The sequence below is a fragment of the Odocoileus virginianus genome, chromosome 23, assembly GCF_023699985.2.
Source record: "Odocoileus virginianus isolate 20LAN1187 ecotype Illinois chromosome 23, Ovbor_1.2, whole genome shotgun sequence".
In the NCBI taxonomy this organism is placed as follows: Eukaryota; Metazoa; Chordata; class Mammalia; order Artiodactyla; family Cervidae; genus Odocoileus; species Odocoileus virginianus.
In genome coordinates this window covers 27,513,400-27,585,488 of record NC_069696.1, presented here as the reverse complement: position 1 = coordinate 27,585,488, position 72,089 = coordinate 27,513,400, and the positions used below count along the sequence as shown (strand labels likewise).

The 72,089-nt window shown below is 39.9% G+C and overlaps 1 pseudogene; it reads left to right on the top strand.

The window, feature by feature from the left end:
• The first annotated feature begins 43,428 nt into the window (after positions 1-43,428).
• Positions 43,429-66,201, top strand: LOC110147295 (poly(A) polymerase type 3-like; annotated as a pseudogene).
• Positions 66,202-72,089: the final 5,888 nt, after the last annotated feature.

Here is a 72,089-nt window from a genome sequence, read left to right as displayed (position 1 = left end):
TGCATAGCTGAACAAAATCAAGGTAGCATTCCCTAAAATGTTTGCTTTGACTTTTTCTTCTTTGGTCATCACAGAATTTCCTCTGAAAATATTCAGTAAGAATCAATCTTCTAATACCGAGGAGTAGATTCTCAGCAGTGATAAAGGTAACAAGTAAACTTGTTTGTTTATAAATTACTAACTAATTGGAAGGAAATTCTATTTTAAACTTTTGTGACTTCTTAGCTTTGTTATATTTGTATGACTTTTTGGTATTACTTGGGACTCTGAATGACAGATTCTTGTGTAGGGTCTTCACATGAAATGTACAAAAGTACACATGAAAATTACAGTACCATCTTCAAGGAGTTTTTGTGAGAACTAAAGGAGATGACAGCACAATAAATAAATAAATAAAACAAAAAAAGGAGATGACACAGAAAAAGTACCCAGCCAACTGCTTGGAGCACTGCAGAAACTCAACAAATGGGGGGACGTTATTGCCATTTTTTCAATTAAACAAGATGCAGCAGGCCTTTCCTAGAGGGCCAGCAGAAGACAGCACTTCCAATGCAGTGGGCACAGGTTTGCTCCCTGTTCAGAAAACTGAGATCCCACAAATGGTGCAGAAAAAATAAAATAAAATAAAAATAAACAAATAACATGCACCTATTGACTACGCCAAAGCCTTCAACTGTGTGGATCACAATAAACTGTGGAAAATTATGGAAGAGATGGGAATACCAGACCACCTGACCTACCTCTTGAGAAACCTGTATGCAGGTCAGGAAGCAACAGTTAGAACTGGACATGGAACAACAGACTGGTTCCAAATAGGAAAAGGAGCATGTCAAGGCTGTATATTGTCACCCTGCTTATTTAACTTTTATGCAGAGTACATCATGAGAAACGTTGGGCTGGAAGAAGCACAAGCTGGAATCAAGATTGCCGGGAGAAATATCAATAACCTCAGATATGCAGATGGCACCACTCTTATGGCAGAGTGAAGAGGAACTGAAAAGCCTTTTGATGAAAGTGAAAAGGAGAGTGAAAAAGTTGGCTTAAAGCTTAACATTCAGAAAACTAAGATCATGGCATCTGGTCCCATCACGTCATGGGAAATAGATGGGGAGACAGTGGAAACAGTGTCAGACTTTATTTTGGGGGGCTCCAAAATCACTGCAGATGGTGATTGCAGCCATGAAATTAAAAGATGTTTACTCCTTGGAAGGAAAGTTATGACCAACCTAGACAGCATATTAAAAAGCAGAGACATTACTTTGCCAACAAAGGTCCGTCTAGTCAAGGCTATGGTTTTTCCAGTGGTCATGTATGGGTGTGAGAGTTGGACTGTGAAGAAAGCTGAGTGCCGAAAAATTGATGCTTTTGAACTGTGGTGTTGGAGAAGACTCTTGAGAGTCCCTTGGACTGCAAGGAGATCCAACCAGTCCATCCTAAAGGAGATCAGTCCTGGTATTCATTGGAAAGACTGATGCTGAAGCTGAAACTCCAGTACTTTTGCCACCTGATGGGAGGAGTTGACTCATTGGAAAAGACCCTGATGCTGGGAGGGATTGGGGGCAGGAGGAGAAGGGGATGACAGAGGATGAGATGGCTGGATGGCATCACCGACTCAATGGGCATGAGTTTGAGTAAACTCCGGGAGTTGGTGATGGACAGGGAGGCCTGGTGTGCTGCGATTCATGGGGTTGCCAAGAGTCGGACACGACTGAGCAACTGAACTGAACTGAACTGAGTCACAAAACATAAAGTGAAGAGGCAAATCTTCTGAAATTTCTACTGTTTTAACCTCTTAAAAATATTTCTAAACTAAGCCTAAACCATTGGAGGACACCCTGATATTTTGGATTTCCCCCTCCTCTTTATTATTAGCACAGGTAATAAAGAGGCAACCACCAGTCTTCACAAAGACCGCCCTCCAGGGAATAAAGTTAGCAAATCGCCCTTCAGAGAATAAAGAAACGGAGGTTGGCCCCTTTGCTGGTCCTCACTCCAAATCCTTCCTTGATCTCTTCTCCCCTAGATGATGTGGCCATCTCGTCAGCCATGTCTTCTGGTCAGTCTCTTCTCTACCCAAAAAGTGTCAACTTGCCTCTCTCTCATTGTATATTGATCATAAGGGAAAACCCATCAATTTCCAGGTAGTTTTCAGAAAGCCTCAAACTCTTCATCACAACTTTACTTTCAATGAGCATATTTCAGGAGGCTTAACTAAAGGATGAGTTATCTATTTCTAAAACTATTCTGAAGTTTATCTTTAATGAAACCAAGCACTCAAAGACCTACCCACCCAGCTACCCACCAGGAGGACTCAACCCCTTACAGAGGTGATTGTCACGTCTCTCCAGTGTCCCACCAACAATGCATGACTATGAAACATCAGTGGTACCACCCACCATAAGCACGCTGAAGCCCACCACATCCTATGATGGCACTTGTCCAAGGACTCACAGAAAACAGTTTTCCCCCATTTAGCAATTGGGTGCTCAAGAAAGAGCTCCCTATGGGACTTTGCTGGTAGTACAGTGGTTGAAACTACTTGCTTCCAATGCAAGGGGTGTAGGTTTGGTCCCTGGTCAGAGAACTAAGATCCTTTACATGCCATATGGTGTGGCCAAAAAAATTTTTTTAATTAAAAAAAAATATTATTTAAAGAAAGAGCCCCCTAAAACCCTAGGCTTTACATCTCCAACCTGAAAACCCAAGTCCCACTTAAAACTTCTCTCTGAGTCTCTAACAACAAGCAATCCAAGGAAGACCTATTCACCTATGCACATCACCTATTCCAGCTCTTGTTCCATTCCCTGTGTTAATTAGAACGGGAAATTGCTTTTATGCCATTATTACAGTACAAACAGGAACATTTGCCTTTTGGAAAGACCATCTTGATCTACAAATGGAAGTGGATCACTAAAAAATTTCTTCAAGATTTTAAAATTGGGAAGGCGTATTTTATGAAGATTACCCAGTTAAACCAAAGATGTGACTTTTGATCATTATTCCATAAGCACTGTAACATTTTGGCTAAGACTCTCATTTGCACACATCAAAAGCAGGCATCAAAAACTAACCCTGGGACTTCCCTGGTGGCTAAGACTCCATATTCCCAGTGCAGGGGCTCTGGATTCAATTCCTGATCAGGGAACAAGATCCCACACACCACAGTGAAGAGTTCGCATGTCCCAGCTAAAAAGATCCCTTGTGCCTCAACTAAAGAACCCACAGGCTGTGACAAAATCTGAATATCCCATGTGTCACAACTAAGACCTGGTACACAGCCAAATAAATAAATATAGCCTTTAAAAAAAACTAACCCTAACTCACTTAAGCTAAAAGATTTTTTTAAAGAATATTGGACATTTATAGATAGGAAAACTAATCAATCAAGTCTGGGGGCCTGCGAATCAGAAACTGTTCCCAACATCATGAAATCATCACTACCATCTTCGGTGGGGCAGACTCTGCAGAAGGCACTTCTGTCGGACACCACCAACCACCGGGTGCTGGACCAGGACACTCTATTAATGCTCCCACTGCTTCTAGGAGCAGGGCAACTGCCACCCTGTCATCATTTTCATCAGAATAGAATCCGGTCAGTTTTTCTTCTCTATGCAAGCTTCCCACACATATTTAGGCAGAAGTGTGTGTCTGGAAGAACTTTGAGGTCATGGTGCCCATACCCTACCCACAAGAAACACCAAGAAGGTCATTATCTGACATGTCCAGCTTTACAGTGGGAAGCAGTGGCAGTTTAGTCACAAAGTCATGTCTGCCTCTTGGGAGATCCCATGGACTGCATGTAGCCCACACATACTACAACTAAGACCCAGTCCAGTCACATAAATAACTAAAAATTAAAAATATATTTTAAAATGTAGGCTATTGTGTCAACATATGAAATCTCTTTGCCTCCCTGATATGGGCCCTCTAAAACTGCAAGCAAAGAAATTAAGGCAAAACAGATATTCTAATTTTTCACAAAGGAGATGCCCTTTGTATCTCCCAACTTAGCTCATGATTCCTCCATTCATGCTCCATCCACTTTGCATCATTGATGTTTTCCCAGGGAATATGGTAAATGAATGCATCCAGATTCTTGACTATATTCTGAATATGCATGTGTGCATGCTCAGTAGCTTCAGTTGTGTCTGACTCTTTGCAACCCGATGGACTGTAGCCCACCAGGCTCCTCTTTCCATGGGATTCTCCAGGCAAGAATAATGGAGTGGATTGCCATGACCTCCTTCAGTAGATCTTCCTGACCCAGCGGTCAAGCTCATATCTCCTGCATCCCCTGCATGGAAGTCACAGTCTTTACCCACTGAGCCACTTGGGAAGCTCCATTCTGAATAAACCTCAGCTAAAAAAATTTCAAGATAAAGTAGCTCCATGAAAGAAGAATAAATCTAGAACTTTATATCTTGATGGATAATTATGTATTACATAGCAAAGAATATTTCAAACACTGGATGATAATAATTATGGATTCTAAAGAAAAATCCTAGGTGGTAACTTTCTCAGCAATACTTACACAGGTTTGCCTGGTCATTTGAGTGTAAGCCCTATGTCTACCTAAAATTTTCTGTTACCTTCAAATTCCCAAATATCTATCATGCTTTATATGGGCAATCAATAAATACTCATTGACTGAACGAGGTTGTGTCACTTGGGTTTTAAGAGGTCAACAGAAAGGATCCATGAGCAGTCACTTTGGGAAAACACGCCTCTATCTGTGCTTTCTGGATATTTGCCCACCTGCCTTTTTGAAATTTACCTAGCTGTGGCAGATCGTGTTAACTAATAATGAATCTATTAAACGTATGGTGGATGACTTACAAATAAATTCATTTATATCCAAAATCAAAAGGAGAATTGTATTTTAAGGTTATCACATTAATACCATATTAACAAAAGAGTGTCATGAATTCATTTTTGCTCAACACAAAATACAAGGGCATAAAATATTTAATACATGTGCTGAATGTCTGAACATTGGCCCCACCTCACACTTCTCATAACGGGTAGGGACAGGATTCTTTGAGGCCCAGGAGACATGGGCTGGAGGCAGGAAGAAAGATGTTGAGCTGTGAAGAGTACAGAGCAGGAACAGCAGAAAGCATACAGGAGTTGCAAAAGAGTCTGGATGAGGTCAGATCAAAAAGGGTCAGTAGAAATCGGAATCAATTTGAGACCAAAATAAAGAGCCTACGACTTGGAAACAAGACCATGAGATAGGAGACAAAATTGTGCAGAAACTGGGAATGTTCAAACAAAATGGCAGAAAGAAGGAAGAGAATCCCACATCTACCACTGCCTGGTTCTCAAATAGGGATGAATACGGAAATCACCCAGAAACCTAATAAGACACCAGGCCAGTTCCTAGGGGTACAAGAGGACTTGGCCCTTCATATTCTCAGCAAGTTCCCCAAGTGATTCTGATTCCAACCAAAGCTTGAGAACCACTGGTCTAGAACATCAGTTAATCGATGAAGAGAGTGAACTCTGAAACATTTCAATTAGTTACATAAGTGAGAAATTATATTTCCTTAAAATGATCTGGGACTTCCCTGGTGGTTCAGCACTTAAGAATTCGCCTGCCAATGCAGGAGACATAGGTTCGATCCCTGGTCCGGGAAGATCCCTCATGCCTCAGGGCAAATAAGCCCATGTATCACAACTACTGAAACCCACAGGCTCTAGTGCAGCAACTAGAGAAAGCCTGAATGAAGCAACCAAGACCCCATGCAACCAAAAATAAGTAAATTAAATTAATTAATAAAATATAATAAAAATGATCTGTGTTGGATTTCTTTCTTCACAAAATGCATTTTAGGATAGGCAATGATCTCCCCTGCCAGGAGTCTGAGCAGATATTAGAAGCAAAAACATTTCTCCCAAAAGAGGGATGGAAACAAGTCAAATGTCATATATGATACCTTCACCATATTGTCATTAGTCTCAGTCAATTTTTAGTGTCTTTAAAAAATGTCAGGAGAGCTCTGGTCTTTTGTCCTTCAATTCATTTGCTCCTCACTCTTTAATTCAGTATCTGGCCATGGAAGACTTTCTATACACACTTTGTTATTGAGTCCAAGATCACCACATGACAGGTCATATGACAATAAATCAAGAGATGAGTTGTGAGGGCCAGGAATAGAACCTTTATTCAGAAAGCCCACAGACCAAAAAATGGTGGACTCGCGTCCCAAAGAACCATCTTGCCACAGTTAGAATTCAGGCTTCTTTCATATGAAAGCAGGGCAGGAGTGGGGTGGGGGCTAAGGTCAACCATTTCCTGGTTCCTGTCAGCCTCCAGATGGGAAGTGTTCATTTCTTCCTTCCTGCAGTCATTCCTGGTCAGGATGTTTCCTGTGAGCTGAACAAAGGTATTTTAGCTTAATATTCATTACCTGGGAGGCAGGGTTCCTAGATATGGACCATGCTGTATACTGTAAGCTTACAGGCAGCATCCCTCTGGTGATGCTTGTACTAGACTAGACTACAGAGGTTCTTCCCTGTTACAACTCTGTTGTGGGCACCAGTCTACACCTGAGTGAGCCACTCCTTCCACCAGATCTCAGGTCTGCGCTAAGAATCTTGTGCTAAGGGCCAGCTTCTCAAGCATTTTCTTTGAGCAGCAGCAATTTTCTCTCCTCACCTGTGCCTCTAGCTGATATGGAGTCTTGTCCTGCCTAATATCTGACTAACTGAATGAATTAACTAGCTAATTAACTGATTAAGATAAAAAGCAAGCCAAACAAAGCATTCAAAAGCTTTGTCTCAAATTCACGACTTTGGGGTTTAGGAAACATGTTTTCTTCTCCTTGATGACAATAACTGAAGTGTGGCTAAGGTATCCTCCTTAGAGCTCTATGCCATTTTGCTGAGTAGAGGTACACTATAGAGAGAAGGGAACCATTCACTTTATGATGTTTTAACATCAGTTGAGGTGTGATCACATATGTGGAGGAGGGAGGGAGATGTGTCATATGAATGTCTGTGACTGAAGAGTTATGTTGGGTCTTAGACTCATAAATTATATATATATGTATGTGCATGCTTAGTCATATCTGTCTCTTTGTGACCCCATGAACTATATAGCCCACTAGGCTCCTATGTCCATGGGATTTTCCAGGCAAGAATACTGGAGTGGGTAGCCATTTCTTATTCAGGGTATTTTCCCTACCCAGGGATCGAACCTGCATCCCCTGCATTTCCTGCATTGGCAGGTAGATTCATTAACACTGTGCCACCTGGGAAATCAATATAAATTATATATGCTGAATCCAAAATCTTCCATCACTCTAGATAAACTGAAGGTCTTGCCCATAATTGACATGGAGACTAACTCTAACAGCCAAAATCTGTTTTGTTTCATATGAAGAGCAATCTTAGTTTTGTATCCCTCTACTCTTTTGAACTGTGGTGCTGGAGAAGACTCTTGACAGTCCCTTGGACTGCAAGGAGATCCAGCCAGTCAACCCTAAAGGAAATCAGTCCTGAATATTCACTGGAAGAATTGATGCTGAAGCTGAAATTCCAATACTTTGGCCACCTGATGGGAAGAACTGACTCATTGGAAAAGACCCTGATGCTGGGAAAGATTGAAGGCAGGAGGAGAAGAGGATGACAGAGGATGAGATGATTGGATGGCATCACCAACCAATGGACATGAGTTTGAGCAAGCTCCGGAAGTTGGTGATGGACAGGGAAGCCTGGCATGCTACAGTCCACGGGATTCAAAGAGTAGGACACAACTGAGCAACTGAACTGACTGAATGACTGACTCTTTAAGACAACTGACCTTTGAACCTGAGAAGCATGAGAAGCATCACATGAGAAGCATCAATTAAATGCTTGATGCATTCATTCAAAGCTGTCTGAGTCAGTCTACCAGGTCTCCAGTATTCAATGATGAAAAAAAGCATGTCTCTATCCTCCAAAACTCACAATTTAGCAGAAAAGAAATACTTGAAAAAAAAAAAAAAGAGACTGGCTTGCCCCTTCCAAACAACCTCCAAAGTTGTCTCAGGAATCCCTTGACATAGGGATGTTCTTTTGCAAGTTTCTTCTCTCAAATCTATTTTTACTACTTCCCTGTCTTTTTCTTTTCAAGTCAAAGTTAAGCTTTCTTGAGTTTTCTTCCTAAAGCATACCCAGAAGTATTTTAGTTCTAGGATCAAAATTCAGAAGAGCAATGGCATTTTTTTCTTAAAGTTCTGGAGAAATCAAGTTCTAGGTTCTTCAAAATCCCAAGAATTCAAAACTTCCCTGGGGATGTAAAAATGAGTGTACTGAAAAAAAAACACACCTATGTGTAATTAAGAGCTTAACGAGATCCAGAGCTACACAGCTGTTCATGTCACAAAGAGAGACACATTGATGATTGAATAGCCATTGGATTACATGTAGCTGCCATGCCAGTCCACACTTCCAAAACGAGTACCACTCAGCCACACCGAATCTCTCTTAGGACCTTTGACCTGTGCATGAGGCATCCGAGAGCACATTAATGCTTACATTACCAAACACACACTCTTAAAGAGAAAAGAACTTGAGCTCTGAAGCAAGAACTGAAGTTGAATTTAAACTCGAACATTTCTGCCTATGAAACATTTAGGCATGTTGCCGTAGCTTTTGAAATTTTGCTTTCTACTTTTTAGGAGCGCATAAAAACCAGCTTTAACTGTGATGATAGGTCTAAAAAAATGTTTGTGGTATGACTTATACCTTCTGGCTACTTTACAGCGGTGGTTTAGTCTCCAAGTTGTGTTAGACTCTTTGCGATCCCATGAATTGTAGCCCACCAGGCTCCTCTGTCCATGGGATTTCACAGGCAACAATACTTGAGAGGGTAGCCATTTCCTTCTCCAGGGGATCTTCCTGGCTGAGGGGTCGAACCTGGGTCTCCTGCATTGTAGGTGACATCCTACATTGCAGGTGGATTCTTTACTGACGTAGCCACTTTATATACAGTAGCTATTACTACATTGTTCCTAACTCAGTTTCTTCTGGAAATTATTAACAACAACTCGGTACAATTATATACCAACAAAATCACTACTTAAGAAATGTGACTTCCTAGAGAAAGTCTAGGAAAAAATAGTTTATTTTTCAGAAAAAACTAGTTTCTCTTGCCCTCTATACTTGAAAATGCACAATTATTGACTTAGCTTGATCACTTTTGGAAGACTCCCTGTCACCTTAAGCCTATCCTAGAAGAGAGAGGCACAGTGCCTCTCAGCACCTCTCTGGTGATGCCCCATTTCTTCTCCCCTTCCTCTTCCATGTTTTCTGTCTTTTTGCCTCTTTAGGATATCCATCCTGGATATGAGACCTGGAGAATGTAGATGAGGAAATACTAAGTAGTCAGGGGCTTCCCCTTTGGTCCAGTGGTTAAGGCTTTGCCTTCCGGTGCAGGGAGTGTGGGTTTGATCCCGGGTTGGGGAGCTAAGAGCCTACACGCCTCAAAGCAGAAAACCAAACCATAAAACAGAAGCAATATTGTAACAAATTCAATAAGACTTTTAAAATGATCCACATCAAAAAAAAAATTCTTAAAAAAAAATACTAAGTAGTCAGAGCTCCTTGGAAGGAGAGAGAAACTATTTACCACATGAAGGCACTCTTGTTATCTGTTTTAAGTTTTCCAAATTCTTACATTACCATATGTCGACTAAAAGTGCTGAAAAAATCATTAGTTATAGATATCTACTGCATCAGATGAGAACATGGGTACTCAACGACCAATAAAAATCAAACCTTCTCTACTTGGTGCCCTGAGTCCATGAACTAATTCTAATCATTTATAAATCTAAATATTTTTATGTTTAATTTTCTCATGTTAAGGTTGGAAGGCTAAATAAACATCAAATTTAATTTTTTCTGGTGAGAAATACATCAACTGAGTGAGCCATCATCAGTTATCTCATGCTGGTCAGAAATTTTGAGTGGCATTTAGTCAGTCAGTCAGTTCAGTCACTCAGTCGTGTCCAACTCTTTGCAACCCCATGAATCGCAGCATGCCAGGCCTCCCTGTCCATCAAAAACTCCCGGAGTTTACTCAAACTTATGCCCATTGAGTCGGTGATGCCATCCAGCCATCTCATCCTTTGTCATCCCCTTCTGCTCCTGCCCCCAATCCCTCCCAGCATCAGGGTCTTTTCCAATGAGTCAACTCTTCGCATGAGGTGGCCAAAGTACTGGAGTTTCAGCTTCAGCATCAGTCTTTCCAATGAACACCCAGGACTGATCTCCTTTAGGATGGACTGGTTTGATCTCCTTGCAGTCCAAGGGACTCTCAAAAGTCTTCTCCAACACCACAGTTCAAAAGCATCAATTTTTCAGCACTCAGCTTTCTTCACAGTCCAACTCTCACATCCCTACGTGACCACTGGAAAAACCATAGCCTTGATTAGATGGATTTTTGTTGGCAAAGTAATGCCTCTGCTTTTTAATATGCTTTCTAGGTTGGTCATCACTTTTTACTATATATATATGATTTAAAATGATGGGAAAACAAATCATTTTAACAACCACAGTGCCAAAGACAGTATTTTAAAACAAAGGGTCTATGAGTGAGAGAAAAAAGCCTATTATTTGGAGGGGGCAAATTTGGGGAGACATTCAGTTCAGTTCAGTTCATTCAGTCGCTCAGCCGTGTCCAACTCTTTGTGACCCCATGAACCGCAGTAGGCCAGGCATCCCTGTCCATCACCAACTCCCAGAGTCCATCCAAACCCATGTCCATTGAGTCAGTGATGCCATCCAACCATCTCATTCTCTGTTGTCCCCTTCTCTGCCTGCCCTCAATCTTTCCCAGCATCAGGGTCTTTTCCAATGAGTCAGCTCTTGACTCATCAGGTGGCCAAGGTATTGGAGTTTCAGCTTCAACATCAGTCCTTCCAGTGAACACCCAGGACTGATCTTTAGGATGGACTGGTTGGATCTCCTTACAGTCCAGTGGGGAGACATTATCCTATCCTATTTATCTGTACTGTAAGCTGTGCTCAGTCAGTCATGTTTGACTCTTTGTGACCCCATGGACAGTAGCCCACCAGGCTCCTCTGTCCATGGGATTCTCAGGCAAGAATCCTGGAGTGCATAACCATTTCCTCCTCCAGAGGATCTTCCCAACCCAGGGAATGAACCTGTGTCTCCCTTATCTTCTGCACTATAGGCGAATTCTTTACTGCCAAGCCACTGGGGAAGCCCATCCTAATTTATGTAGTAGTAAGAGTGTTATTACACCATAACACTTTCTCAGCATCCCTCCCGTTGCCAACATCACATGTCTCCAAAAAGAGGGTCCTTTGCTTTCTTGGATGAGCCCCTTTATCTGTTCTTAATAGCATCAGACAGTTTCTATGCCTCTCAGTGGCTAAATCATCAGTCACCATAGCTCAACAGATGATCAATAAAAAGAACTGGAAGAATTCACATTATTTCCATAAAAGAAATGCATTCTTGTGTTTTCCAGAACTGCATAATTTATAACAAAAAAATCAATTAGTAAAACTCATTCACTGTAATATATTCACAGAATACCTCAAGAGCTACAGTTAGAAATAAAAGATACTGCCCTAAAGCATTCTCAGGTCTGTTAACATCCAAATACCCTATTGTAAACAAAACTAATTATCATGACAAACCTGTTTTAATTAATTTTATTTATTTATGTGCCTCTCTTAATTGCATTTCCCTTATAGGACTCACACCATTCTCACACTGTATGGTAAGATAAAATATGCCTGTCTGCCAAGAACAAATTCTTGCTGGAAGGAATTTCTTCTATCGAGATAAACACTGGAGGCCATTTCTTGTTGGTAAAATGGATTCTTGACTTGCCCAGCCTCTTCTCTGAAAGGGAAGAAATAGTAAGAGAGACAGAGAAATGCTGAGTCTAATGGTATTTAAGAAGTGAAACTGGCTGGAGAACAGAGGACCCCTGGAAGAATGCAGTCATTTCATTTAAAGATGTGTTAACAGTCAGTGATGGGAAGACGATAGAACTAAGAAAACATAGATTTCAAAACGATTAGTTGCGTAGGATCCTTAGACAGAAGCTCCGAAAAGGGAGACATGCCAAGAGGGAAGAAAAGCTCACAAACATAAAATTCTGACAACACAATGTCAAATCACTCCTCTGAGGAGGAGCAAAGAGAAGGCCTCGCCATCAAATGTAGGTGAGCTCTAGACAAGTGTCATGGAACTAAAAGAGCCATGTCAGGAAGGCAAAAAGTCAAGAACCAGAAAAGGCTTTCAAAGGACTTCCCAGGTGATCCAGCAGTTAAGAATCTGCCTGCCAATGCAGGGGACATGGGTTCGATCCCTGGTCTGGGAAGATTCCGTGTGCCACGGGGCAACAAAGCCCATGTGTCACAACTACTGAGCCCATGCCCTAGAACCTGTGCTCCACAACAAGTGAAGCCACCACAATAAAGCTCACCACAACTAGAGAGAAAGCCCGCACACAACAAGAAGACCCAGGGCAGCCAGAAATAAATTTAAAAAAAAAAAACTGAAACTTTTTATACTAAAAAAATGAATGAAAAGACCTAGTTTCCTTTGGTAGATAAAGAAACTAACAACACCACCAAAAATAGATACACAACTTTGGGGCCACTGATAGCGAAGGCATGGAACGAGAGCTCAGGATATTAGTTCCTGTTTTCTGTGTATCATCTGTCAAGGGAAATGTCAGATAGCCCAGAAAAGCAAGAATGAAACTCAGAAGGTAAAATTAAAGACCAAAACTGACAAAATCAAGTTCATGATGACAGGCATTTTTAAGATGAGCGAAGTGCTTCTGACTAAGTGAGTTCATCTCAGGCTTCTGAAAGAAACCATACAATAAAGTGGCTGAACTTCAATGGAATTTGCATTAAGGAAACTTGGAGTAAAAGAAAAGCACCAGAAGATAGAGACAAGCTAATATTAACAGACTTAGAAGACGAGTGTAAAAGAGTGAGTTTCATTAACTGAATTCTTAAATTCTGTGTTGATTTGAGCAGGATTAGAATTGAGAAAATCAAACGGATCTATATGGAGCCAACCTAGATTTGTGACGAACCATTCAAGCCAGACCTAGCTCATTTTGTCTCTTGATAAATTACTAGAGTGGGAGACAAGAAAAATACTGTGGACATATGGGTCTGAGTTTCAGCAAGGCATTTGACAGGCTCTCTCATTTTACCTTTGCAGGGAGTATTTTCCAAACTGGTGTCTGCAGAGAACAGACTTTCACGGGATATTCATAGATCTTCCGGGAGCAGAGTTCATGCACAAGTACATTTGGAAAACATGAGTTAAACAAAATACAGATTTTGAAGAGAAATATATAAAATAATATGCACCAAGCCTCTCCAAGAAGAGAATATGGTGAGGCGCATCTCCAAAACTTCTTTAAATGTTTGTTTATTTATCTTTGGTGTGGCACATGGATTTTGTGGCCCTGTGACATGTGGAGTCAAACAGATCAAACAGACCAGGGTTCGAACCCACGTCCCCTGCATTAGCAGGCAAACTACCAACCACAGGACCACCCGGAAAGTCCCCCAAAGTTTTTAAAATGTGGCACTGAATTTTGTTTAGGTATATCTCTTAACATCTTCTTGAAATAAATTTGAGAACTGCTTTATTGAGACAAGAAATATGTATAGAATAAAATCCACCATTAGAAAGTTTCCTGATTATTAGATCGAACATACCAATAAACAGAGTCCTGAGCTGAAGAAAGATCTCCAGTGAGGGGGACAAGGCTTTGTCCTTAATGTTGCCCTTAACATCATCATCATCAACTTGTTTGAAGAATTGGGTGGTACTTTTAAAAACTGTGAATGCTACAGACTAGGCACAGACAGCCAATATGTCGCCACAGAGAATTAAAATTTAAAAAAGAAAAAATTCAATTGGATGCAACCATGAGTTGATTCTAACAAGATGAAGGTGAGTAATGTAAGGTCCTACAAGTGGTAGGGGGAAAAGAAGTGTGCAAATGCAAAACAGAAGTGGGTTGATAGGGGAGAAAAGTTAACAGCTGTGTATATGAAAAAACTTCAGATTTTGGCACAAAGCTCATTATACATTAACAGCATAGTGTAGTTGACCACAAAAACCTTAATATGCTCATATATTAACAGAATTATAGACTCAAGGATTGTTTTTGTCTCCTACAACTTGGACATTTTGTGAAAAGTACAAGCCAGTCATTTTGTAAAGTGTCCATCAGTTTGGATTTGTCTGCTATTGTCTCATGGCTAGAGTTAGGTTATAAAGTATTGCAGAAATACCACAGAAGTGATGCTGTATCTTTCTTGGTACATCATAGTAAGAGGCAATGGATGTCCATCTGCTCCCACTACTGGCGATACTATTTTAATTTTGATCATTTAAGTAAAGTGGTATCTATCAACTGTAGAGACTTTCAGATGATCTATATATCTCAACCCTGGGGAAGAGCATGGAAACCCACTCCAATATTCTTGCTGGAGAGTCCCAGAGGAGCCTGGCAGGCAACAGTCCAGAGGATTGCAAAGATTCAGACACGACTGAAGCAACTTAACACACAACACACAGAACCAAGGGCAATGGAAGCAGTAGGCTACATTTACTCTGTTCTGGTCCTACCATATCTGGGAAACTCACTTCAAAGGCACATAACCAAGCTGGAAGAATCCAAAGACATTACCAAAGGGTAAAGATGCAAAAAATCAAGCAACATAAAGAAATGAGGCAGAAGCTGAAACTGCTTTGTCTACAGAAGAGGGCTGAGGGAGCACAATCTGTGTGAGTCAGTTGCTCAGTCGTGTCTGACTCTTTGCAGCCCCATGGGCTGTAGCCTGCCAGGCTCCTCTGTCCATAGAATTCTCCAGGCAAAAATATTGGAGTGGGTTGCCATTCCCTTCTCCAGGGGATCTTTCTGACCTAGGGATTAAACCTGTGTCTCCTGCATTGCAGGCAGATTCTTTCCCAACCAAGCCACCAGGGAAGCCCAGGGAGCACAGTAGTTGCCTCCAAATATTTGGAGAATTGTCTCCTAGAGATAATACAGTTAAACTTCTACAAGGCAGAGCTGTGCTGAGCAAAGGTGTCAGGAAGTATACTTTTGCTCGAAACTATTCTCATAATTGAAGCTTCCCCGGTGGCTCAGGCGGTAAAGAATCTGCCTGCAACATGGAAGACTGGGTTCAATCCCTGGCTCAGGAAGATCCCCTGGAGAAGGGAATGGCAACCCACTCCAGTACTCTTGAGGTGGGTATTCCAGTGTTCTCATAATTAGACCTGCTTGAATATGAGCTGACTCTGACATGTGCGAATTCCCTGTCCTTGGTGTGTTCAAATGGAGGCTTGACTAACAGTGAATGGAAACAGAGTGTGAGCCACTCATACGGGGAGAGAATTGAAGTCTATGGTTTTAGAACTTTATTCAAATCCTACAATTCATACTTTGGTTGCAGAACGTGGGCATGACAGTCCTCACTTGATGTCCTAGAATTACTGGAGGGAAGCAGAAAGCCAGAACCAAGGCCCAGAACCCATGGGTAAAGACTAAACTAACAGAAAGCACAATCTTAAAATCTTGGTTTCTTCGTCTTAGTCTTGGGCTTAGTCTTGGGCTTGAGGACAGCCAGTCCACTCCAGAAGCAAAGTGGAGCCTCTACCTTTATGATGCGGTCACCAACTGCTAAATCTTACCAAAGACTACGAGTTTGAGGATGTTGACCTGCCTTGAGTTATAAATTCCCACCACCAGAACTAGCCCAGCAATGGAAATAAAATTGCATAGGGAGTGGGTTAAAGAAGTAACAGATCCTTCCACCCATGAGAAGGAAGAGCAGTAGACACTGGGAAATGGTAAGTTCATTATTTATGAATCTTGGATCTATCATTTTTATCTGCAAAGAATATTATCTCCAATGTTACAGTTTCAGATTAAACAGCACTATTTTCTATTTCCACTTGAGTCCTAAGACAGAAAAAAATTGTTCCTTTGGGGGTACAAAAATGAATTTGAGTATGAATATGTGAAAAAAAACCATGGAATATATGACTAAAAGAGAATGCATAGACTGAACCTAAAAAGATGGCCACATCCTGAAGAATACTCTAAAATTCAAATACCCAATAAGAGCTGGATTATCTAACACATAAAGATAATTTTAAAAAATAGAAAAAGTAATAATAGTGATAGTAAATATTCTGTGGCAAGCACTTTTCAATGCCACATGTACATGAAAAACTTTTATTCCCACAACCCTAATATAGCTACTATTATTATGTTATTTTTACAGAGAAAACTGAGGTAGTGAAAGACACTCAAGGTAACAACAACAGAAACGTAATACATTGAAACAGAAAACAAAGAAGGCACACATTTTAAATGGGGCACAAATTAACAAGGAAAAAGAAGAGAACACTAGAATCCAGTGATGCTCAGGGTATAGGAAAGCAGACATTTCATATGCTGATGGTGGGAGTACAAACTGATATAGCATTTCTGGAAGGGAAATTGGCAATAGGTATAAGAGCTCTTAAAAATATCCACTCTCTTCTTCAATCCAGTAATTCCACTTCTGGAACTTTTCCTAAAGAAAAATAAGTATGTGAACAAAGGTTTCTCCATAAGATTATGCATTGTGTCATTGCTTATAATGGGAAACAAATTGTTCCAGTACATATGATAGCTAAAAATACTAAAATGCAATGCAGTCTCTAAAATTGAATCAGTAAATATATCTATACACATGTAAAGATACTTATATTTTCTGAGTGAAACAAGCAGCAAATTTATTCTGGGAAAAAAATTCTGGAAATGTATGTAATCAAAATTAAAATGAGAGTGTATCTGAATGGTGGGATTATCAGTCAACGTTATTTTCTTCCTTTGAACTTTTTTACATTTTGGGCTAGTGTGACAAGGAACCCATAGCATGAGAAGTAGTTAAGAGTGTAATTAAGAGTGGGTTCTTGAGCCAACACATTGGAGTTCAAATCTTAGCTCTACTGCTACTCAATTTCCTCATCTGTAAAATGGGAATAAAAATGATACTCACTTCTTAGGATTGATATGAGAATTAAATGAATTTAAAATAGCTAAAGCATTTAGAACAGTGCCTGGATCCTTGTCAACAACAAAGAATGAGTATTGCTTATCATAGTAAACAAATTCTCAACAACAAAAATAATATCCCCAACCAAGTTATGTGTTCAGAATAGGAAGTCTGCAACCTGTACCTTTGTGAATTCTCAGATAAGAACCAAGCAACACTATACTTCAAAGAAGGAAAAAAAAAAGTCAACAGATATTGGAGGCGTCACATCCAGCCACTTCATTTGCATAGAGCACCTGTGTGTTGTGTCTATGTCTGGTTTTGAGGTATTTCACAGTTGTACAGCTATTATTAGCCACACCATGACCAGTTAAAAAGCAGCAAGTTTGAAGTATGGTAATAAGAGGCAGGTGATTATGATAGAAACAAAAAGAGAAAGCATTTTTTAAAACTGAAACTAGTGAGAAGATGATGAAATGTTACACATCCAGGTGAGATGAATCACTGGACCAGAAGGGAAATTCTTTAGGGGGAAAAAAAAAGGAAATCATGTGACATATGAAAAATGCCAGACCTAGCTGATCCTTAGGAATCAGCAACAGATGAGGAAAAGTGTGTAAGGGCAATGAACAACTTTGAGGGCACGACAAGATGATAAGTATCAAAACTGGACATCTGGCAAGCTAATGGTAATTCACCGGCCATTCATTTGAGAACTTAAATGCTAGGCATGGTCAATACACTGTAGATGAAACCTTTGTTACAAACCATAGATGAGCCCATCAGTCAAGGCCTTTTTTCAATCTACCCAATTTCCTTATGGAGCTGAGAGGTGGGATAAACTCCACCCGAAGCTCGGCGTCCCCCCACACCAGTTACTCAGAGAAACAGGGTGTGCATGCATGCTGAGTCACTTCAATCATGTCCATTTCTTTGTGACCCCATGAACTGTAGCCAGTCAGGCTCCCCTTTGTCCGTGGGATTTCCCAGGCAATAATACTGGTGTGGATTGCCATCTCCTCCTCCGGGGATCTTCCCGACCCATGGATTGAACTCAAGTCTCTTATGTCTCTTTCATTGGCAGGCAGGTTCTTTATCATTAGCGCCATCTGGGAAGACCAGAGAACCAGGCAGGGAGCTTTTAACGGCCTCAACGGATTAGCTATGTAGACAAAACCAGTATTTGGAGGAAGGGTATCTGATAGACTGTGTGTTAATCAGGAGAACAGCATGCCTTGTGTCAACTTTCCCAACTTACATTTTGTAAAAATGCACTGGAAAAATGCAAGCTTAAACTCTTTGTAGGAATATTGCTATGGCTTTGCTATTAACCTTAAAACTAATCCTAAAGCCTGTATTGGGCTTCCCTGATGCCTCAGTGGTAAAGAATCCACCTTACAATGTAGGAGCCATAGGCTTGATCCCTGGGTCAGAAAGATCCTCTGGAGAAGGAAAGGGAAACCCACTCTAATATTCTTGCCTGGAAAATCCCATGAACAGAGAAGCCTGACAGGCTACAGCCCATGCAGTTGCAAAGAGTCAGACACAACTTAGCAGCTCAACGACAACAAAAGCCTGTATTACAGCTTCAGGCTTCAAGTCGTACTGTGTCATACTGATTTATGTGCAATGGACTTAAGAATGACTTTGTTCATCGCAGCACTGTTTATAATAGCCAGGACATGGAAGCAACCCAGATGCCCATCAGCAGACGAATGGATGAGGAAGCTGTGGTACATATACACCATGGAATACTACTCAGCCATTAAAAAGAATTCATTTGAATCAGTTCTAATGAGATGGATGAAACTGGAGCCCATTATACAGAGCGAAGTAAGCCAGAAAGATAAAGACCATTACAGTATACTAACACATATATATGGACTTTAGAAAGATGGTAACGATAACCCTATATGCAAAACAGAAAAAGAGACTCAGATGTATGGAACAGACTTGTGGACTCTGGGAGAAGGAGAGGGTGAGATGTTTCAGGAGAACAGCATTGAAACATGTATATTATCTAGGGTGAAACGGATAACCAGCTCAGGTTGGGTACATGAGACAAGTGCTCGGGCCTGGTGCACTGGGAAGACCCAGAGGGATCGGGTGGAGAGGGAGGTGGGAGGGGGGACTGGGATGGGGAATACATGTAAATCCATGGATAATTCATATCAATGTATAACAAAAACTACTGTAATGATGTAAAGTAATTAGCCTCCAACTAATAAAAATTAAAAAAAAAAAAAGAAACTAAAAAAAAAAAAAAAAAAGAATGACTTTTTTCATAAGTAGAAGCACTTCAGTACTTAGCCTCAATGAGGTGCCCAGAAAACTCGGAAAGAAGGAAGATAAAATCAGCTGATGAATAGATCATCTATAGGTATACTAGTCACCTGGAGGAAGTGGAATGGTACACAGGCCAGCAAGACTCAATTATAACTATAGTAATTTTTTAATATATCAAAAAAAAGAACAAATTAGGCAAAAAGGAATGTTCAGCCTGGAAATAAAAAAATTAATTCAGGAAAAGTCTTGCAGAGTCCATCCTAGCACTGTGCAATAAAGAAGAGATAAGGTTAATAGATAACTCTAAACAAAGATGGCTACATCTTACTGCACCAGGCTGACTCCATTAAACATGAAATTCCTCTAATTCTGCCCATCCTGTTGACTTGATCAGCAAGCAACTCTCAAATTATGAGCTGGCTTCTTATGTAGATATTCCTACGGAGACTTAATGCTGTGTTGACAAAATCCATTATAAACATTATGGCCCTGATGAACCATAATTTCACATTGTATACTATTAAATTGGCTGATTATTATTTTGCTGTCTATCTAGCTTGACAACAGAAAATCCATGTTAATCCTGTGTCTATACATTTGAAGTCTTCTCTGGTGGCTCAGCTGGTAAAGAATCTGCCTGCAATGCAGGAGACCGGGGTTCAATTCCTGGGTTGGGAAGATCCCCTGGAGAAGAGAATGGCTACCCACTCCAGTATTCTAGCCTGAAGAATTCCATGGACTGTATAGTCCATGGAGTCAAAAATAGGCAGGACTGAGTGACTTTCACTTTCACTTTCTGGTGGCTTAGTGGTAAAGAACCTCCCTGCCAATACAGGAGACGTGGGTTTGATCCCTGGGTCAGGAAGATCTCCTGGAGAAGGAAATGGCTTCCCACTCCAGTATTATTGCCTGGGAAATCCCATGGAGAGAGGAGCCTAGTAGGCTACAGTCCATGGACTCACAAAAGAGTCAGATACAACTGACTAAACAACAACAAGCATACATGTAAAGCCGTTCTTCACAGAAATTTTAAAAAACTGATATTCTTATTTTATACATCAGTCTTCCCAAACTTGGTTCATGTGAGTCAGCCCCTAAGAAACTGATCCACTCTTCTTAAGGAGAAAACGAAAGACTAAGGAACTTGACCTTGGGCCTAGGTAACTAAGATCATCCTGTTCAATCTCCATTGACTTTCCCTAGCAGAAATATCCTGATGTTGTTGATAGCTGCAGACAAGCATTCTATGTTTTTCTAAAGAACAAAATCAAGAATTCTCTCTATATCCAATGGTGTTCCATTGAAACACTCACAATTTTAAAAGGAACCACAAGGAAGCAACAAATAAGATATTCTCATTAAATATGTGTTTTAATCCTGGGAAACACAAGCCAGAGTGGAACAGAGAAGAAGTGGGCAGAGCCATGTTCCTGCAGGAAAGAGTGAACCCAGCAGTAGCTAGTGCACACGTACTGTCACTTCAGTCCTGTCCCACTCTGCGACCCCTTGGACTGTGGCCCATCAGGTTCCTCTGTCCATGGGATTCTTCAGGCAAGAATACTGGACTGGGTTGCCATTCCTCTGCCAGGGGATCTTCCCGACCCAGGGATCCAACCCGCATCACTTACATCTCCCGCATTGGCAGGTGGGTTCTTTACCACTAGCGCCACCTAGGTAGCTAAGTAGACCGCAGATTCCAATTACAATCCTCCCTTGGTATCCATGGGGAACGGTTCCAGAAAAGGTTAGTAAAATCTGAGGAAGCTCAAGTCCGTTATATAAAACAACTAGTATGGTCGACCCTCTGCACCTCCAGGTTCCACATCCCCAAATTCAACCAAGCACAGATAGATCCCAAATTTTGGTTAAGTATGTGAATGCTGAACTCAAGGATATACAGGGCTGATTAGACTCTTTCTCTTTAAACATCATGCTGTCTTTGGCACTGGTTTAGGAACACAGAAGATCTGAGTGAATGTATTGTGAGTCCCTGTCTAATATACAATAGCACTCCTTCTGTCCACAATTGTTATTGATCCTATAGAAGCTACTGAGCCAAGTTATAAGAGGCTATCACTTTGAATCCACTGCAGAAACTTTACAGTAAGTGGCCCGCAGTCTTTTGAATGACTTCATCTACACATGGAGATCTTCTATCCTTTACTTCCTTGAGACACTGTTTCTGACACGTTCACTAACAAACACAACTGACTCTCTCATTAAGTCAGATTTTTTTTTTCACTGCAAGAATGAAAGTAACCAACAAAAGCTCCTCAAGAGGTTCACAGAAAGGAAGTAGTTAAATGATAAAAATGTGAAATGTTATGCGGCAAGCTGTGTACAATTAACTAGAATTCAAATATACACCTTGTTCCAATCCAAGCCATTTATCAGATAAAAATAGTCGGCTACAAGAATGTCATGATTAATGAGGTGAGACTCCAGCTAATTACTGTTTCCTCCAGAAGTAATTAGGTTGGCATTGCTAATCAAGATGAATGAACACTCTGACCCGCTTTTTTAAATGTAAAACTATGAGCCGCTACTGCAATAACATCATTTAGTTCAGGCAATGTAGTCTTTATTAGGCTTGTAGTTTGATTAAATTCTTTTGTTACACTAGGCTTTCCACACATGAACAGATGAATGCTGTGATGTTCAAAGAGTTTTTCACCCTTAATTAAAGACTGAAAAGGCTTGTTCAATTCACAGGGCAATACATAGGACAGCTCTAAATTGATAGCTTTTAAGTAGAGAATGAGGGAAGGCGGCTTAGGGCTTGTCCACCTGTGAGAGGTTTCCTCCCCCTCTTCCTCCTTCTATAACTCCACTTATTACGGCTGAGAAATGAATGTGAAATACTTTTATTATATTTTTATTAAGCAGCTTTTTCATTTCATCGCAGCCTCTTGGAAGGAACACAATGCGTGTATCGGTACTTATTTTTTAACACCATGAATATACACAGGAGGAGTTATAGCTGATTCCATGCCCTTAACAGAACAAACTGAAGCGTGGTACACAGGTTTATAACAGCAACACGGTCCACACGGCTCATTCCTGCCACTCACAGCAGAGCGACTAACGTTTCACACTCGTGGTTATAATGAATATAATCATATCTCGTATGATTATACTTCATTTCCATTTGAGCAACAGGACTCACTCCTTGATCAACCAGATGAACTCTGTAGAAGATCACTTATTAATCATCTACCAAAAATGTCAGTATCTTTACCCCCAAATTAGTTTGCTAGAGGTTTGTCTTAGATGCTGGTGACTGCATCGTTTCCACGCGCTTAAGAACTTTTCTTCATCTGCCTCTCCTGTCTTTACTTCTTCACAAATTTCCATTTTCTGATTCTTAATGTTTTTCTATAGTTATTCCAAAGGGGTGGGATTATCCTCTCTACTCTCTCTTTGCCAGTTGGTTTATATTTCCACTTGCCAGGTTGGGAAATCCTATTTTTATATCTTCTACTTAATTATATTCCCAGTCTAGAATATGCTGTCTCCTCTTTGATTGACATGTTTAGACCTCCTGCTGCTCTATTTTTCTCTGCAATTTTGTATACAGGAAGATAAAATAATCTTAAATTTTGACACCTTGTCTAGGTCTAGGAGTCAGTTTCTTTTTCGGGTTTTTTCCTTGTTGTCGAATTTTATAAATGGCTTTTAGTATTAGTGATTTCCATTTTTAAAAAATTCTGCCTTCATTTAGAAAGAGATGAATCCGGCTGACCTGAAGGTCCGACACTGTTCTGAATGCCTTTTAACAAGCAGCAGAAAGCCAGGCATTCGAAGACTGACAGAGACCCAGAGATGGAAAATGGGCCACCGCGGTACACAAAGCCCCATTGTGCGAACAGAAAGCCTAGACACCAGGGCCCACGGCACCGGGATAGGTAAATGTGTCAGTACATGCCCCACTGCTCCAGGGTAATTGTCAGGGTGTCATTATCCACGACACTTCATTCTCTTTCCTAATTTTCCAGTTGGGTTTTGAATTTGTCATAGTTCCGTGTCATTTACTTTACTCCATCATTATTCTACACCAGGCTGCCTTTCTTAAATGCGGCTCCCCTCACGTCTACGGGTAGCGTTAGATTTCGTCTTAGGATGTTGTATTAAATAGCTCCCAAGTTTTTTTAGACTTGTCTCTCGGGTTCTCTCTTTTCCTTGGTGCCTGTCTGTTTAGCACAAGGATAGCTCCTGTTCTGCCTGATAAACCCAAGCTGGTATCTTGTGCTTTCTGCCATGTGTTATTTAATTAAAACATGTAGTTCTTTCTTGGTCTTCTAAATAGTTCTGGCACCATAATAGTTGCTGAGACTCGGGGCAGCAAAAGGACTTATCGCTGAGCTCCTGACCTTGATCTAGCCTTTCCCAGTTTCACAAAATTTTCTTTGCTGATTGTAGTATGTAGTCTCACTCCCTGGCAAGAATTAAAGATAAGCACTTTGGGTTCAGGTCCAATGCCAGGGACTTTCAACATATATTCCTAAGGCTACAATATATACAAGAAATTCTTATTGTACTGAATTATACTTCCTGGAAAAAAAAAACTTTGGAAGAAAGTTTCTATGTGAAGGTAATGTTTTTAAGCAGCACTCTTTGACTGATGGACTGGTTGAGTTTGTTCAGCAAAAATGAAGTTAAATATTAAACATATGTAATTCACATGTATAAACAATATCTGTCAGTAAAGTCATCCACAATATTACCCCCTTTCTTTTTTCTTTTTAAATATCATCATATTTAGTGTAATTATTTTGGTTTCTCCCAACTCTACACTTCTACAAGTTTGTTTTGAAAAATATTGCATGGAAAAAGAAGGTTAAATTAAAGCTCCTCGGGCTCCCTGTTCATTTATTTTTTTCAAATTAGAGCTACTGTGTTTGTAACCCAAGACCCTAAGCTTTGTGATTTGATTTCCTGATTATAAGGCAGAATTTTTTTAAACTGACTTTTACTGAATTCAGCAAAGGTGTGTGAATGCTCAATAAATAACAATGGCTGGTCCTGAGAAGCATGACCTCTAGGAGTGAGGAGGAAAGAAACTTCTATTAAGGCAACAGCGATAAGTTTAGAAAGTCAGAATCTCTTTTCTCACAATATTATTTAGGGGTTGACTAAGGATGGATAAGGGCTTCCCAGGTGGCTCAGTGGCAAAGAATCCCTGCCTGCCAATGCAGGAGACGTGAGTCAGGAAGATCCCCTGGAAAAGTAAATGGCAACCCGCTCCAGTATCCTTGCCTGGGAAATCCCAGAACAGCGGAGCCTGGTAGGCTACAGTCCATGGGGTTGCAGCGTGTCAGACACGACTTAGTGACTAAAGAACAAGGGTGGTCAAACAGTGGTTTCCTGAGTAAAACAGGTGAGGAAGACAGAAGTCTATACACACCAATCTCCCGAGGCCAAGACATAAACCCAGCCAATAGCAGGGGCTCCCTCAGTCAAGCAAGGCAAATGTCCAGAAACAGTGGCTAATTCTGTCTTGATTTAGCTGTCAGCACTAGGGTTGCAACAGATGGTGCAAGGTCCCAGCTCGGTGGATAGAATCCAGGGGACCACTGACATTTAGAAGTTTTAAGATCAACCGTTTCTAATCTAAGGCCATCCATTCATTTAAATTATAGTCACTGGGAAAGAGGAAAGAGGACCAAGAACAGCAATGCCCTTACCCCCTTGCTGAGGTTCAAGAGCAAGGCTCCATAACCTTAGGAAGAGACTATAAGCCAAGATCAAAGAAATCAAAGCATTAGTCCACTCCAAGACAGTGGGACCCACGAGAGAAGAAAAGCTATGATTTCCAGGAGCAGCCCAGTGGCCAAACTGGCCTGCCAAGGGATAATCATTCATCCAACAAGCATCGTACTTCAAGAATGAGGGTTCCACATGTAAAACAGGTAATCAGTGCAAATTTACTGTATAGCTTAGGGAACTCAAACCTGGTGCTCTGTGACAACCTAGAGGGGTGGGATGGCACGGGAGGGGGGAAGGAAGTTCAAGAGGGAGGGGACACATGTATACCTATGGCTGATTCATGGTGATGTATGGCAGAAACCAACACAATATTATAAAATTATTATCTTCAAATTAAAAATAAATTTTTTAATTTCCATTACCATAAAAAAAATGTGGATTCTGCAGTCAGAGAGTTTACAAATGAGTAGAGAAATCACTCTAAGTCACTAGCAATAATAAATTGTGAACAAGCTGTAACAGAATAGCAGGAGTCCCAAACCTTGTCTGAGATGGGGAGGAGGAGATGTCAGGAAAGACCTCTCCTGGAGGAACTCATGTTTAAGCTGAAGCCAAATCAGAGTCTGATCTGCTGTGAAGGAGAACCTGGGAATAATTCAGGAGACCCTGGGAATAATTCAGGAGACCCACATTCAACCACACCTGCTAGATTCATGAGAGTACGATACGAAAAGAGGAAGTTAGGGGAAAACACATTATTTTTTACTGCCTAGGGATGTGACCCTGAACAAGTATGTGGAAACCCTGATCCTGGTGAACTCATGTGAGCAGAAAGTAATCTTTTCTTCTTGGAGGATAAACAGTTTAAGCCATCTAGACTTACATTTATCAAACTGTATTTCAAGGACAACTAGTCCCATAGATTGACCTACATCAAAAAGGTATGTGGTCCAGTGCCTTTGAAAGGCTCTGAACATTATCACCACCTCTTCAAGAATCACAAATCATGCTATATACCTTTAATTAGGTTTCCCTGGTGACTCAGACTGTAAAGAATCTGCTTGCAATGAGGGAGACTTGCGTTCAATCCCTGGGCTGGGAAGATCCCTTGGAGAAGGGAGTGGCAACCCACTCCAGTATTCTTGCCTGGAGAATTCCACAGACAGAGGAGCCTAGCAGGCTGGAGTCCATGGGGTTGCAAAGAGTCGGACACAACTGAGCAACTAACACACCATATAATCTAATTTATTAAATAATTACTTTGTATATATTCATAAAGTTATGTCATTTATAATATTTCTATAAATATGTCTTAATTCATTTAAATATAAAAATAAAAGGACATATTAATTAAATATATATACATTTAAGGCACCAAAAACTTACAATGAATAAATGTGCCTGAATTTTTTTAACCATGGTAATCCACAAACTTATTTAACCATGAAACTCATTTTTATGTTAAAAAACTATTAATATTTCTTAGAATTAGTGTTCTGTGCATCATACATCAGCCAGGTTTTTTTAAGGGGCAAAATAGTAAATATTTTAGGTATGGGGAACACAACTGTCACACTAACCAATTTTATTATAGTGCCAAACCAATCATGGACAACATATAAATGAATGGATGTGGCTGTTTTCTAATAAAATTTTAGTTATGAACACAAGCAATAGGCCAGACTTGGCACCTGGGTAAGGTTTGCTGAGTCCTTTTCTAGACAATGACTTGCTACCATAGGCCCCATGCCAGAGATTACCCTTAGCCATTCAGTGACCAGTGGACTAAGGGGGAAGAATGAGAGGCAGTATAAGAGGCAATCTTAGGCCTGTGATACCCAGAGGGCAGAATCCACAAAGAGGAACTCAGTGAGTAGAAAAGGAGAAAGCCTAAGATATCACAGTGAATGAAAGCAAGATATTTTAAGGGGGATGAACCTAGAGTCTATTATATAAAGTGAAGTAAGTCAGAAAGAGGTAAACAAGAAATCATATGTTAACACACACATATGGAATCTAGAAAGATGGTACTGATGAACCTATCTGCCAGGCAGCAATGGAGACACAGACATAGAGAACAGTCTTGTGGACACAGAAGGAGAAGGGGGGGAAAGGGTGGGATGAATTCAGAGAGTAACACTGAAGCATGTACATTACCATGTGTAAAATTAGATAGCCAGTGGGAATTAGCTGTAGAACTCAGGGAACTCAAACTTGGTGCTCCGACAACCTAGGGGCTTCCCAGGCGGCTCAGTGGTGAAGAACCCGCTTGCCAGTGGAGACATGAGAGACTCAGGTTCAATCCCTGGTTTGGGAAGAGCCCCTGGAGGAGGGCATGGCAAGCCGTCCTGTATTCTTGCCTGGAGAATCGCATGGAGAGAGGAGCCTGGCGGGCTACAGTCATAGAGCTGCAAAGAGTCAGACACGACTAAAGTGACTTAGCAGGCACACAAGTGACGATCTAAAAGGGTCGGCGGGGGTGGGAAGAGGAGCGAGATTCAAGAGGGAGGGGATATGTATAACTATGGCTGATTCATGTTGATGTGTGGCAGAAACCAACACGATATTGTAAAGCAATTACCCTCCAATTATAAATTAAATAAATAAATTTTTAAAAGAAAGGAAAAAAGACCAAAATATGTTCATGCATTTGCTGAGCACAAGACAAGCTCCAGCACACTAGGACCATGAACCAGTCGTATCCTTGGCCAGATCCCTCATCAGCATTTTCCTGGAGAGAGCAAGTGGGCAGCACTTGAAGTTCCCCAGCACGAACATGCAGAAATACCTGAAGCGAAATTGAAAAACCAAAAGACTGGGAGGTAAAGGCAGGGACTGACAATGGTGAGACACGTCTCTCATTATTCCTGCTCCTGTCTTCAGGCAACCAATGATCAGGGTCTGTCCTAAATGTGGGGTGAGAGATGCATACCCTTTGAGATTTCTGCAAATCTCTCCCAATGTCCAAACTTCTATCTTACAGATGTAAATCTTGTAGGAAAACAGAAAAAAAACAAGGGGATGGTTGTTGAAACAGTCAGATATATGCTGTCCATGCCTCTAGTCAATGACACCAGAAATACACCTGCAGTTAAACAAAGAGGGGTTTACTGAGATGTTGCGATGGGGGAGAACACACACATGGAAAACCATCGGGTCCTCCCAGTAAGAACTGTTATGGGGTTGTTAAGGAATATGCTAGAGACTGGGAGTTTGTCTTAGATGTCTGTGGGAAGGAGTCAAGAAGTGGGGCTCTGCTTTGGATTTAATTTTTTGTGGTTAGACACTGCTGAGGTTTGGGGCAGTGTTTGGACATGATTATGGAGTGGTATGGTTTGTCTTGATCCATCATAACCACAAAGTAGTCTTGTCTGAGGTTAATGTTCTATAACATTGTTATCTTCAACAAGAGGCCATTGTGGCCTAAATATGAGTGTGAGGACAGTCCATAGCAACACTATAGCTTAGCTGCGTAAGGTTCCAGCTGTCAGACTTTGCTTTTCCCTTTCTCATGACTGCATATTTGAAGCATAGCAGAGGGAAGATAGATGTGATTCAATAGGCATAAGTACTAAAAGGACAAATATTTGGAAAAGGATGAGAAATTCTAAAGCAAGAAGTTAGGCAACACAATGTCAAGTAATTTCCAATGGAGAAAAAAAGGAACTGTCTTAAAGAAATTCAAAGTAGTAGTGCAAGGGACACTTAAGTGCTCCAAGTTTTAAAAAGCTTATATGAAAGAAGAAAGGAGAAACACAAAACCATTGTTGGCTGGGAAAGGAGAGCATGAAGCAATGAGAAAAGACAAAACAGCCTAATACCCAACGTACTTAGTGACTGCTTCTGAGTGCAGAGAATTTTGGATGGAGAGGAATGCTGCATCAAGCAACTTCTATATCAGAGTACCAGAGGGAACAGATGGTACTGCTCAACTGGATAGCTGAGAAGAGGTTAAAAAAGAAACTCTTACAACCATTTAAGAAAGGCATAGGAATGGCGTAGGCCCCTGGAGTTAGCAACAGCAGCAAACTGTCACTATCTCCAGATCTGAGGAGACAAGGGGAGGGCCAAACACTAGCCCCAGACAAGAGACTTTATGGAGAGGGTTGATGGTAATGTAGCCTCTGCCAAAGGAAGGAGCCACACTGGCTCAGCAGTGAGGAATCCAGGGAAACGAACACCCCAATGTCACTTTTCTTCCTCCATGCCATCTCCTGCCGGTGACTCCCATTTGGCAAGGATATCTGTGAATGCAGGCCATAAAGTCAGCCTCTTGGGGCACAGAAAAGGTGGAATATAGATATGGAGGGGAACATGGAGGATAAGTCACCTTCAGCTCGGAGATTCCACTGATCCAAGATACTCTTTAGTGCCTTCCATTCCCAACATGACAAAGCAAATCAGGCATGCATAAAAAACGAAGCTTCAACAATGAAATCCTACTTTTCCCTTCAACATGGGCATACTTCATTGGGATTTGTATTCACTTTTCACTAACTGCTTACAATCTTCACTCCCCTTCATTGTCCCCCGTTGGAGATCTCCCATCCCCTCTTCCTGAGCTCTTTGCACAGCTCTTTACTCTTCCACCTGTTGCACTCTGCTAATGGGCCCCACTGGCTCCTGGACACATTCCCCCTTCCCCAGTCCCAACCTCCTAGTCCTATTCACTCAACCTCCCAAGTGGTCTGGTGCTCCTGAGGCCAAAACCAAACAATTCTTTATATGTTTAATGTGGGAGGAGTGGGAATAAGGAAGTGTATTTAGAACCAAAATTATTCATGACCACTCCACAAGGAAGTTCCATAATCATGCCACTCTATTAGTCCCAAAATATCAAGGACATAATACAACTTACTATGAGTTTACATAATTATAAACACCAAAGAATTGATGCTTTTGAACTATGGTGGTGGAGAAGACTCTTAAAGAGTCCCTTGGACAGCAAAGAGATCAAACCAGTCAATCCTAAAGGAAATCAACCCTGAATATTCATTGGAAGGACTGACGTTGAAGTTGAAGCTCCAATAATTTGGCCACCTGATGCAAAGAGCCAACTCATTGGAAAAGACCCTGATGCTGGGAAAGATTGAGGGCAGGAGGAGAAGGGGGTGACAGCGGACAAGATGGTTGGATGGCAATGGATATGAGTCTAGGAAAGCTCCGGGAAATAGTGAAGGACAGGGAAGCCTAGCATGCTGAAGTCCATGGGGTTGCAAAGAGTCAGATACAACATAGCGACTGAACAACAAATGAGTTTACACATGCTAATTTATAATTAATCACTACAGCATAACCTAGGAAATAACTGCATTCAGAGAAATTATTTTGGTTAAAGCTTTCAGGCTAGAATTAGAAGTCGGCTATAATCTCCATGAAGGCAGAGACTATGTCTCACTTTGCTCACTGGTATCTCTAAAGGATGGAGCAAAGGGCATGCTCCTGGTTCTTAAAACTATGTTACTTGAATAAGTATTTAAATGATGATGACATCTGAATTTCCAAAAGCAAAAAAAAAAAAAAAAGTGGTATTCCAATTTTGAATATTACGTACTTTTCTTCTTTTTTCCCCCTTTGAAAAAAAAAGAGAAAGAAAACTAGGTGCAGAAATGAGTATATCATGCCTGCTTATAGCTTATACACCTAATCAATCCATTTAAAGGTCTGCTGATTTTTCACTCTATATTCCCCTTCATGTTTGTGCCTTCCCCTCCTCAAAACTGGAAGAAGCTTAATGTATTTTTAATTAAACTCTTAATTTTGAGGTAATTGTAGGTTCATATGCAATTGTAAAAAATAGTACAGGGATCGTTTCACTCACTTTCAACATCTTACAAAGCTACAGAGCAAGATCACAACCAGAATACTGGCATTGATACAGCAATCCACAGAATATTTCTATCATCAGAAGAATCTCTCTTGTTTCATATGTCACTTTCCTCCTCCCCCACTGCCTCATTCAGCCCTGGTGACCACGAATCTGTTCTCTGTTTCCATAGTTTTATTATCTCAAGAATGTTACACAAATGGAATTGTACAGTATGTGACCCTTTGGAGACTGGCATTTTCACTCAACATAACTCTTGAGATTCACCCACGGTTGTTGCATGTATCAAGTACTTGTTCCTTTCTATTGATAAATAGTCCATGGTGTAAACATGCCAGTTTGTGTAACCATTCATTTTTGGAGGACATTTGCTTATTTCAGTTTCCAGCGATTACGAACAACGCCGCTGTGGACATTTAAGTAAAGGTTTTTGTATAAACATGTCACATGGTCTAACTCAAAGACAAGTGAGAAGTCCACCAAGATCACCTTGAGCCCCGAAAAGCTGGTGAATGTATGACATTGCTACAGAAGAATGAAGTTTAGGGACCAATCATTCAATCTACCACAGCTGCTTTACCTCCAGCTATCAGCTATCAAAAATAACAGAGCAGAAACCTTTCTTGATTGTTCTCCCTTGTAAGTCTTGAGTGTATTCTCAAGTGATAAACATTTAAAAGTGGGGACAATAGATCATAGGGAACTGGTATATTTCTTCAAACACTATTGGGCTACAGTCCATAGTGACCATAACTATTAACACTCCCATAAGCAATACAAAAGAGTTCTTATATCTTCAGATCCTTGCCAAGAATCAGAATGTACTCGCCTTTTAAACTTTTTATTTTCTGATGTATGAAAAGTGATATTTCATCACTGTTTTAATCTGTGTATCTTAGATAAGATATGAGTTCATAAATTTGCTACTATTTAGACTCTGTTTATTGTTGCTATTTAGTCGCTAAGTCATATCCGACTCTTTTGCCACCCCATGGACTGTAGCCCACCAGGCTCCTCTGTCCGTGGGATTTCTCAGGCAAGGATACCGAAGTGAGTTGGATTTCCTTCTCCAGGGGATCTTCCCGACCCAGTGACAGAACCCATGTCTCCAACATTGGCAAGTACATTCTTTCCCACTAAACCAGGGAAGCCCACAGCCTAAAAATTGCCTATTCATATGAGTCCATATATTTTCTGTTTTGTTTATTTTTACTGATTCTCAGTTCTTTCTATATTTGTATATTCTACTTTTGTCAGTTTAAGATGTCAAAATATTTTTTTTCATTTTTGTCTATTAGTATTTTCAGCAGTTTCCTTTACGAAACAAAAATTCATAATTTTGATATAGTCAACTTCATTAAATTTTACTTGAATTCATCTGGAATACACTTCTATAAGCAGTATAAGATAAAAATATAGTGATATCTTTCCCCATTTTAGTGAGTTTTTTACAGCATTTTGTACCAAATAGTTAACATATCATTGATCAATGCAAATAACTAGAGGAAAGCAACAGAATGGGAAAGACTAGAGATCTCTTCAAGAAAATTAGAGATACCAAGGGAACATTTCAAGCAAAGATGGGCACAATAAAAGACTGAAGTGGTATGGACCTAACAGAAGCAGAAGATATTAAGAAGAGGTGGCAAGAATACACAGAACTATACAAAACAGATCTTCATGACCCAGATCACCACGATGGTGTGATCACTCACCTAGAGCCAGACATCATGAAATTCGAAGTCAAGTGGGCTTTAGGACGCATGACTACAAACAGAGATAGTGGAGGTGATGGAATTCCAGTTGAGCTATTTCACATCCTAAAAGATGATGCTGTGAAAGTGCTGCACTCAATATGTTAGCAAATTTGGAAAACTCAGCAGTGGCCACAGAACTGCAAAAGCTCAGTTTTCATTCCAATCCCTCAGAAAGCAATCCCAAAGAATGCTCAAACTACTACACAGTTGCACTCATCTCACACGCCAGCAAAGGAATGCTCAAAATTCTCCAAGCCAGGCTTCAACAGTACATGAACTGTGAAATTCCAGATGTTCAAGCTGGATTTAGAAAAGGCAGAGGAACTAGAGGTTAAATTGCCAATATCTATTATTTAGATCATAGAAAAAGCAAGAGAATTCCAGAAAAACATCTACTTCTGCTTTATTTATTATGCCAAGCCTTTGACTATGTGGATCACAAGAAACTATGAAAAATTCTTCAAGAGATGGGAATACCAGACCACATGACCTGCCTGTTGAGAAATCTGTATGCAGGTCAGGAAGTAGCAGTTAGAACTGGACATGGAACAACAGATTGGTTCCAAATTGGGAAAGGAGTACGTCAAGGTTGTATTACTGTCACCCTGCTTATTTAACTTATATGCAGAGTACATCACAAGAAATGCCAAGCTGGATGAAGCACAAACTGGAATCAATATTGCCAGGAGAAATATAAATAACTTCAGATACACAGATGACACCACCCTTATGGCAGAAAGTGAAGAGGAACTAAAGAGCCTCTTGAAGAAAGTAAAAGAGGAGAGTGAAAAACTGGCTTAAAACTCAACATTCAGAAAACTAAGATCATGGCATCCAGCCCCATCACTTCATGGCAAATAGATGGGGAAACAATGGAAACAGTGACATATTTTATTTTCTAGGGCTCCAAAATCACTGCAGATTGTGACTGTAGCCATGAAATTAAAAGACGCTTGCTCCTTGGAAGAAAAGCTATGACAAACCTAGACAGCATATTAAAAAGCAGAGACATTACTTTGCCAACAAAGGTCTGTCTAGTCAAAGCTATGGTTTTTCCAGTAGTCATGTATGAATGTGAAAGTTGGACCATAAAGAAAGCTGAGCACTGAAGAATTGATGCTTTTGAACTATGGTGTTGGAGAAGACTCTTGAGAGTCCCTTGGACCACAAGAAGATCAAACCAGTCAACCCTAAAGGAAATCAGTTCTGAATATTCTTTGGAAGGACTGATGCTGAAGCTGAAGCTCCAATAATTTGGCCACCTGATGCAAAGAAATGACTCATTGGAAAAGATCCTGATGCTGGGAAAGATTGAAAGCAGGAGGAGAAGGGGATGACAGAAGAGAAGATGGTTGGATCACATCACTGACTTGATGGACATGAGTTTGAGCAAGCTCCAGAGTTGGTGATGGACAGGGAAGCCTGGCATGATGCAGTCTACGGGGTCACAAAGAGTCAGACATAACTGAGTAACTGAACTCAACTCAGTTCACATATCCCATTAATATGTGATGCTGCATTTATTGTTTATTGTGTTCCTGTATTTAAATAAATCTATTTTTGAGTACTTTATACTTCATTAGTCAATTTGTTTATTCATGAATCAGTCCAAACTATTTCTAATAGCTATGTAGTTATTATTCTACAGTATCCTGTAGGATAAGAATCCTTCTCTCGTTTTTTTTTCAAATTGATGTAGTTTTTTATCAACTTTAAACATATTAGAATGTGTTTGGCCAGCTCTTCAAAGTTCCAGTTGGAATTCACTTATTGTCTGTAGATTAACTGGGGGACAATTAACATCTTTACTTAGATAAATCCTGTCAAATATCAATATGGAATGTTGTTGTTGTTCAGTTGCTAAGTCTTGTCCTACTCTTTGCGACCCCATGGACTGCAGCACGCCAGGCTTCCTTGTCCTTCATTATCTCCCAGAGTTAACTCAAGCTGTAAGATATGGAATATAGTTCAGTTTACTGTAAGCTTTTATGTCCTTTAATAGGATTACAAAATTACCTATGTTAAGTTCTTATGCATCCTTGATAGCTCAATTAGTAGATATAGCATAGTCTTTACTGTGATGTGTATGTTATATTTTATTGCATTCTTAGTTGATTATTGCTGATTGGAGTAATACTACTGATTTTTGCTAGACCTTTTACCTAGCACATTTGCTTGACTCTTTCTAGCATATTTCTAGTAGCTTTTTTTGGTTGACCCTGTCGTATTTTCTAGGATGATCTATTATTTTCAAATAACAGTTTCCCCTTAAACCTTATATCTCATGTATTTTTCTTATAGCATTGAACATGGGTTCAAAATCACATTAAACATCTGCAGCAATAGTGGTTATCCTGTCTTATTCTTATCTTTAATGAACACATAGCTGAATTTTCCCTGGGGTGTAAAAATTTTTCTAAAATTTTTCAGAATATTTTATTTATCAAAATAGAGAAATCCTTTCCCTTCCTGATTTGATAAGGATTTTTAAAATTATAAATCAATACTGAATTTAGTTAAATGCTTTTTCTGCATCTATTGAGACAGTAAAAAGAATTGTTTTCTTTGTTTTATACATGTGGAGATAAAATAATAGTAATATAGTTTTAACACACTGCTGGATTCAGCTAGCTAGTATGTTATTTAGGATTTTTATGGGTGCTGTGTATCTGTATAGTAGATACAGATATACATTACTACAATATGTAATTTTGAAATTAAGTAGTTGTGTAAAATACTGTCAGCAGCTCTAAATTGTTTCCTATTAGCGAACAATAAGCTAGAACTCAAGAAATCCTTAAAACTTTAATAAACTTATCTGCAAAACTGTCTGGGCCAGAGCATTTGGAGAGCAAAGATACATGATTTCTATTTCCATTTTCTACAACTGTTATTTAATTTTTCTTTCTTCTTGCTCATTGCCGTCATGTTTTTATCCTAAGTTATCAAATTTATTAGCATATAGTTGCTCATATTTTTCATCTCATATCCATGCTGCTGCTGCTGCTGCTAAGTCACTTCAGTTGTCTCTGACTCTGAGTGACCCCATAGACGGCAACCCCATAGACGGCAGCCCACCAGGCTCCCCCATCCCTGGGATTCTCCAGGCAAGAATACTGGAGTGGGTTGCCATTTCCTTCTCCAATGCATTAAAGTGAAAAGTGAAATGAAGTTGCTCAGTCGTGTCCGATTCTCAGCGACCCCATGGACTGCAGCCCACCAGGCCCTCCGTCCATGGGACTTTCCAGGCAAGAGTACTGGATAGTCATGTCTTTATTTTTATTTTTTACTTTATTTGCACCTCTTTTTTACCTTATTAATCTTCTCAGAGAATAGCTTTGAGTTTTGTTCATCTCTGGTTTTTGTCATCTATTTCATTGATTTCTGTTTTTATGGTTTTAATTTTATTCCTTCTCAAAAAGGTCTTCTCTATTAGTATTTTTCAAATTTCTTGAGTTGAGAGTTTGGCTCACTTTTTTAAAATGAAACTTTGCTTAAAGGACTGTTTCAACTGTATTATACATACTTCACCATGTAAATTCTCATCAGTCATCAATTCTAATTCTCTCTCCATTTTCTTAATATTTTGTATTTTTTATAAGGGTTTTACAGAAATGTTGACTTCCAGCTATATGGACATTTAAAAGTATTCATTTATTATTGTTAGGGGACTGATATAGTCAGTATGATCTTGTTCTTTGGAAATTATTAGAATTTTATCAGTCACAGTTTGGTGTACATACCTTGGATTCTTTACAAGAATGCATACTTCCTACTTAATGAATAAATCTATGTAGATATGTGTGTTTACAATATATAAATAATATATGTGGCATCTATAAAACTTTATATCCAATAATACATTTTATACATGAATTTAAGCAAATTAATTCTCCTATTCTAATCCTCAACGTTTAACTTTGTCTCTTTGACTTAGCTTCTGAGAAGAAGGAAATTAAAATCTCCAACTATGATTACTTAACCTTCTGTCTCATCTTATAAATCTATCATTTATTGCTTTGTATATTTTAAATCTATACTATTAGATATATGTGTGTGCATATGGACATAATATCTTTTTATTTTTTTTTTCCTTTTGCCATTTATAACATCTCCCTTAATCCTTTATGACCTTAGTCTTGAATTCTATTTCTCTGATAGTAAAGCTGTTTCCTGAAAGTATTTATTTTAGCTCAATTTTTAAAATATTTATCTATTTATTTACTTATTTGGCTGCATCGGGTCTTAGTTGCAGCATGCAAGATCTTCACTGCAGAGCACAGACTCTCTCCTGGGCTCAGTTGCTCCAAGGTGTATGGGATCTCAGTTCCCCAACCAGGGATGGAACCTGCATCCCCTGCAATGCAAAGCAGATTCTTAACTACTGGACCACCAGGCAAGTCATTTTAGTTCATATTTATCTAGTGAATATTTTTTATCTAGCAAATATTTTTTACCTAGCAAATATTTTTTACCTAGCAAATATTTTCACTTTTTAAAAACTTCTGTGTCTTATAGATAATATACTGCTATACTTTTAATAAAATTAGGTATTCCTCACCATCTCATATTTTCTGTTCACTCCATTTTTACACTTTTTCCCTACTTTACTTTCTTCTGGTCAGTAAGCAAAATTTCTTCTGATAAAAAATGATTTTATGCATGTTACTTCCATTTTCTGGTGGATATCCTTACCTGAGTAAGACCCATATTCATGTTCTTTTATTCACAGCAATTGTCTAAACTTTCAGTACTTAGGAATATCTTCCTATCAAAAAAGTTCCTTGACATTAGTTTTGGCAATGATTTTCTAGATATAACACTAAAGCACAAGAAACAAAAGCAATAATAAATTGGTGGGACTACATCAAACTAAAAAACTTTGCACAGCAAAAGAAACAGCAAAAAAAAAAGCAACCTGTGGAATGGGGGGAAATATAGGCAAATCACATATCTGATAAGGGGTTAATATTCAAAATAAATAAGGAAATAATACAACTCAATAGCAAAAATACAACTTATCTAATTAAAAGATAGGCAAATGACCCAAATAAACAGTTTTCAAAAAAAAAAACCTCATGCCTTAGGTACATGCAGAAAATGTTCAAAATCACTATTCATCAGGGAAATGCAAATCAAAACCATGAGATGTCACTTCTTATCTGTTAAGATGTCTATTATCAAAAAGTCAAGAGATAACAAATGCTGGCAAAGATGTAAAGGGAACCCTTCTATACTGCTGGTGAGAATGTAAACTGGTGTAGCCACTATGGAAAACAGTCCGGAGTTTCCTCAAAAAGTTAAAAACAGAATTACCTTATAATCCAGCCATCCCACCTCTGGCTATATATTCAAAGGTAATGAAATTACTATCTCAAAGACATACCTGCACCCACAAGCTCACTGCAGCATTATTTAAAAGCCAAGACATGGCAACATAGTTGTCCATTGATGTATTAATGGATAAAGAAGTTGTGGTGTATGTGTGTATATATATATGTGTGTATATATATATATATATATGTGTATATATATATATATACACATATATATATGTATATACACAGTTGAAGAAGGAAATGGCAACGCACTCCAGTAGCCTTGCCTGGAGAATTCTATGGACAGAGGAGCCTGACGGGCTACAGTCCATAGTGTCACAAAGAGTTGGACACAACTGAGCTACTGTAACTCACACTTATATATACAATAGAATACTATTCAGCCATAAGAACAGGGCCATGCTGCCATTTTTGATAACATGAATGGATCTTAAAGCATTATGCTATGTGAAATTAGTAAGACAGAGAAAGATACTGTTCTGTTCAGTTCAGTTCAGTGGCTCAGTCATGTCTGACTCTTTGCGACCCCGTGGACTGCAGCGCCCCAAGCTTCCTTGTCCATCACCAACTACCGGAGCTTGCTCAAACTCATGTCCATTGAGTCGGTGATGCCATCCAGCCATTTCATCCTTTATCATCCCCTTTTCCTCCTGCCTTCAATCTTTCCCAGCATCAGGGTCTTTTCCAGTGAGTCAGTTCTTCACACCAGGTGACCAAATTATTGGAGTTTCAGTTTCAGCATCAGTCCTTCCAGTGAATATTCAGGACTGATTTCCTTGAGGGTTGACTGGTTGGATCTCCTCACAGTCCAAGGGACTCTCAGTAGTCTTCTCCAACACCACAGTTCAAAAGCATCAATTCTTCGGTGCCCAGCTTAAAAAAAAAGAATTAAACTTGTTGAAACAGAGTAGAATGATGATTATGAGAAGCAGGGAGTGGGGGAAATTGATGAAGGTGGTGGAAGAGTATACAAACTTTTAGTTATAAATTATAAATTCTGGGGATCTCAGTCCTGGGTGTTCAATGGAAGGAATGATGTTGAAGCTGAAACTCCAGTATTTTGGCCACCTGATGCCAAGAGCTGACTTATTGGTAAAGGCCCTGATGCTGGGAAAGACTGAGGGCGGGAGGAGAAGGGGAGGACAGAGGATGAGATGGTTGGATGGCATCACCAACTCAATGGACATGGGTTTGGGTGGTCTCCAGGAGTTGGTGAAGGACAGGGAGGCCTGGCGTGCTGTGGTTCACGGGGTCACAAAGAGTCAGACACGACTGAGCAATTGAACTGAACTGAATGTCCAACATGGTTCACTATACTGCATTGTATACTTGAAAGTTGCTAAGAGAATAAATCTTAAAAGTTCTCACCACTCAAAAAAAATAATAATAATAATGGTAACTAAGTGAAGAACTGGATGTGTTAACTTACTGTGGTAACAATTTTGCAATGTATACTCCATATGTCATAAATTCAAACAATGCTATACATTACTTGTATCTCAAAAAAGCTAGGGGGGATATTTTCCCACAAAATGAAAAAGTATTTTATCATACTTTTCCTCTGGTCAATATACCACACCTTCTACCTGTGGACATGTGGACATATCTTAGAATTTAGTTCTGAATTAAAATGATATGCTTTTGTTTCTTTATGAAGAGACTTTTCTTGTTTGGATCATAATAAATTTTCTAAATTATTTATAACCCATACTTCACATATCACTCAACTCATTCTCCTGGATTTACTTCTCTCCTTCCTGGAATATTTCTTCCAACCGAGTTTTAAAATATGGTCTTGTGCATCATCACTTCTAAGGCTGTGTCATGTCTGAAACTTTATCACGATCTTGCACTCAAAGGATAGTTTGCTGTTGTTGTTTAGTCCCTAAGTTGTGGCCAGTTCTTTGCGATCCCATGGACTGCAGCATGCTAGGCTTCCCTATCCTTCACTATCTCCCAGAGTTTGCGCAAAGTCATGTCCATTGAGTAGGTGATGCTATAAAATTATGGTTTGAATAGACTTTAGAATTAGAGGTGGGCTGAAATCCCCATTCCACCACTGCTGTGTTACCTCGAACAAATTGTTTTACATCTGTGAGCCCTCTTCCCTCATTTGTAATGAAAGAGTGTTAATGTCTAATACACAACACTGTCACCAGAGCTGGTGATACACGCAAGGTAACTAAAATGTTATATTACAAGGTGTTTATAAATGCTAATTGCTTTTTTTAATGGCTTCCCTAATGGCTTAGACGGTAAAGAATCTGCCCGCAATGTGGCAGACCCAGGTTTGATCCCTGGGTCAGGAAGATCCCCTGGAGAAGTGAATGACACCTCACTCCAGTATTCTTGCCTAGAGAATTCCATGACAGAGAAACCTACCAGACTCCTCTTTTTAATAGTTTGAGGTTATCATTATTCTTTTTAATAGTTTAAAGCTGTTTTTCTTTAACATGTTGACACAATTACTGCATTATCTTCTTGCCTCAAATATCACTATTGAAAAGTCTAATTTCAATCTGATATTTTGAATTTTGTGGGTCTAAAAACTTTTAGAATTTTAAAATTTTCTCTTTGAATTTGATGTTTTTAAATTTCACACCTCCAGGTAAGGTTTTCCTTATTTATCCTATCTTGTATTCCATAAGCTCTTTTGTATAACTAATATTCATTTTTTGTTAATTGTGGGAAATGTGTTGTCACTATTTCTCAATTGTTTCCTCACCCTATTAAATTTCCCACCTCTCCAGTCTTCCTGGGAGAAGGCAATGGCAACCCACTCCAGTGCTCTTGCCTGGAAAAGCCCATGGACGGAGGAGCCTGGTGGACTGCAGTCCATGGGCTCGCTGAGAGTTGGATGCGACTGAACGACTTCCCTTTCACTTTTCACTTTCACGCATTGGAGAAGGAAATGGCAGCCCACTCCAGTGTTCTTGCCTGGAGAATCCCAGGGACAGGGGAGCCTGGTGGGCTGCCGTCTATGGGGTCACACAGAGTTGGACACGACTGAAGCGACTTAGCAGCAGCAGCAGCCAGTCTTCCTGAGACTCCACCAGAGGTATATTCTCATTTATCCTCCTTATCATAGCTTTTTATTTTCTATTTTTCTTTTTTATTAATTTTCATGTGTCTTATGGGAGATACTCTTACATTAACTTTCCAGTAAACTAATTTTTTCTTTGCCTCTACCCTTCATGCTATTTATCCTTCATTGAAATTCCTTATTTCAGCTGTTATAATTTTTATAGCCAGTGTTTCTACTTGGCTGTTTATTATAACTGCTCCTTCATGCTTTATGTAACCAAAATGCTTTCATCTCTTTGATGATATTTATTATATTTATTTTAAATTCTTTATCCATCTGTTTCATTCATCCTGATTGGTTTATGATAGATAATCTCAGTGTTTTCTCTCTTTAGGCATAGGGTGCTTCTCAGCTTTTGGCCAAATGATGATTATTTTACCCTAGAAGAATTACCTGTATTAGCCAAACCATGAGAAGGGCAAAGTTTAGGCTTCTGTTTGTTCTCTTCATAAGTTTATGAAAAACGGGTGACCACACTCCAAGTCACGGAGCTCCATGTATTGACTGTTTCTATTTATTGCCCTCTTACCTGTGACCATAGCTCTTTACTATCTGTAAGTGAAAGTCGCTCAGTCATCTTTGCGACCCCATGGACTATACAGTCCATGGAATTCTCCAGGCCAGAATACTGGAGTGGGTAGTCTTGCCCTTCTTCAGCGGATCTTCCCAACCCAGGAATCGAGCACAGGTCTCCCACATTGCAGGTGGATTCTTTACCAGCTAAGCCACAAGGGAAGCCCAAGAATACTGGAGTGGGTAGCCTATCCCTTCTCCAGTGGATCTTCCCAACCCAGGAATCAAACTGGGGTCTCCTGCATTACAGGTGGATTCTTTACCAACTGAGCTATCAGGGAAGCCCCTTACTCTCTGAGCCATCAGGCAAGTCCTTTGTGACCCCAACTCTTAAAGAATGCACCCTCTCACATTAAAACTGCTCTCTTCTGATGGTTTTCTTCCTTTGATATATTGATCTGTTAAGAGTATAGAGGGATGGGGAAATAAAAAGGAAGAAATGTTTGGGGACAGCAAGTCATTCTTTTGTTATCTGCTCCTCACTCAAGCCACTTTCTGGCACTGCCATAATGTTGCCCCACAAACTCTTGAGTTATCAGACTGACACTACCATATTTTCTGTTCTACAGTTACATGGGAGCAAACAATAATCTACCCAGAGATATGTATGCAGAGAGAAACATTCACAACCCAAAAGCTCACTCCCAACTCATTACCAATACACACACACACACACACACACACACACACACACCATCACAACTACCTTCTTAAGTGTATCTCAGAATCGTTAATTTAGTTATTCACGCTGGTTTTTTCTTTATGTGGGTCTCCAGGGTTAGCTTGTGGAGGGAGTAGCAGTCTACAGTTGTTCATCATGTTGTTAGAACCCGTCTTTATTTTTCTACTGCATTAAATAGAAGAATTTTCCTAGTCTAATAAATAAATGAGAAAGCTGAACCTGTTTTCATAATTTTCCCCAAAGTATGTTTCTACAAGTGTAAATGGGCATGTCTCAGTCTACTAGCCATGAAGGATGGGGTAGAGAAGCTGTCCAAAAGAATACAGGGCTCAGTTTTCAGACAAGAGACTCAAAATGAGCTTTCGACTCCAGGATATGTTCCATGACATAAGAGTAGCAATTCCAAGGGATTTTCTCTGGAAGAACATAGTTTTCAGCCTATCTGCTCTAGATGCAGGCTCAGAAGTCTATCCTAAACAAGCCTTGAGTCACATCCAGTGAGCAAGTTACACCAGGAGGCTGCCATACTCAAGGTCACTTGAAAACCAATTAGAGGGTAAATCACAGAAGACATTATAAGCTCCTTATCTATAGAGCATGACGAAATTGGTTTACTTGATAACTGGGACAACAAATTCTACTTTACCAACTTTCAAAGGACAGGGAATTTTTTGTTGTTTAAGATAGTGAAAAAAGTGAAAGTGTTGTCACTCAGTTGTGCCAACTCTTTGCCACCCCATGGACTGTACCCTGCCAGGCTCCTCTGTCCATGGAATTCCCCAGGGAAAATGCTGGAATGGGTAACCATTCCCTTCTCCAGGGGATCTTTCCCACCCAGGGATCAAATCCAGGTCTCCTGCAACTGCAGGCAGACTTTAAAGATAGAATCAATTATCAATTGCTACATAACAAATTACTTCAAAACTTGAAACAACAAACATCTATTAAACAAACAGCTTGAAACAACAAACATCTATTAATATTATTTCTTAGTTTCAGTGGGTCGTGAATTCAATAGCAGCTTAGTTGGTAGGTATAGCTTATGAAGTTCCAGGACAGATGGTAGGAAAAGCTGCAGTCATCTGAAAGCTTGACTAGAACTGGAGGATCGGCTTCGCTTACATGGTTATCGACCAGAAGCCTCCGCTCTGTGCTGGCTGTTGGCAAAAGGCTTCATTCAGTTCCTCAGAACTTGGGCTGCTTGAGGGTCCTCACAATATGGCTGCTGGCTTCCCACATAACAAGTAACGCGATAAAGAGTAAGGAAGGAACCAAATGCCTTCTGCCACCTAGTCTCATATTTCCAACATACTCCATTTGTTATAAGCAAGTCACTAAGTCTACCCCAAAATAAAAGGGATTAACTTCCTCTTCCTAAAATGAAGGTAGGAATATTAAAGAATTGTGGACCTTTTTTTTTAAATCACCACTGCAAGTTAGACTAGTACAAATTAATGATAGGTCTCCCTTGACCAACACAAGGTTTAACAAATCAAGTGCCACATCAAATTTTAGAACTTTGTCAATCAAGTTAACAAAGAATTTCAAGGACGTAAAAGCAATACGCCTTTTGTCATGATGTGGCAAATAGATATTATTCGTTTCTCTAAACCTTTATAATACTGAAAAATGCTATTGTAAGAACTCTAAGATGTTAGAATCGATCAGAAAAAGTATCTAAAACTTCAAAATAAATCCAAAGATGCCAAAATCACTTTTCATTGTCATACTGGAGCACTAACAGATCTGTCCAAGGTTTATTTACTTTTCAAGGGGAACATATCTTTGTTTGACTCCTTACTTACTGTTCATTCAAGCCCAGACTCTACAAAGATATGTATTACTTTGTGAACTTTAGTTTGATAAGTGATGATTTCTCTCCATTAGAAAAATAACCCTAATATTTATGATTTTATTGCTCTGTGAGATATGACAGAGACTTTAGTCTCTTATTTAGCCAGCTTGTTGTATCATTCCTTTCATGACTGACTATATAAATCTTTGTTCCTTCAGTTCTTCTTTAAACCAGTTTTACCTTCCGGCTGGACCCCTCGTTAATGAGTTAAATAAACATTGACACATTCTTACTTCATACTTGTACAGAGTCATGATTTTAGCTTTCTGAAAAATATAATCACCTATGAGCCGAGTCTGTTTCACTGTGTTATCCAAGAAGTACAACTTATGAGTTCTTTCCTCATTCAAATATTTCTCTTGAGTCCTGGAGAAAATCCCAAGAGCAAAATAACTTTTCTGTCATGGACTGTCTGTTTTTTATCCTTCTGATTTTGTGTTTTTATTTTCACTTTTGGTTGCTAGTCTGTATTCTGTCCAATTTGAAGTTGGGGCCATGTCTTCTCCCATCATCCAGCCTATAGATTTTTAAATAGTAGACCATTAGGCCAATCTCAGTCTAGAGATTTCCTTGCATACACATGAATCTGCTCTGCATATACGCTTAGTTGCTCAGTCATGCCTGACTCTGTGACCCCATGGACTGTAGCCTGCCAGGCTCCTCTGTCCATGGGATTCTCCAGGCAAGCATACTGGAGTGGGTTGCCATTTCCTCCTCCAGGGGATCTTCCCAAACCTGGGATCAAACCCACATGTCCAGCGTCTCCTGTATTGCAGGCAGGTTCTTTACCTGCTGAGCATTATTCACCAATGGTACAAAGGGTGATTGGAAATCAGATTTTATGGCATGGCTCTGTCAATATAATGGGGATCCAGTCTTGGTCAGATGAGAGATGACAGATAATCTACAGTCTGTTTGACTTTTTGGTTTGTTGCTTTGTCTATGTGTGAGCCTAACCCAATTAGGAAAAAGCTTTATGCTTATTGAAAAGAATCTCTCTGAGATCTAGACAGGTGAGTTTTTCATTTTTGTTTACTTTAGACCTGTGTCTGTAGTTATGGAATTGAAGCTACAACCCTTCTGTGTGTCTCTGTGTTGATAAATGAGAAAAGAACTCCTTTCACTGCATTACTGTGAAATATTTTCCTGCCTCTGGAGGGTAATAATACATTAAATTTTAAAACCTCAAATTAAAGAAGCTCTGTTTTATTTGGTTATAGAGAACTACAAGGGATTACACAATTTTAGGATTTCCAGAATTTTGATAATTCTCTGAATGTGCTAGCCTTTAAAAAAGCAAAAAATAGAAGCTTTCACAGAAACTACTAGCTCAGAAGCATTTTTATATAATAATCCAAGTTCACACAATGAAAGTGAATTTTGCACAAATCACAATGAATTTTCTAGTTTTTCTTAAAAAGAGCTTCTTGTGGGGCTTCGCTGGTGGTTCAGTGGTAAAGAATCTGCCTGCCACTGCAGGAGACAGGGGTTCAATCCCTGATTCAGGAAAATCCCACATGCTGTGGAACAACTGAGCCTGTGGGCCACAACTCTTGAGCCTGTGCTCTAGAGCCCAGGAGCCACAACTCCTGCGCCCTCCGGCTGCAATTACTTAAGCACGAGTGTCCTCCAGCCCATCTCTGCAACAAGAGAAGCCGCGGGATTGAGAAGCCTGCACACCGCACCTAAAGAGTGGTCCCTGCGCCCCGCAGCTGGAGAAGAGCCCGGGCAGCAACAAAGACCCAACACAGCCAAAAACAAATATTACTAAATAAAAAAAAATTTTAAGAGCTGTTTGTTTTTTCCCTAGTTTTATCAAAGTGAAGAATAGTGAGAGCATACCTTTTTAAAGATTTGTATTTACTTATCACAGAGAAACTAGGAATCTGCGGTTCTTAGATTTTTTTTATTTTTTATAAGTTCAGATAATATTTCTATTATGTAATTTTTAATTGAGGAAGATTACACTTCAACTGGGCTTCCCAGGTGGTGTTAGTGGTAAAGAACCTGCCTGTCAATGCAAGAGACGTGGTTTCAATCCCTGGGTCAGGAAAATCCCCTGGAGGATGGTATGGCAACCCACTTCAGTATTCTTGCCTAGAGAATCCCATGGACAGAGAAGCCTGGCAGGTTACAGTCCATAGGGTCACAGTCAGACACAACTGAAGTCTTAGTACACACGAATACACACTTCAACTAAACAATTATAATTCTGATGAATATTTTACATCAACAGTAATTATGTCCTGTACTGTGTCAGCTGAAACTTGTTTTCCAAGGTCTGTTTTTTTTTTACTTTTAAGACAGAAAACTAATATTAAATTGAGTTAATAATTGGAATGCTCTTGGATACCTGACATAATATCTAAGTAAACATAGTTTTAATATATGTGTTTTCATTTCTTTTTCTTGCACATTGTAAAGAGCTATATTTCTGAGCTGGTAATATATACATTTTTCCTAATTTAAGAAGGTATGAAAAGATGTGTGTAGTTGTAAAACATATGTGTGCTCATAAGTTTTGTGGTCTGCTACAAGGTTGTATATCACAAACAGTTCACAATGAACTACCTCCAAAGTTTTTCTGATTAATAGAAGTGAGTTACTTAGCTTAAACACTGTATTGCTGAAGGTGCACTAGAACAATTAGGTACAAATGTGAAGGTAAGAAAATGCAGTATGTGTGAGTCCCACCCCCCCTTCCCAAAGAAACAGAGTGGTTTTTGTCTTAAAGTGTCTTGTTTCAAAACATGAAAAGGAATTATGAAAGGAAACTTAAATGAATTTAGAAAGTCATAGAAAATTAGAGCATAAACCCCATTTGCTTTGGTTTAAAATATGTGCAAACAATGAGTCTGAAAAGAAGAAATGAAATATGTAAAAGGAAAATCAGCAGAGTATGCTTAGTTGGATGCATTAATTTCAAAATAGAAGGTTTTCATGAAAGACTAGAATTAGGTTTTCTCTCTTAAAATGAAATGAAAAACTGTTCTCTGAGTAATTAGTCTGCTCTTAACAAGAGGTAGTAAAAAGAGAGTCCTCATATTCTGTTACCAGCCCAGAAATTTTGAATTTTGGTTGTAACAACAGAATTTTGGTTGTAACAGAAATTCTATATCTCAGCAGAATAACGTTCTGCATTTTGTGCTGCGTTTTTATGCCCTTCATTATTTTCTAAAGCAAACAACAAAATCAGGAAACTTAAGACAGACAATGGAAGTTATATAATCTGAAAAAGATAGAGAATAAAAGAGTGAAAAACAAAAGTGAACAGAGCATAAAGAACTTGGGGAACACTATTGAAAAGTCTAATATATGTGTAATTGGAGATGCAGAAGGTGATCTACAGAAGTTGATTCTCTGGATTAATAGCTATTCACCACTGCAGGGCTCTAGATTTGTCAACCATACTCCTGAGAGGTTCATATGTGCACATTCCTGGCTGCATCAATGTAAATGAACAGAACTAAGCACAGTGTAACAAGACTTCTTTGTGATTAAAACAATCTTTGGAGTTAATTCTTATCTTGGGGAGGAGGTTGTAATTTGTTAAGAAAAAATATCCAAAACTTGAAAACAAAGCAAAAAGATGACAGTTTATCCTTCCAGTGTTATACTGTGGCATTCTCTAATAGGTCTGCCCAAAATTTATTTAATTTTCTACAAGAATGTCCTTTTGCTTGGCTTACTATTTGGGGCTTCCCTGGTGGCTAAGTGGTAAAGAATCCGCCTGTCAATGCAACAGACCCGGAGACACGGGTTCAATTCGAGGGACCCAGGAAACTCCCTTGGAGAAGGAAATGGCAAGCCACTCCAGTATTCTTGCCTGGAGAATCCCATGAACAGAGGAGCCTGGCAGGCTACAGTCCATGTGGTCACAAAGAGTCAGACACAACTTAGCATAAACAGCAGCTATTTACCATTGATTATAACCCAGACTCTAAAGTCACAAGCTAATTTATAGACTTTCACCCAGCATGGATATAAATGATTTCTTTGACATGTGTTCACTTTCTATTTGTACAAGTAATCGTTCTACTTTTTTGAAACATTTACTTTGACAGGATGAAATCACTGAAATTCAGTTTTGGAAAAGTCAAATGATGGCATGTGAAACTTTGGTCGTGAGCAGAGATGGACACAGAATCTTCTCCAAAAAGTTGTTTTGTGTGTGTGTGTTTTAGGAGACAACCGACACAGACACTTGCATGTGATTTCACGAGGCAAAACCAAGTGTGTAAGATTAAATGCTGCTTTACGAATCATTAAAAGCCATCCTAAAATCAATTCAAAAATTGAACAGAAGCCACTGCAATTTGCTCCAAAGAGAAATAACATGCTGAGTAAGCAATGCAAATGCTCCTCACCCTTCCCCAGACTGAAGTAACCTGCTGGATCAGCACGGTGAAGTCAAAGACAGCAAGACCTGCTGAACAGAAGCCAAAAAGATGGACATTTCATTTACTCTGCTGTTAGTAACTATATTAGTTTAAGTTTCTAGGAAGAGCATAATGGCAGATTGTGACATAAGAACATATCCAAAAACTTCTTTGAAATTTGCTCTAGAAGACCATCTCAAAAATAAGAGAAAAGCCTTAAATTCCCGTAAGATAAGATAATCAGGCTTTTTGTGTCATCTGATATTTTTGATCAAGAGACCTAAATTCAAATCAATCAGATGTTCTGACTTCAAAGGACTGCAGCATCCCTGGAAACAGACGCAGCAGCTGTTTTCCACAAAAGATGAGGCTCCTATACATGACGCTCCTAAATATTTTCCTAAAGTCACCAGAATCAGTTCTTCTAAATTCACGTAAACACACTCTGTTCTTGATGTAATGATATCTTTGGGCCCCTCACTTGTGCTGTTAGACGATACTTTTTAAAAGTATTTTCTGCTATCTCCAAAAATTAAACAGTTTTAGTTGGGCTCAGTAAATAAGTATAATATTTCTTTCCCCACTCGTCTCTCCAAAAAAAAAAAAAAAAATCTGAAACAAGTAAATTTCCAGAACACACTGTGTAATAGTAAGGGAAGACTGCTAATTGAAGATGAGATGCAGACCTAAAAAATAATCTGAGAGAATGGAACAGCAAATACCCTTAAATCCTGACATTTTTGAACATTTTTATGTGTTTGCTTTTTTTTCTATTTGGGCTTGAGATTACTACTTCAAGAAGCTTATACTGGCAACGCGATGACAGTTATGAAGTGGAAAAGAAATGGAAAGAGGGTAACATTTCAAGTTTGTGTTTTTTTTCTCACAAAGTCCATGGATTGTGGGAGAAAAGTAAAAGACATGAGGAGAAAAATAAAGCATTAATTAGAGGGCATATCTTTGAACAAACTTAGGGACAAAATTACAGATTTTTGTTTGAGTATTGTGTTTTGTTTCTGTATATGAGCTATGCTCTGAGCTCTGTGCTAGATTCTATTCTGGGATCCCCAACTCTTAGCATAGGTAGCACCGAGAATTTGTTAGGCATTCCATAAACATTTGCTAAGGACATGATAAAACCAAATAATTAGTGAGCTATTAAAAACTGCTACAATGATAACCTTTATTTATAAAAAAAGATTTCAGTTAAGAGTAGGTATAAAGAAGTGTTTCCGGCCAGTGCTTCTCAGACTTTAATGTTCATACAAATCACCTGGATATTCTTGTAAAATGGCAGATTCTGACTCAGTAGTTTCGGGTGGGGCTGAAGAGTCTGCATTTCTAACAAGTTCTTAGGTGATGTTAATGCTGTGTGTTCATGGGCTACATTTTTTAAATTTATTTTTAATTGGAGGATAATTGCTTTACAATATTGTATTCGTTTCTGCCATACACCAACATGAATCAGCCATAAGTCCATATATGTCCCCACCCTTTTGAACCTCCCTCCCACCTCCCGCTCCATTCCACCCCTCTAGGTTGTCACAAAGCACCCAGGTTTGACTTCCTTCTGTCCTACAGCAAATGCCCACTGGCTCTCTATTTTACTTATGGTAATGTATATATTTACATGCTTCTTTCTCAATTAGTCCCACCCTTCCCCCACTGTGTCCACGTGACATGGGCCACATTTTGAGAACCAAGATCCTGGACAAGCTGACGGTCTGTGTCAATATGGAGGCTACAGAGTCGGGCACCATAGAGAAGTGTCGGGCACATGGCCAGCAAGGGAAAAGGAAGGCAGGGGCCAAGCAGGCATGGCCATAGGGGGAGCGGGGGAATGACCGTCTGAGGAGTATGCACACGGCCCTTTCCTTTCTGGCTCTATGAAATGAAAGGTTTTACTTCCTGCTTTAAGAGCAAAGTTTCAAGAATCAGCAAGCAAGTGGGAGAAGGGAACAGAGACTGTCTCCTTATGCACGAAGTCATATTCAGACCATCCATGAGGCTTTACGAGGCCAGGTGGGAGAGGTTGTGAAAGACCAGTCTCCGCCACTTATGGCACCTTCTCAAGTCCTCATTTCCTAGAGGAGAGGCCTTGGCTACAACTGCAGGATACCTATTCCCCAAGATCTTTGAAGCTTGGAAGAGAATATTCTGGCATCCCTGGCCTCTCAAGCAGTTTTCACCAATTAACTGCCTCTTTCCCTCTCTTTTTCTACCCAGTCCATGACTCTAAGTCTTCCCTCTCTGCTCCAGACTCAAAAATACCAAGATGAATCACACTGAGCCTGCCCACTCCCCTACACCTAGTCAGCCATCAGCCTCCATCACGGCCATCGTATTCATGGAGGTCATGATCATTCAACAATGCACCTTTGCTGAAAATTTTAGTTAAGGGTCAAAGTGACTGAATCTACTCACCTACATTCCTGGCCCACAGGTTACATGAAACTTTAGCCCTCTGACATTATCTTTTGAACTCTAGCTTTGTACAAACACAAAAAACAAGAACAGAACTCAAGGTATGGAGAAAAAACATGGTTATTTTCCGGTGCTCACTCTTCAGCTGAGATGCAACATGCAATAGTCTCCTGCCTGCCCCCTTATGACAGTGGTGGTCCTGGGCTGGTGCCGCACAGTGTCAGTCAAGACGCAGAAGAACAACGAAGGTAGGAAGCTGGATGCCACTGGGCGGCCGCTGTCAGAGTAACCACGTGACACAGCTTTGAGGCCATAATTAACTTAGATACCATGTGAAAGGCACCCCTGGAGCTGTGTGATTCTGCACTCCTGGAAGGGACTCTTGAGAGAAAATGACCCAAAGAAGGAGATGGGAGAAGGGGAACACATGAGGGTGAAAGAAGAGAGGTGAATTTCAACTTTAAAGAAGTTTTCTTCAGAACATTTCTCTTTACCTCTATATGGGTATATGTACAACAACAAAGATTAAAATGTATATATGGCCTCAGGAAAGTATCCATGCCATTCGTTAACCACCAGGTCATCTCCCTGGCTCTGTAACACAACATCTCCTGGCTTAGCAACACAAATTACTGTCTTATGTGTAAACTACAGAGCATTTATTTCTAATGCTCATGCTTTACAATAAGAATTATGCATAATACTAAATGTGTCAGTGTATATTATTGGGAGTCTTATTTTATTTCAACAATAACATAACTTTGCCAACAAAGGTCCATATAGTCAAAGCTATGGTTTTTCCAGTAGTCATGTACAGATGTTAGAGTTGGATCATACAGAAGCCTGAGAGCCAATTGGTGCTTCCAAACTGTGGTGCTGTAGAAGACTCTTGAGATTCACTTGGACCAAGGGGCTCAAACCAGTCAATCCTAAATGAAATCAACTCTAAATATTCATTGGAAGGACTGAGGCTGAAGATCCAATATTTTGGCCACCTAGTGCAGAGAGCTGACTCATTGGAAAAGACTTTGATGCTGGGAAAGATTAAAGGCAAAAGAATAAGAGGGCAGCAGAGGAAGAGATGGATAGATAGCATCACTGACTCAGTGGGCATGAATTTCAAACTCTGGAAGATAGTGAAGGACAGGGAAGCCTGACATTGCAGTCCATGGGGTTGCAAAGAGTCAGACATGAATTAGCCATTGAACAACAACAACAATGTCCATCTACATCTGATTGTGACTGAACAACAGATTTTATTGTAGTTGGTAAGTTTCCAATCCTAAATTCAAACATGTAAAAAGGGAAAAATTAGTAGTAATAAAATTATTAACAAGAAATGTGTGACAAGATAAATGGGCCACCAATAACATAATCTACCCAAAGAGAAAACTAAATGAGTAGTTATGCTCTGAGAGAAATGAAAGACCAATCATAACTGACACATGTCATCTTAACAAAAAATCAGCAGTGTTGAAGGCTTGCAATTTTAAGCACAATGTTAGAAGCCAGTGTGTCTAATCCCATTTAATCTTAGCAACAATCCTATAAAATTGGTATAATTATTGTCTCCATTTTACCCCAAAGCAAATTAAAGCACAAAGGGGATCAGTAACACATCAAAGGCCCTATAATCGGTAAGGAGCAGGACTGGAATTCAAGTCCAGGCTGAGTGAAGTGCCCATGATTTTGCCACTAAGATATACATGATCCCTAGAACCAGCAATCCACATTTGTTCCTCCGTACCTGACATTGGGCTGAGTGTTTTACTATTCTCTAAAGTATTAACATAAATCCATGGCATATTCAGTTCTACTTCAGCTAGTCTGAAAAAAAAGAACATCAAGAAGCTTCAAGTGAGTCCAAAAGTGGAAGAATTTCTTAAAGTTTATCCAGGATAGTTCAGGAGAAGCAGCACTCTGGCCAAACTGTGAGCAGTGCAAATAACTTAGCCATAGGAGGGATATTTCAGATCAGTTCAGTTCAGTTCAGTGGCTCAGTCATGTCCGACTCTTTGCAGCCCCATGGACTGCAGCACGTTAGGTTTTCCTGTCCATCACCAACACCCGGAGCTTACTCAAACTCATGTCCATCGAGTCGGTAATGCTATCCAACCATCTCCTCCTCTGTCGTCCACTTCTCCTCCTGCTTTCAAACTTTCCCAACATCAGGTCTTTTCCAGTGAGTCAGTTCTTCACATCAGGAGGCCAAAATATTGGAGTTTCAGCTTCAGCATCAGTCCTTCCAATGAATATTCAGGACTGATTTCCTTTAGGACTGGTTGGATCTCCTTGCAGTCCAAGGAACTCTCATGAGTCTTCTCCAACAACACAGTTCAAAAGCATCAACTCTTTGTTGCTCAGCTTTCTTTATAGTCCAACTCTCACATCCATACATGACTACTGGTAAAACCCATAGCTTTGACTAGACGGACATTCGTTGGCAAAGTAATGTCTGTGCTTTTTAATATACTGTCTAGGTTGGTCTTAGCTTGGCTTCCCTGATAGCTCTGTTGGTAAAGAATCTGGCTGCAATGCAGGAGACCCTGGTTCAATTCCTGGGTAAGGAAGATCTCCTGGAGAAGGGATAGGCTATCCACTACAGTATTCATGGGCTTCCCTTATGGCTCAGCTGGTAAAGAATCTGCCTGCAATGCAGGAGACCCGGGTTCGATTCCTGGGTTGGGAAGATCCCCTGGAGAAGGGAAAGGCTACCCACTCCAGTATTCTGGTCTGGAGAATTCCATGGACTGTATAGTTTCTGGGGTCACAGAGTCAGACATGACTGAGCAACTTTCACTTTTATCTCAGATCAAGGTCATCCAAAAATCCCTCTTGCTCTGATACTATAATTACCAAACCTTAAAGTTATACTTTTATTTCCTGGATTTCTTTTTCCCCCTACAAAGAGAGAATGGGAGAACCACTGGTATCACGTCACGTCTTTCTCAGAATAAATCAATAAACTGGTATTCTGATTCATACATCAGTGTTTGTGAGTTGCGACACATCAAGTCTGCCTGCTTGACTAAATTATCAAAACTGAATTCTTCGATCTTTTACATCAAAGACCACACCAATGTTCTGCCATCTTGAGAACCTGTTAGTAAAGCAGTTGACCTCCTGGCCTTTCAAGAGGATGTATTAATACTTATTTTGTGCTGAGCTAAATAAATGTGTACTCATTTGTTTTTGTTTTATTCTGTTTTTCATGAGTTGTTTCTTCAATCACACACAATTTTTAAAACTAGGGGAAACATATCTCTTTGACTATGGATTAGTTGACACTATTTCTAAGGTATACAATTCCCTTGCAAGATATTTGGCCCTGTCCAATAATCAATAAGACACCTGGTCCATAAAACATATGGTCCAAGGACTTCCTTGGTGGTCCAGTAGTTAAGAATCTACCTGCAAATTCAGGGAACACAGGTCCCATTCCTAGTCCAGGAAGATTCCACTTGCCACGGAACAACTAAGCCCATGCTCCTCAACTAGTGAAGCCCTCGAACCCTTGAGCCCAGGCTCCAAAACAAGAGAAGACACTGCAATTGAGAAGCCTGTGCCCCACAACCAGAGTAGCCCACACTCGCCACAAATAGAGAAAGCCCATGCACAGCAACGAAGACCCAGCACAGCCTAAAATAAATACAAAATAAAATTTAAAAATTTTAAAGACGTGGTTCACACCTAAAGCTCCTTGAAATTTGGTCCTATGCAAAATGTCCATGACCACACTTGGTCCATGACAAATGGTTTTAGACAGAACAAAATAACAAAAAAAAATTTTTAGCATGGACCAAATATCTGTTAGCCATACAATAACAAAAAAGATGAAAAAAGGTAGAAGAGGAGAGAAATAAACATTGATTAATAGCCAGTGGTAGTACTATTTGGGGAGAATGACTTTGAACCAGAATTATTCATGTTCCCAGTAGAAGAAGTTGAATAGAAATATAAGCCAAAATCACATAAAATGAAGGCTAAATAAAAGCCTTAGAGAAAGTCAGAGTTCTTTGGTCTGTTCCTAATTTCCAGAAAATGCGTTTACAAATGGTCAGGCAACTGAGCATCTGAGATCTAATTGTGTCACATCTAACAAACTGGTTTGATGTTCTCCTTTTAGAAGAGCAGATGGAGTCGTCTAAAGACTATGAGAAACCCCTGAAGAAAGATGTGACAGTCTGAGGAACAGACTTAAACTAATGTTTAAAAAAATAAATGCTTTCGTGAATTAGCAAGGATTTTGCAATCCAGATCTAAATGAGATTTTCATCATTCTTTAAACAATGCCAAAGTAATTTTTTGGTTTTGAAGAAGAAAAAAGGACAAGAATTTAAGAAGCTAAGTAAAGAGCAATTGATGAGGAGTTTGGCATGGATGCAACATCAAGGAAAATGGCTTCAGAGGGTTTTTCTTCTATTAAAAATGTCTTTAAAATATAGGGCACTGCAAAGAATAATATAATAAACACTTGTGTATCTAATACACAGTTTAAACAAATACTCATATTTTGTCTACTTGCTTCAAGTCACTTTTGAGAGAAACAGATCCTTATAAATACAGTTTACGTTCTCTCTATTCCTCTTCCCAGTTCAATTCTCTTCCCTTTCTCCCAAAAACTCATCACTATGAGTTTTGACGTGTACTACATCTACTACAAACGTATGCAGTATAAAACAGTACCGTATATACAAGTATATATACGAAGTAAGTGTAGTATTAAAATACACATTGGAGGGACTTCCCTGGTGGTCCACTGGTTAAGACTCTGAGCTCCGACAATGCAGAGGGCTAAGATCATACATGTCATACAGTTTGGCAAAAAAAAAAAAAAATACAGATTGGAAAAACACCAAACTTGTATATCATGTAGGTATACATGTAAATCATATATCTGTGTACTTTCAAATATATTCATAAAACTGCTTTTAAACTGAGACATTTCAGAGCACAAATTTCAGAATTAGTTGACATGGCTAAAATCTAGTGGCCATTCTTGGAAAATAATAAGAATAGAAATAAAATTTAGAGCTAGGACTTTGTTATGGTGAACTCTGAAATAGTGAATTCTGAAAGCTATTTTATAAATTCTGAGACTATACAGAGAATGAAAAGGGATTTCAAAATTCTACCAAAAAGCTCATGTTTTATAAATTTGAAATCAGAAATGAAACGAGTCCAAATGGATTTCTAAGGTGAATGCAGGTACTGTAAGAGATTACGGTGGTTCACTGAACTCTCTTTCAGGCATGCTAAGCTACTCTCTGGGAGTAATTTACACAGCTTTGGAAACAACATTAACTCTTCAAACCTCTAGGGTACTCCTTAGTAAGTTATTATCTGATGTACTGATTTTTCTTATTCTCACAACAGCAGCTCTTCTCTGAGATTAAGTTATGGTCTCCATAAACCATAGAGTTTTCTGATTACTTAAGTGTTCCTGTGACTTTCCAATGTGCTCAACTTATTCACAGAAGTAATTTAGGCCACCTAGAAAATCCACCTAAACAAGTGAAATTCACTCTGATGCTACTGTGTCCATATGCTTAAAGACAACAGTATAAAAAAGGTCAATCTGATATATTCAAGCCTATTAAAGAGAGAATCTACTCACTGTACTGCCAATCCAAATGGCCATTATGATTGGCAAGCAAAGCCAATTAAATAAGGAATGGTTCACTTATGGCTTTTATGCAGTCAGAACTTCAGTAAGTTATAAATGCTCTGTAAGTCTGGCTCATGGTCAGACTTCCTGGGATCATTAACAGTCCCTTGGTAATTTTATCAAAGAGAGAGGTATCGATTCCAGTATCCCAGCCAAATTTTGACTTACAGAATTACAGCTGACCCTTCCCAAATTCCCTCAGATTAAGTGATACATTCTGTGAGAATAAGCACCCCTGACCTCTACTGTGCTTCACCCAACCCACGGATGTTTCAGTTCAGTTTAGTCGCTCAGTCATGTCCAATTCTTTGCGACCCCATGAACCACAGCACACCAGGCTTCCCTGTCCATCACCGACTCCTGGAGCTTGCTCAAACTCATATCCATTGAATCAGTGATGCCATCCAACCATCTAATCCTCTGTCATCCCCTTCTCCTCCAGCCTTTAAACTTTCCCAGCGTCAGGGTCTTTTCAAATGAGTCAGTTCTTCGCATCAGGTGGCCAAAGTACTGGAGTTTCAGCTTCAGCATCCGTCCTTCCAGTGAATATTCAGGGCTGATTTCCTCTAGGATGGACTGATTGGATCTCCTTGCTGTCCAAGGGACTCTCAAGAGTCTTCTCCACCACCACATTCAAAAGCATCAATTCTTCAGCACTCAGCTTTTTTTATATAGTCCAATTCTCACATCCATACATGACTACTGGAAAAACCATAGCTTTGACTAGATGGACCTTTGTTGGCAAAGTAATGTCTCTGCTTTTTAATATGCCTTTAGGTTGGTCATAGCTTTTCTTCCAAGGAACAAGCGTTTTTTAATTTCATGGCTGCAGTCACCATCTGCAGTGATTTTGGAGCCCTCCAAAAGTAAAGTATGTCATTATTTCCATTGTTTCCCCATCTATTTGCCATGAAGTGATGGGACTAGATTCTATGATCTTTGTTTTCTGAATGTTGAGTTTTAAGCCAACTTTTTCACTCTTCTTTTCACTTTCATCAAGAGACTCTTTAGTTCTTCTTCACTTTCTGCCAAAAGGGTGGTGTCATCTGCATATCTGAGGTTATTGATATTTCTCCCGGCTATCTTGATTCCAGCTTGTGCTTCATCCAGTTCAGCATTTCTCATTATGAATTCTGCCTATAAGTTAAATAAGCAAGGTGACAATATACAGCCTTGACTTACTCTGTTCCCAATTTGGAACCAGTTTATTGTTCCATATCTGGTTCTAACTGTAGCTTCTTGACCTACATACAGATTTCTCAGGAGGCAGGTCAAGTGGTCTGCTAGTCCTATTTCTTTGAGAATTTTCCAGTTTCTGCCTTGCCCAACTCAATAACACAGAAGCCTTGATGAGCCCACAGAAACCTCTTCTCCCACCACACACTCAACAACAAAAAATGAATATATTCTAATTCTTCTTTAGTGTGTTTTTGATCATTCCGTTGGCAGGATCAACTGAATGTGGCGTGGAGACATTTATTTATAACCACTGATTTCTCTACATACCTTCCCAACAAAGACAGAGAAGATGAAGTGTGAAGAGCAAAGCTATGAGCTTTGACTCCTGATGGAAAAAAAGAAAATCATCAGCCTCACTGTCTACTCCCCTTGGAGATCAGCATTAGCTATACTGGTACAGAAACGGAGGTCAGAAAACAGCAAGCAATGACATTACTTTAGCAAAATGAGAGATCTGATCAGTACTTTTTAACTGAGAACACCTAGGGAAGATCATCTCTAAAGCAGGTAAACTAACCTGGAGTAAAGTGGTCCAGAAGATGAGGCAACTGTAGTGTCCCACCTGTCTGCAGGATAACTTAGGATGAGAATCCACAGACCAGGGGATTTTTAATTGTCAGTCTTATGGGGAACACATGTAAATCCATGGTTGGTGTATGTCAGTGTATGGAAAAACCACCACAATATTGTAAAGTAATTAGCCTCCAACTAATAAAAATAAATGGAAAAAAAAAAAAAGATATGGTTGAAAAAGGAAAAAAAAGAAAAAGAAAACTAAATAATACAGTATTTATTTGCTTGACTCTGTTTGAAAACTCAGTTGATTCAATGAGAAAAAAATGAACTACCAGGGTTTGATATCACTCATGTTTTAATCTCGAACTCATTAACAAGTGAACAGAGTTCTAGTTTTCATATGCTTGTCTTGTATGTTTATATAGCTCAAGTTACCTATAAACACTAGAGCAGAATTTCTTTGGTAATAAGGATTGGAGACACTGTTATTGTGGAAAATAATATAAATGACCATAGTTCAGAAAGCACTAATGCCATTTCTAGGAATATAAACTACAGCATAGTTGGCTGTGAAACATAAATACATCTAGTTAACACATAAGCACATTTTGAGGGTCTAAAAAATCATCTTTTCTCTTTTTGAGCAATACTGACACTCATTACCACCTTTGAATATAATTTCACGCAACTCAATTTTCTTATTTATAAAACTGTTTCCAGGTGTGACTATTATTCATCCATCACATGATATATTTTTAAAAATGAAAACTGACAGCATTCACTTCTAAAATTTATGTATGCTGGTAGAATACTCTAATTATACAACAAAGTAATTTAGTTAATGTAATTTTTTTGGTACTCAGTTATACTCCCTAAAGATGTTCACAAAGTTAAAAAAAATTAAACTCCAAAGTCCATGTATTTTTTCATTAATACTATTCACAATTTCTTTGTGGATTGTAACTATATAACCCAAGGTGATGTCTGCTAATTCTTTCTCAAGTTCCATTTCTTAATCTGCATAATAAGAAGCCCCAGGGATAGACAGAAAGGGCATCTTTGATATAATTGTGGACTCACAGCAAACTCTGACAGTAGAGTCTGAAAGGATTACTTCAGAAGGAAGGTCCTGAAAGTGAGAAAATTCAGGGAAATTTCAGACACCCTTGATCTATTTGTGAATGCAGACAGCAGAAGTACAACAAATGACCCCAGTACTAAAGAACTCCAGAAAGGCCTTCCACTTTGCATTAAGATATAGGTGCAATCATTCATTCATTCAACATTTACTGACAGCCTATCAGATGCCTGGCACCAGGTGGACCTTCCCTGGTGGCTCAGCTATTAAAAAACTCACCTGCGAGTGCAAGAGACACAAGAGACGTGGGTGTGATCCCCGGGTCGGGAAGATCCATGAAGAAGGAAATGGCCACCTGCTCCAGTATTCTTGCCTGGAAAATCTCATGGACAGAGAAGCCTGGTGGGCTACAGTCCATGGGGTTACAAAGAGTTGGGCACAACTGATCACTGATGCACCTATGCCTACTAAGGTACCAGGGAGCAGGGATTCAAGGCTGAAAAGGATGGGTCTCTGCTCCAGTCTGCGGAGGGAAGGGAGAAGACAAATGCACAAGGGATTTGCCTGTAGTGGTTAAGATTGAATGCGGCAACAAGCTTCTCCTGGAAATGATGGTGGTTCGGGTAAACTTCAGTCAAGTCGGCTCTGAAGGAAGATCCACGGTAAAGAACAATCAAGAGCGAAAGATACTGGCTCGGGGGTCCTCCTCCAACTGAGCATGAGTCTGCTGGCAGAGACCCTGTCGTCTCCAGTTTAGAAGTCCCTCCCCCGTTGCATCAAGACTGTTCACAGACCTTGCATCCTACAGCAGGTATCCCCAACCTCTGGGATCTAATGCCCAGTGATCTCAGGTTGAACTGATGTAATAACAATAGAAATAAAGTATACAATAAATGCAATGCTCTTGAATCATCAATAAACCAATTCCCCGCCCCCCACCAGCCGTCCGTGGAAAAACTGTCTTCCATGAAACCAGTCCCTGGTGCCAAAAAGTTTGGGGACTTCTGTCCTAGAGGACAACCCCCAACAAAAGGGCCTAGTGGGCCTTTCTGCCTGCAGCACTGTTTATTTATCCTCTCTCATAATTAAACCTTCTTCTAATCCTACAAGGTAATAATATTTGCAAATGGAGAACACCTGGCTATCCAACATGATGAATTTTCCAGGCTTCTGGGGAAAAGGGTTGTTCAAGCCAAAAGAAATCTAACACGCCCCCAGAAAGTAACCCGAACCCTTCACAATATGAATACACAGGCACAGGGGTTAAATGTATAATGTATATTCAGCACAGAAAAGCATGAATATTGTGTCTGTGTGTGTGTGTGTGTGTGTGTGTGTGTGTAACCACAGAATTCTAAGCTTGTAGGGTGTGCTTTACATCTATATCATATGTTATCCAGATACCAGTTGTATATTATAAGCTGCATATGCAATACCATATGGACACCATAAAATATCACATGTGTTGTCAGGATAATTTTACATTTAGTGCATGATTAAAATGTCTTATATTATACACCTATCTTTTCTGCGTGTGCATGGATTTGTCTCACAAATTGCTTTCATTATCAAATTCAGATATCAATCAAAGTTAAAGTCTCTACTGAAATTTAATAAAAAGCAATATGGAAACGTGACTACAGTTTGTTTTTCTTCCCTAGATTTTTCTGCCATGCAGCATTTAACACTGGTGCAGCTGTCAATACCCATTCATCTGCTATCGGGCAGCTTTTTCCTTTCACTCACTGTGACATTTTTAAAGTGGCAAAAAAAAAAAAAAAAGCTTAAAACAGCATATTTGTCACTTTTTTCTTTCTAGTGACCTTTTAAACACTAGGGAAAATTATATGTACTAAACCCTTTAATCACTCCATGTACATTTCACAATAGTGCTTTCTATAGGGGTATCCTTTAATTAAATTTAAGAAATTTACATTGCACACACTGCTGTTCATTTAATTATTCAAACATTTAAACATAAGAAAACCTCATAACTTTTAGCTACAGCAACCATGTGATGCAACTATTATCTATATTAAGAATCATTTTTTTATAAGGAGAATTTCAGAAATAACTTGTACATACCCTCGGCTTCCAATCTTTAAGTCCTGATAAACAGTTACATAAAGCACTTTCCTTCAGTATTTAAGAAATTTAAGAATTTAAATTTAAATCCAGTGAAGAAAAACAGTCTTCATGTGTCCATATTGCTTTTTATTAAACTTAAGAAAACTTGAGAAATTTAAGGAAAAAGATACGTGGATGGTAAGATGTTACAGGGAACGTTTCTAGGAAGATATTATGATTGGGTCTCTGGGCTTCCCTGGTGGTCCAGTGATTAAGAATTCCAATGCTGGGGTCATGGGTTTGATCCCTTGTCAGGTAACTCAGACCCCACAAGTCTCAGGGCAACTAAACCCAGGAGGCACAATGTAAGATTCCGAGTGCCACAGCTAAGACCTGACTCAGCCAAAAATAAATAAGTAATTATTAAAAAGAAAAACTGAGTCTCAACCCTATTTTGGATCAGCTGTGTGACCTTGAGGGAGTCACTGTGTATCTTTGATTGCACCATTAGGTCACTGTTTGCAAAATAAAATACTGATGGCCACTTCTTTTCATCACAGTATCATTGTGGGGATCGAGTTAGTAAATATCTGTGAATACGCCCTGAAAACTACTTTAAAAATGAAAAAGAACATGACTTTTAGTTCAAAAACAAATACTCTCTGTTTTCTAGATGTGGGGAAATTTAACATTCTTGTAACACACCAGAAAGAAATCAAAGGTTTAAAACAAGCTAAAATATCAACATTAGCAGTACATTATTTAAAATCAGGGTCCTTTCTAAAAACAGAGACAGAAATACTGCTGTCCCTGCCATAGAATGGTATTACAGATTGCAAACAGTAGTAATTCTGGAGTGCCCATTTAGTTTCTTTTTTATTCTTATCATTTTCACTATGACTGTCATACCTTTAGACGCAAATAAGTCTCACAGACATAGAAAACAAATGCATGGTTACCAAAGGGGAAACAAGGAGGGATAAGTTGGGAATTTGGGATTAGCATACACTATATATAAAATACTATATATATATAAAACTACTATAAACTACTATATATAAAATAGATAACAAGGACCTACTGTATAGCACAAGGAACTATACTCAATACTCTGTAATAATCCATAAAAGAACCTGAAAAAATATATAAACATATATTTACATATATAACTGAATCATTTTGCAGTACATCTGAAACTAACACACACTGTAAATCAACTATGTGCATGCCTTCTAAGTCACTTCAGTTAAGTCAGGCTCTTTGTGACCCCATGGACTGCAGCCCACCAGGCTCCTCCATTCATGGAATTTTCCAGGCAAGAATACTGAAGCAGGTCACCATTTCAGTGGACCCACTGAAGTGGGTCCAGGGGAACTTCCCAAGTCAGGGATTGAACTTGCCTCTATTCCATCTCCTACACTGGGTGTGGATTCTTTACCACAGAGCCACCTGGGAAGCCAGTGACTTTCATACTAGAGAAGTTAAAAAATAAAAGGGAAAGTGAATGGGCTGCACACCCTAGGTCAGAATCTCTTATTCCACAACTTATGAGTTAGCCACCAAGAGAAACTTAGCTTCCCAAACGATCAGTTCCCTGGTCTCTGCAACTGAGAACATAATACTGAACACAGAAAGTTCTTAGGAGGGTCATAAATAGTGCATCTTAGTCAGTCAGTTCATTCACTCAGTCTTGTCCAGCTCTTTGCAAACCCATGGACTGCAGCACACCATGCTTCCCTGTCCATCACCAACTCCCAGAGCTTGCTCAAACTCATATCCATTGAATCAGTGATGCCATCCAACCATCTAATCCTCTGTCATCCCCTTCTCTTCCTGTCTTCAATCCTTCCCAGCATCGGGTCTTTTCCAGTGAGTCAGTTCTTTGCATCAGGTGGCCAAAGTATTGGAGATTCAGCTTCAGCATCAGTCCTTCCAGTGAATATTCAGGACTGATTTCCTTTAGGATGGACTGGTTTAATCTCCTTGCAGTCCAAGGGACTCTCAAGAGTCTTCTCCAACACCACAGTATCAATTTTTCGGTGCTCAGCTTTCTTTATAGTCCAACTCTCACATCCATACATGACTACTGGAAAAACCATAGCTTTGACTAGATGGACCTTTGTTGGCAAAGTAATGTCTCTGCTTTTTAATATGCTTTTAGGCTGGTCATAGCTTTTCTTCCAAGGAGCAAGCATCTTTTAATTTCATGGCTGCAGTCACCATCTGCAGTGATTTTCGAGCCCAGGAAAATAAAGTCTGTCACTGTTTCCACTGTTTCCCCATCTATTTGCCATGAAGTGATGGGACCGGATGCCATGATCTTCATTTTTTTAATGTTGAGTTTTAAGCAAGCTTTTTCCCTCTCTTCTTTCACTTTCATCAAGAGGCTCTTCATTTCCTCTTCAGTTTCTGCCATAACAATGGTAGCTGAGGTTATCGATATTTCTCCTGGCAACCTTGATTCCAGCTTGTGCTCCATCCAGCCCAGCATTTTGCATGATGTGCTCTGCATATAAGTTAAATAAGCAGGGTGACAGTATCTTGATGTACTCCTTTCTCGATTTGGAACCAGTCTGTTGTTCCATGTGTGGTTCTAACTGTTGTTTCTTGACCCACATGCAGATCTCTCAAAATTCTCTTGAAGAATTTTCCAAAGTTTGTTGTGATCTACACAGTCAAAAGCTTTGGCCTTTGACTAATAAATAAAGCAGAAGTAGATGTTATTCTGGAATTCTCTTGCTTTTTCTATGATCCAATGGATGTCGGCAATTTGATCTCTAGTTCCTCTGCCTTTTCTAAATCCAGCTTGAACATCTGGAATTTCACAGTTCATGTACTGTTGAAGCCTAGTTTGGAGAATTTTGAGCATTACTCTTCTAGCATGTGAGATGAATGCAATTGTGTGGTAGTTTGAACATTCTTTGCCATTGCCCTTCTTTGGGATTGGAATGAAAACTGACCTTTTCCAGTCCTGTGGCCACTGCTGAGTTTTCCAAATTTACTGGCATATTGAGTGCAGCACAGTGTATATATATTAAGGGTCTGGTATGTAATAAGCTCGGGAGAAACAGTACTTATCACTGTTGTTGTGGCAAGAACTCTCTTACCACACTTTGCTCTAATAGTAAGGTGGCAGACTAACTGATTCTGGAGTTCAACAAGAGTCCAACCAGAGTTCTAGAAAGTTGCTGTGCCCATGTTTGGGCACCACTTGAGGACAAAGAAGCAAGCAGAACAGCGCTGAAGGCGACCGGTGGAAGCGGTGGGGGAGCTGGGGCGGGAGTGGGCGTGGCCCCCGGGGCCGAGACTCGCCCCTTCTCCGTTTCCCTTCAGTGGCCACGCCCAGAGCAGCGGCTCCCCCCTTACTACTCTGGGATCCAGACAGACACGGCCACCTCCGAATACAGTGGCATCACCTCTCCCATCAGTTCAGCAGACCCCGAGGAAACTGAGTGCCTACTTATGGAGAAACTAGTTGAGACTCTAAAGCCCTTTGGGGTTTGGGAAGAGGAATTACAGTGCAAGAATTTCATTTTGGGAAAATTAAGTTACCCGGTAAAAGTTTTTACTTTTGTATCTCATAGATGAAGCCTACCTACAGAAGGTGCTAATAATAATTGTTGTGTTGTGTGTTGCCCCAAGACATGTTAATGCAAGTGTGTTCTTCACCTCGTTCTATGATAAATTGAAATTACAGGAAGAAATAAATGATGTAAGGGGCTTCCCAGGTGACCCTAGTGATAAAGAACCCACCTACCAATGCAGGAGACATAAGAGATGCAGGTTCGATCCCTGGGTGGGGGAAGATCGCCTGCAAGAGGAAATGGCAACCTACTTCAGTATCTTTGCCTGGAGGATCCCATGGACAGAGGAGCCTAGGGTGCTGCAGTCCATGGGGTCGCAAAGAGTCGGGCACGACTGAAGCGACTTAGAAGGCACCTAGAAGATATAAGAGCTGTTGAAGAGGCGTTGGTTATCGAGTTGCACTTTCGTGGAATAGAGATTGATCTTTTGTTTGCAAGGTGAACACAGCAGAGTATTCCAGAAGACTTGGATTTAAAAGATGACAGTCTGCTTAAAATTTTAGATATAAGATGCATAAGAAGTCTTATTGGTTGCAGCATAACTGATGAAATTTTACAAGTAGTACTAAACACTGCTTCAGAGGCAGTGCAGTGGTAAAGAATCTGCCTGTTCTATGGGAGACTTGGGTTCGACCCCCGGGTCAGGAAGATCCCCTGGATTAGAAAATGGCAACCCACTCTAGTATTCTTGCCAGGAGAATCCCATGGACAGAGGAACCTGGCAGCTTCAGTCCATGGGGTCAAAAAGAGCCGGACACGACTGAGGGTGCGCACACACACACACACACACACACACTGAAGCTTGACTACTTCATGTTAACCCTAAGAGATATCAAACTGTGGGCCAAATGCTGCAACATCTATTCCAATATATTAGGTTTCCTTGGTGCTACTTCCTGGGCTATGATAGTAGAAAGAACTTGCCAGTTTTATCCAAATGCAGTAACATCAACTCTTATACATAATTTGGTGGGGGGGGAGTATTTTCCAAATGGAAATGACCAAATCCAGTCCTATAGAAACAGCCCGAAGAAAACAATCTTAATTTGCCTGTATGGGACCCAGGGCTTCTCAAGTGGCACTAATGGCAAAGAATTGCCTGCCAGTGCAGGAGATGCAAGAAACTTGGGTTTGATCCCTGGGTGGGGAAGATCCCTGGAGGAGGAAACAGCAGCCCATTCTAGTATTCTTGCCTGGGAAATTCCATGAACAGAGGTGCACAACTGAGCAACTATGCATACACACAGTTTATAATATCAAGGTCACTAGGATTTTAATATATTCTATATAGAACTATCTTATAAGCCAAAGTTGTAAGGGCATTTGTGCTTTAAAAAATAGTAGTAGGGACTTCCCTGTGGTCCAGTGGTTAAGAATCTGCTTCCAATCAGGGGACGTGGATTCAATCCCTGGTCAGGGACTTAAGATCTCACATGCCTTGGGGCAACTCAGCCCATGCCCCACAACTACTCTGCCCACATGCCACAACTAGAGAAAACCCAAGCACCTCAATAAAGATTCAGTGAAGCAAAAAAAAAAAAAGTAATAAAAATACTAAAAAAAAAAAAAAAAAAAGATTCCAGCCAGGAATCAAGATGAAGTTCTCCCCATCCTTCAGGTGGTCCTCTTGGAGCCATCTTCATTTGGTTTTGGCATCCTAATGAAACAGTCTGGAAAGGACAGCTCTCCCCCCCTCAAGGCTAAATATCACTGTTAGTTTGCAACCTCAGGAATTTGGTTTGTTACCTGGGTGAAATTCAGAGTTGCCCCTCCCCTACACAGAGGACAAAGAGAGACCAAAGAAAGAGGCAGACCCTCCGTATTGGTAGGTGGCAGGTGTAATCAGCAAGGAAACTTATTTAAGAGGCTTGTCACAGCACCACAAGATGGTTAGGTCTCTGCCCCTGCTGGTCAGAATTTTTTAAATGTATATAGATGCCATAACTATGTTTAGTCATGTATATATCATCCAGATGGTCTCAACAACATCTCATCCCCTCAAGGCACTGTCTTGAAATAGCTCCTAGTGTGCGAATGGTGGGTGAACTGTGTATTCCAAAGACAGGAGAGAGGGTGTGGAGCTTCTGATTGCCTGCATCCAACTGGCAGGTCAACAGTCATCCTGGGATGTCCTGGGACTTCCCTGGCAATTCAGTGGTTGAGACTTCATGCTTTCATTGCAGAGGGCATGGGTTGGACTCCCTGGTGGGGGAACTCAGATTCCACATGCCTCGTGGTAGAGTCAAACGAACAAAAACACTGGTGACATCTTTGTCCCTTCCCCACCATCCTCTCATATGAACAGGAAGTGGGGTAATGGGCTACTGTCATGCCAGGTGGCAACTGGACTGTTCTGATAGAGGACACTGAACAACAAGAAAGGAGAGTGCTAGGATCACTTAAAGCCGTTGTGTCAGGGAGGTTATGAACAGGGTCCTGGGCTGGGTCTTAAAGAATGAATAAAATTTACTAGCTGGCAAGATTGGGAAGGAATATTCCTTAACAAAGACAACTTGTGTCCAAATCTCAGAGAAGTGAAAGGACATGGATGGTTCACTGTGTGGAAGCCCGATTTGAAATTTGAGATCGATGGGGATCAACAGCGACTGTCTCATGGCACCATACTGAGAAGTCAGGGTTTTAGCCTCTCTTCTGCTGGGACTCAAGGAGGTGTTCAGTGGGAAAGAAACTTCCAGATTCTGTGTTTTGGAAAGATCATTAAACATTTGTACATAGAATGGGTTGCATTGGAGTGGGGGGGGCAGGTAAGATTGCACAAAAGAAATTAATTAGGGGGCTTCCCTGGTGGCTCAGTGGTAAAGAATCCACATGCCAATGCAGGAGACACAGGTCTGATCCCTGACCTGGGAAGATTCCACATGCAACTAAGCGTGTGTGCCACAACTACTAAAGTTTTGCCCTAGGGCCCATGTACCACAACTACTGAAGTCTGCATAACCCAGAGCCCATGCTCTGCAACAAGAGAAGCCACTGCAATAAGCCCAAGCACCTCACTTGACAGTAACCCTTGCTCACAGCAACTAGAGAAGGCCTCGCACAGCAATGAAGACCCAGTTGCTGGGTCTTTAAAAATAAAATTTTTAAAATATTCTTTTCTAAAAATTATTCTAAGAAATTAAGTAGTAGACTTCAGAATAGTCTGGACAAGAAATCGTGTGCCCCTGGACTAAGGCAGCATGGGTATAAGTTCGAGAAGGGGACAAGTAGGAGATGGAATCAGCAGAACATAGGGACTGAGTGTAACAAGTGGGAAGGAGAGAGGAGCTAGGTTTTCTAGTTTCCTGACTAGGGTGCCTGAGTGGATAGTGGGCAGATTAAACATAATGAAATGTTTTTCCATGTGAAAATGCTCAAACATGAATACACCAGAAGACATAATGAAGCAGTCCTATGTTTGCACTTATTTACAACAAATGTTTAGATTTCTGAGACACTTTTGTTTATATTTGACATTTGGAAATAAAGGCTAAACAATTCTATTCCTATATACTTAAAATCACTTTGAATGTGCCGTAGCTCCAAACGCTAGGCCATCTTCTGGGCAATGATATGCTTTCCCAAATTGGGACATAATTCAGTAGTATTGTGTCATGCTTGATAATGTTCTCAACAAAACGTGACACAATTTCCCTTCCATTTATGTGGTAGTTGCAGTGTTAGAAAATTCTGTATATCTTTACACGGTACAAATTTACTGTACTCTGTGTGTTAATTGCTCAGTCGTGCCTGACTCTTTCCGACCCCATGGACTATTGCCCACCAGGCTCCTATGTCCGTGGAATTCTCCAGGCAAGAATACTGAAGTGGGTTGCCATTCCTTTCTCCAGGGGATCTTCCCAACCCAGGGATTGACCCTGGGTCTCCCACATTGCAGGCAGATTCTTTACCTGAGCCACCAGGGAAGTCCCAAAATTCCATGTATCTTTACATGGTACAAGTTTACTGTATGTTCATAGGTAAAATGGTATTACATGCCAGGCTTAGAAAATTGTAAACAGTGTTTTCACTTACATGGATGCCTGTTGAGAACATCTGAAGCTGTACAGAATGCAAGACCATTATCTGTGTGAAACTGTCCTGGGTGTTACAAAATCTTGAGCGTCTCTGCCTCCTCATATACTATGGTGACACTTAAGTGATTGCAGCAACCGAATCATTGAGACAATTAAAAACACTCCCAAGACACTTCCTAAACACTCCCCAGGAAATCTCTCTCTCTGACCCCATTTAAGACTGGTGCGTTTGATGAATGTTCCAGAGGAAACACCACAGCATCCTCTTTCGCAGCACCTGTGGGTACAATTTCAGCCCAGTAATTAAAAATCTACTTCTTTACAGGGGGCCTTCCCTGGTGACTCAGATGGTAAAGAATCTGTCTGCAATGTGGGAGACCCAAGTTCAACCCCTGGGTCTTGAAGACCCCCTGGAGAAGGGAATGTCTATCCAGTTGAGTATTCTTGCCTGGAGTATCCCAGGGACACAGGAGCCTGGCGGGCTATAGTCCATGGGATCACAAAGAGTTGGACACGACTGAGTGACTAACACACACTTTACTTAAAGGGAACTAATCATCTTGTTAATTGAGACATCTTCTTAGGTTTGAATCAAACTGCACAAGATGCACTAATGGTTAATCAGAAAGCATGAGCAGAAAAAAAATCAGTATCTATAGGTTATTCTTTAGTTTTTAGAAGAAGTCTCATCTCTGTCTCTGAGTGTTGGTGGGGCCTTAGGCACTTCATGAACTATAACGGGACCTGTCAGTCTAGCAGTAGAGTTCAGGGCAAGATATGGAGAATAAACCTAGCTTTACTTTATGGCTACCCTGGTCCACTGGGTTGTTGAATCTAGTGGCATGCTGGATACAGTTCAGGCTGGCTTTTGAAAGCCAACCTAAATTTTGCTGAATTTATGAGCTGGTTAACAATATATTAGAAGCTCAAAACTAGCCATGGTGACAGTATTCAGGGCTTCCCTGATGGCTCAGTGGTAAAGAATCTGCCTGCAATGCAGGAGACACAAGAGACATCAGTTCAATCTCTGGGTTGGGAAGATCCCTGGGAGAAGGGAATGGTTAACCACTCTAGTATTCTTGCCTGGGAAATCCCATAAACAGAGGAGCCTGGTGAGCTACAACCCATGGGGTCACAAGAGTCGGGCATGACTGAGCACCTAACTAGTATTCAAATGATGGAAACTGGAAGACACTGTGAATCAGGCCTCTCCTCACTGCCCAGAGCCCATGGTTAAGCATTTACTGGTACTCCATTGGTTGAAGTTCTCCATCCTGCAAGACAGGGAGATTGCCCCTGAGGAGGCATTTTACAAAAGTCCATCATCCTCTACATCCCATCATGGCCACAGGCTGCTGCTCATTATAACTTCAGTGCTCGGTGATCATGCTTATGTGTGAATGCACTTACGTGTTACTTGTGGACACATCAGTGCTGTTTCTCTGAAGCATCCATGCAAGGGTATCACGGACAAGCTGCCTCTATCCTGGGCTAAAATGACTCACTCCAAATAGACACTTTGGGGAAATCCTAGCACTGCTATCCAGCAAGGAGTACATTCCAGGCTTCCCATAACCCTCTTAACAGCACGTCAGTTTTACTCAAAGTTACAGCATGAGTATAAAAGTAGATTCATTCCTTCTTCACTCTATCATCTGTCCCTGCAAGACCAAGCTTGGGAAAAAGCCACAGTTGCCTGTGAAGTGACTTAAAACTTACAAATCCTTGAGCTTCAGTTTCTGGGTCAAAAAGAGTAAAGAGTTTTGTCAGCCTCAAGTCACTAGAGGCTTCAGAAGTCCATCAAATCTGCTGACTCAACACATTTTGCTTTAAATATTTAGGAAAGATGCCAAGTGAAGTTGAATGACAAAAGAGATTTCCAGGGAGTGGTAAAACTAAAGGGAAGGCAGGAAAAGTAATATGTATTATTATTATTCCTACTTCAAACAGTCTGACAGCATTTTTACTAGTTATTCTGTCTCCTTTCTGCACCATATCTTCTGAACTAGCTATTATTTTGGCTGTTTTACAGGTGGCAAAGTTAAATTGGACTTCCCGGGTGGCTCAGTGGTAAAGAACCTACCTGCCTGCCAAGCAAGAGACACAAGTTGAGTCCCTGGGTTGGGAAGAACCCCTGGAGAAGGAAATGGCAACCCACTCCAGTATTCTTCCCTGGAGAATCCCACTTACAGAGAAGACTGGCAGGCAGTCCATGGGGTCACAAAGAGTCAGACATGACTGAGCGACTAACACTTAAGACTTAAAATTAGATTAGTCAGATAAATAAGCTAGTTCCGGGACCTTTGGAGAAATCAGAGCTAAAATCCTGGTCTTCTAAGATCTTCCCCTCAATCACTCTGACCCAGTACGTGTTCCCCATTTGGTAACATGAAGGCAGTGTAACTAAGGTAGATTCAAGGTAGGTTGCCCTTGAACCTCACCGGTGCTTAAGCTTTTATGTAAATGAACCTCTTTTAAAATAGTTGAAGAGTCAAACATCCATTTAGTTCAACTGAATTCTAGGACATTTTTTAAAAATCAATATAAGCTACAATAATTCATGTTATTAATATTTGATCATTGTATTGTTTTTCTCTTTTTCCTTTTTTAAAGCAAATTTATTAGGATATAAAAACCTGCAATAAACACAGTAAATGTACAACATGGTAAGTTTTATGCATATATAAACCCACTAAAACCATTTTTACATTCAAGATGATGAGTTTTCTATCACCCCCCAAATATCCTCATGCCTTTTGTAATTCCTCTCCCTTTCCCATCCCACCTACCCCTGCAAGCAAGATCTGATCTGCTCTGTCAATATAGATAATTTTTTATGCTCAAAGTTTTATCAACTTGACTCGTATTATATGTACACAATATCTGGCCCCTTTCCCTCAGCATAGCAATTCTGAGAAAATTCATGTTGTTGTATAGAT